General features: G+C 43.5%; 1 protein-coding gene and 1 long non-coding RNA gene across 2 annotated transcripts; both read right to left on the reverse strand.

Annotated features, from left to right (window-relative positions):
- Window positions 1-1,960: 1,960 nt before the first annotated feature.
- LOC115174452 (uncharacterized) lies at window positions 1,961-60,498 on the reverse strand. Its single transcript, XR_003871779.1, has 3 exons — window positions 60,461-60,498; window positions 43,755-43,822; window positions 1,961-4,057 (listed from the first exon to the last, which is right to left on the reverse strand). It is a non-coding gene; the product is annotated as an uncharacterized LOC115174452 (long non-coding RNA).
- Window positions 39,177-41,593, reverse strand: LOC115174442 (alpha-2Db adrenergic receptor). The gene has a single exon (XM_029732959.1). The coding sequence runs from the start codon at window positions 40,914-40,916 to the stop codon at window positions 39,621-39,623; it is 1,296 nt and encodes a 431-aa protein (XP_029588819.1). The 5' UTR covers window positions 40,917-41,593; the 3' UTR covers window positions 39,177-39,620.
- Window positions 60,499-60,948: the final 450 nt, after the last annotated feature.

The raw sequence follows: 60,948 nt of genomic DNA on the forward strand, positions 1-60,948 counted from the left end.
TTTTGTATAAGCCTGTCACTGACTGATTTATGTCTAGTGTGTGTGCGTGCGCACGCGCGCGTGTGTGTGTGTGTGTTTTGAGAGATGGAATCCACAATGTCATGATCATATTCAGAGATTCAGGGACAGTGTGCGTACTGTCAGTGTGTGCATTTGGTTGTTGGTTTGAGGGGTTGTGTATGATTCATCATGAAGGTGAAGCATGGGCTTGTTTGCTGCTGCTCTCTGCCGTCCCATAATGAGGATATCACTGCGTCACACAATGATGGTGTCATCAGGTCATAGCTGTTGATGGAACAGAGATGGAAGACCTTTTCTGAATTAGCCCACTCTTCTCCAACACCTGCCATCTCCCACCACTGTAACAACCATTACAGGTAAAAGGTTATAATGTGTTATCTTTGATGGACAAGCCTGAGACGCTTTCTCAACAAGACTCTAGGTCTGGGCTATAATCATTAAAGCAAGTATCTGGGTTTCTGTAAAAAATTAAATACTGATGTTCATTTTGTGAAGCACTGTACCTGAACTGTTCCATCCTGCCAGAGAGAATGACAGATAAAGAGCAAGGGATTGACAGTGAGCGCTTCATACAGTGACAGCAAAGCAAAGTAGCAGTTCAGAGGGGAAAGTGAATTTCCACTCAACAATTCTCTATAAAAAATTTGTTATTTATCAAGGTAAAACACTAATTGCACTGTCAATTATCTCTGTGTTTAGTACAAAAAAGACATTTGTTGAAAGTGTGCATTTATCATGTCAATGGAGTCTTTCATGTGACAATCCATTTCATCAGCTCATCTCTGGAGACACGTTTGGGTACACACTGAAAAGGAAATTCATTTGCCTTTTTTTCGTCAGTAGTTTGATGTGCCGTTATCACCACAATTCTCCAAAATTGAACTTGAGGCTTGGTTAGAGGAGACATTTTGTTTTTTTTTTCCATTTGGAAAGTCCATTTCTATCTATATCTAGACCATTTCAATACATTCTAATCAAGGAATGTGCATTTCTCAATTAGTTGTTGCATATCTAACGGAGACGGTGTGGAAATAATTTGGCCCCAACCAAGCAAAATTATAAGCATTCACAATATGAGGCCAATGGATTTATCAACAAAGTGACTCTTGTTAAGATCTTTAATGGGCCACGCACCTTGTCAAGGAGGTGAAAGTGACACCCCCGTTCATATTCTTATGTTGTGATGTTGAGCAGCAGTCACAGTTCTATTGGTCATTATAAAGCTATGTCTCCCAGAAGACCTCCTAAAATGTCAGAACATTGCCGTGTCATATTGATGTAAACATTCCATATGCCAGAGGCAGAGCAGGGCACAGGGAGACTATGACATTTAATGAAAAGTAATACGATTTAAGACTTCAATTTAGTTGCAGAAAACCAAAATAATAAATATCTGTGATGGGCTCATGGTATGATTAATACAACATCTCTTAACTAATCTGAAGCTCTATCTCCCAGGTCCTCAGGCTATACCTCAATACGGTAATGGTTCTATCTATCGCTGCCAATTTTGAAACTGTGGCTTAAAGTGATGAATGTGCCTTAATCTCCCTGATAGCACTGTTAGTCACATGAAAGAGAGAAAGTGAAAGATTTACTAAGCACTGGAAAAAGAATGCATTCCATTGCCATATGCTGCAGAGAAACCACTGTTATCATTCTCTTGGATGTGCGAGGCGGCAGTTATTGATTGATAGACCTGCCTGGTGTTGATGTGTGCGTGTGTGTATTTGTGTGCACGTGCGTATATGTGTATTTATGTGGGTGTGTATGAAAGACAGCGAGCGTTAATACACACACAGAGCCTCTGCTTCACTTTTCAGTACTTGATTTAGTATTCCGATGGAAATTGTGTTTCAACTAGGGGTTAAATTGAAGGGGTAGGGAGTGGAACAGAAAGAAGAGGAAATTAATTTCAGTCACATATTGGGGACAGCTCTACCACTGAAAAGCAATTTATATACCAATTTAACCTCACAAGAGCTGTTTATCTAGTTCAACAACATTGTTGATGTCATCATACTCATCGAATACCTAAAGAATTGCCTGCAATGACTTTAAAGGGGCAAAGAGAAGTATAGCAAAACAAACAACTAAATTGTAACAACTTTTACAAACAGGCAATCCAAATATAAATTGAACACTGTGTTTACAATTTATCTTAAAGTTAATGCCATAGCAGAGCTGTTTTTTATTATGGAAACAATTCCAGCTTACAACAGTGTATACTTTGTCTCTTCTTTCAACAAAACAAACCCGTTAGTTGGGAGGAGCTAAATGTAATAGCAGGTTTTTTGTTGTCATCTTTATCAACACACTGTCAATAGGGAATGGGGAGTTGTTGGACTGGACTGTGGCCTATGTCCCAATGCATCCCACAAACACACAGCGGGACATTTTAATTTGTGTCTTGCCTATCAAATGACCAGGGAGGGAGAGAGTAATGATCCATACACACAGAGATGTGGCCTGTATTGTACAGTACAGATGTAGGATCTTAATTTGAGCCAGTTTGCTACAGCAGGAAAATAATCCTGCAGCAACAGGAAATGTGAATTATTATGTGGATTATAATTAATGCATTTTTTTTATTGGTTGATACATTTCTGTTAGGGCAAATCAAGTCTGGTATTATAAAGTGTAAATTACAACCTTTAGAAGCCTTTTTAAACTATGCAGGAAAATTGTCAGTAATAGAAGCGATCAAATTAAGATCCTACATCTGTAGAACAAACGTTTCCATTTCACTCATCCAAATGAGCCTGCAGTGTGAGACGTTGTTTGTTATGTGACGAAACTCATTCTGGAAGATGAATGGGTAGCCTATAAGCAATATGGCAGCAGTGACGTGCTGTAGAGCGAGATTGCAGTTGCCATGGCTTCTCCATCTCACAGAATGAATGTTGATTGGCTTAGCTCAGACAATGAAATGTGACTGTAAGCCCAGAACCCAAACCTAGTTCTGAAGATCCACGGTGTTTGTGTTTATTGTTCTGGTCTAACAGAATGCGTGGTATATTTTATATGCTTGGAACCACAGAAGGAAATGATCAAAGTAAATCTGATGCAATGTGTTGGTGCTTCATGTTGTGCATGGTGCTTGTGCTGCGTGTTGTGCATGGTCTCTGAATAAAAAAAAACCCTGATGAAACGCGTTAGTTTTAAAAATAAAGAAGCATTTGAGTTCAATTCCACTGCCAAGAGTTGCTGAGTTTCCTCTTCACTTCAGTTTGCTCAGTTCATACACCGTGTTCAGAGAACAAGGTAGTGGCTGTGTTTCGGTAGTGGCTGTGTTCCTTTCCCTTTGGTCCCTATGCATCATGGATACATTAAATGTACCTGATCTCTTCAATAAGATTCAATTCACATGATAGGGAGAAGAAGGGCGTGAAAGATTTAAACATCAGTGAAACTCAGAATGCATTCCAAAGTCATTTGGTGCAGCGAGCGGATCGCACATTATTTTACCATTCTCTTACAAGTGTCAAACTGCTGACAACGGGGTCTAAAATAAAGGATTTCCCATTAAGAGAAAAATAAAAAGGATTAACTTTGACTCCTGATAAAAAATGTAAAATATTTTCCTTTTACACTATTCCCTGATGCACTGTCCCTGCCCTAGTCAAAACAATTGTTGACACGAAGGACAAAACTGTTTGAATTGACATCATTACAACCAGCTTTGCCTCCACTGTGTTTTTTGTAGATCCTGTGTCCCTGCATCCTTCCAAGACAGTCTTCTCCAATCTTGTCCCTTTGTTGTTCCAACCCAGTACTAACACACCTGTTTCATCTAATCAAGGGATTGATGATTCATTGATTTGTTTCATCATTTTGAGTAAGTGCAGGGTTGGAAAAAAAGCAGGTGGTAGATCTCAGGCACATCCTGTCCAGGCTTTCCCCTGCAGGAAGCAGTTGAAGAGGTGGCTTGTTGAGTCACCCGCCTTCCCCTTCAGCTTGATCCAATCACTTTGGATGACTCTGCTGCCTAGCAACAACTAACATCTGGCAGAGATTTGGAAGTCTGGCCCGGCCTCTGGGAATAGGGAATAAAGGAACGTGACTAGATTAGACCCTTACATGCACAGATAAAAAAAAAAAACACACACACACAGATAAAAACGCTCACACATGCATACACACACACTCACACACAAACACACAAAAACACACAGTAGGGTTGGGGTCAATTTGGGGTGAATTTGAGTTGGCCACACCCCACAGGAAGCAGAATTTGAATAGAATTTGAATTGTAGGAAGTATAATTGAATTCAAAGCAAATTAATAAGGATCGGACCCTTCATCTAAATTTCCGCCTAAAATGATATACCCAAATCTAACTTCCTAAAGCTCAGGACCTAAAGCAAGGATATGCATATTCTTGATACCATTTGAAAGGAAACACTTTGACGTTTCTGGAAATGTGAAATGAATGCAGGAGAATATTACACATTAGATCTGGTAAAAGATAAAACAAACAAAAAAAACATGCATTTTCATAAAATAAAATGTCATCATCTTTGAAACGCAAATGTTAGTCCATACATTTACCTAGGATGATGGGTGTCATTTAGATGTTGTCCAAAAGAGGACAGCAGTGTGTGTGCAAAGTTTCAGACTGATACATTCACAAATGAGAGCTCTACATAATGTTTTGTATCAAGTGTCCCTCATGAGTTTGCCCAAATGTACCCAACTGGCCAAATTGGTCAAATGATACATTTCCAAGTACTTCTAGACATCAGGACTGTGATTACTCACCACGGACTGGCAGAATCCTTTTTTTCTTTTAACGAGTCTGACTAGCCTGACGCGAACAATATACTGCTTTCTCGGGAACAGGCCCAGATCCCCGTGATTGCATGAAAGAAGGCGGAGAAAAAGTGTCCAAAGGGCAGGCTGCCTTCAGATAATTCCTGCTTACAAGGAAACCCTAGTCATAGACTGTTCTCTCTGCTACCGCACGGCAAGCGGTACCGGAGCTCCAAGTCTAGGACCAAAAGGCTCCTAAACAGCTTCTACCCCCAAGCTATAAGATTGCTGAACAATTCATAAAAATCACCACAGGACCCTTTACTTGTTGTATTCGACACATGTAAAGTTTGATAATAAAGTTTGATTTGATTTGATTTTGATTAAGTACCTTACTGTTTTCAATTAAAATGTTGAAAAAGAAACAAAAATAGCTTCTTACCAATTAACAATTTCTCAAGCAAGAATTTTGCTAAGACTGTCTGGGAGTGGTCTGCATGGGGAGGGGAAAACCTAATAGCTGTTATTGGCAGAGAGGTTTGGATGTCCACAAGGCAGGCCAAAATTCTATCCCACCAAATCAGGCTGGAATTTCAGGTGGTCTTTTCAAACAACTCTTACACTAAAAGGGCATTATCATAATTTTCCCAATTTCAGACTATTATTCCAACCACATAGCGGAGAAATAAACATAAAACACAGAAAAATACAGTTTTTGACTGCACTGAGACTTTAAGGGAAATATGATTCCTTATAGACAACCCACAAGTTCTTAGAATATTTCCAGACCACTGTTTTATTTAAAGTAGTTTTATGGGAAAGAGTTTAAAAATGAAATGTTTCAACCATAATGCTACATGGCATTAGTAACAATACATGATGTCAAAATAAACATTTGTAGTGATAGGTAGAACAAAAAAGCCATTTGAATTTCATTGAATTTCATTTAATTAAATTCTACTTCCTTTAATTCAAAATCTATTCAAATTCTGCTTCCAGTGGAGTGTGGCCAATTTCATTTCAAGAATTGAATTGGAATTAAAGAGCAATTCACTACCCAATTCTGAATTGATCCCCGACCATGACACACACTCACTCACAAACTGACACACACACATACACTAGTGGTGCGTGCGCCAGCTGTTTGTTCCTCTGTACCCGCCCGCAATTGCTAATAACCCATCTACAACCATTGGTAGGCTATTTGTTGGTGAACTTGTCCATAATTAGATACATGCAGCTTATCTTCTGTCATTACATTATGTTGCCCTAGATGACTAAATGAACACTTGCTCACCAGAAATTATAGAATGAATGCTTCAATCGAGTTGACATCGGTAAAGTTTTCTGTGTCATCTCTGCTTCTTTTGAGGAACAAAGATGCTTTTAAACCGAGTAGAAAATGCAATAGCGCTAAAAGATTTTCTGTGCAAAATTGCCAAATGACATCAGTTTGACCGGTTGTAAGGAAATATAAGCTGTGAATATGACCCAACATGTTTTTAATAAGATTTTAGATCAATTTGGATGCATACAGTGCATTCTGAAAGTATTCAGACCTCAAAAGCATTTGGCATTTAACCCTTACCCACTAATGCCAGATAGCCTAAAAATAACGAAAGAAAAACCTCAGTGTAGCCTATAGATATTTGCACAAGAATGATACATTTATGGATTTATTCATGTATTGTTTTGTTTTATTCAACCCGTCTGCCACCCACCCGCCCTTCATCCACACAATATTTCATGACCCTAAACTCATGAGTCACACACACACACATACACACACACACACACACACACACACACACACACACACACACACACACACACACAGCATATGTTTTACTATTCTTGTGGGGACCTAACATGTATTTCCATTAAATATCCTATTTTCCCTAACCCTAACCTTAACCACCTTAACCCTAAACATAACCCATAACCCTACCCTAACACTAAACTTAAACCTCACCCCTAACCTCTAACCCCTAACCCTAACATCTAAGCCTAATTGCAAGCCTAACCCTAAACCTAATCCCTAAGCCTTTGTCCTCTTGGGAATCTGGGAAATACCCACACAACGGAGAATTTTCCTTGTTTTACTGTCCTTGTGGGAACTTTGGGGGATTTCCATTACCCACAAGGATAGTAATACAAGACACCCCCCCCCCCCCCCCCCCCCCACACACACACACACACACACACACAGCAGCCCCCGAGGACAGTCTCTCTGCAAGTTCTCGCCCATGTACGGTCACTGCAATCAGAACATAGCATTTTCCACATCGCTCTCTCTCCCCTGCAGAAACTGGGGAACGTTGTGTGCTGAAATATTACTTCCAGATGCCCCCAATACATCCGCTAATGAATGATAAGGTCAGCATTTAGTCATTTTAACAACCATTTAATCCAATAGCAAAAAAACAAGATACACATTTCAAAACTGTTCTTTTTGAAGTGTTGAATAGAAAGAATAGTAGATGGTAAATATAACTTTCCAAACAATATTTAAATATAACTTAACATGCAATATTTTTGTTAAATAGTTTGCTTCCAATTGCAGGTTGTGAGTATGTTGAGAAATATCTGTTTTACAGTTTCAATATCCTTATACAATACAAACACAGGATAATGGAACCAGAGGAGATGGCTTCCATTTTACAATCTCCTAATCAATTGTGCTATTGTGTGTGTGATTGTTTGTGTTATTTGTAATTTATTTTGTACATAATCTTTCTGCTACCGTGTTTTATGACCGAAAAGAGCTTTTAGATATCAGGAGAGCGATTACTCACCCCGTACTGGAGGAATACTTTTTCTTTAGCGAGTCGGACGGGAAGGATTTATTCAGACACCCGACAAGGCCCTCATCCCCGTCATTCGCAGGAGAAAGAGACAGAGATAGTGGGGATGAAGATCGGGGTGCCTTGTAAGGATCCGACAATGAGTAGGTAATCTGCCTTTACCATCAGTCCTATATACTATTAGAAAAGTTTGATTACCTTTGGTGTTCTTCGTCAGAATGCACTCCCAGGACTTCTACTTCAATAACAAATGTTGGTTTGGTCCCAAATAATCCATAGTTATGTTCCAACAGCTGCGTTTTGTTCGTGCGTTCAAGACACTATCCAAATGGTAAGTAAGGGTCACGCGCACGGCACATTTCGTGACAAAAAAATTCTAAATATTCCATTACCGTACTTCAAAGCATGTCAATCGCTGTTTAAAATCAATTTTTATGCCATTTTTCTCGTAAAAAAGCGATAATATTCCGACCGGGAATCTGCAATTAGGTAAACAGACGAAAGAAAATAAAGCACAAGGTCGACACGGGCACGCGCCTAAGCCCATTGTCCTCTGATCGGCCACTTGTCAAAGGCGATAATGTGTTTCAGCCAGAGGCTGCCTCGATATCGTTCAGCTTTTTCCCGGGCTCTGAGAGCCTATGGGAGCCGTAGGAAGTGTCACATTACAACAAAGATCCTCAGTCTTCAATAAACAGAGGCAAGAAGAACAACACCTTGTCAGACAGGCCACTTCCTGCATGAAATCTTCTCAGGTTTTTGCCTGCCATATGAGTTCTGTTATACTCACAGACACCATTCAAACAGTTTTAGAAACTTTAGGGTGTTTTCTATCCAAAGCCAATAATTATATGCATATTCTAGTTACTGGGCAGGAGTAGTAACCAGATTAAATCGGGTACGTTTTTTTATCCGGCCGTGTAAATACTGCCCCCTAGCCCTAACAGGTAAATGCAGGGAAACTTAAATCCGTTTGACCTAATTTCTACAAGCATGTTAAATGTGTAACCAGAGGGAAAAAATCTCAACATCATCTTTACTCCAAACACAGAGACACGTACAAAGCTCTCCCTCACCCTCCATTTGGCAAATCTGACCATAATTAGATCCTCCTGATTCCTGCCTAAAGGCAAAAACTAAAGCAGGAAGCACCAGTGACTCGCTCAATAAGAACGGTCAGATGAAGAAGATGCTAAGCTACAGGACTGTTTTGCTAGCACAGACTGGAATATGTTCCGGGGGTTATTCCGATGGCATTGAGGAGTACACCACATCAGTTACTGGTTTCATCAATAAGTGCATTGATGACGTCGTCCCCACAGTGAGCGTACGTACATACCCCAACCAGAAGCTATGGATTACAGGCAACATCTGCACTGAGCTAAAGGCTAGAGCTTCCGCTTTCAAGAAGCGGGACTCTAAACCGGAAGCTTATAAGAAATCCTGCTATGCCCTACGACGAACCATCAAACAGGCAAAGTGTCAATACAGGACTAAGATTTAATCGTACTACATCGGCTCTGAGGCTCGTCGGATGTGGCAGGGCTTGCAAACTATTACAGACTACAAAAGGAATCACAGCCGCGAGCTACCCAGTGACACGAGCCTACCAGCCGAGCTAAACTTCTTCTATGCTCGCTTCGAGGCAAGTAACACTGAAACATGCATGAGAGCATCAGCTGTTCCGGACGACTGTATGATCACGCTCTCTGTAAGACCTTGTGAGTAAGACCTTTAAACAAGTCAACATTCACAAGGCTGTCAAGACGTGTACTCCGAGCATGCGCTGACCAACTGGCAAGTGTCTTCATTGACATTTACAACCTGTCCCTGACTGAGTCTGTAAAACCAACATGTTTCAAGCAGACCACCATAGTGCCTGTGCCCAAGAACACTAAGGTAACCTGCCCAAATGACTACCGACCCGTAGCAAGTGTTTGAAAGGCTGGTCATGGCTGGTCATGGCTCACATCAACACCATTATCCCAGAAACCCTAGGCCCACTCCAATTTGCATACCGCCCCAACAGATCCACAGATGATGCAACCTCTATTGCTCTCAACACTACACTTTCCTATCTGGACAAAAGGAACACCTATGTGAGAATGCTATTCATTGACTACAACTCAGCGTTCAACACCATAGTGCCCTCAAAGCTCATCACTAAGCTAAGGACCCTGGGACTAAACACCTCCCTCTGAAACTGGATCCTGGACTTCCAGATGGTCCGCCCCCAGGTGGTAAGCGTAGGTAACAACACATCCACCACGCTGATCCTCAACACGGGGGCACCTGCGTGCTCAATGCCCTCCTGTACTCCCTGTTTACTCATGACTGCATGGCCAGGCACGACTCCAACACCATCATTAAGTTTGGTGATGACACAACAGTGGTTGGCCTGAACACCGTAAACAACGAGACAGCCTATAGGGAGGAGGTCAGAGTCCTGGCCATGTGGTGCCAGGACAACAACCTCTCCCTCAACGTAATCAAGACAAAGGAAATGATTGTGGACTACAGGAAAAGTAGGACTGATCACGCCCCCATTCTCAATGCAGGTTGTGAGCTTCAAGTTCCTTGGAGTCCACATCACCATCAAACTATCATGGTCCAAACATAATAAGACAGTCAGGAAGAGGGCATGACAAAGCCTATTCCCCCTCAGGAGACTGAAAAGATTTGGCATGGGTCCTCAGATCCTCAAAAGGTTCTACAGCTGCACCATCGAGAGTATCCTGACTGGTTGCATCTCTGCCTGGTATGGCAACTGCTCGGCCTCCGACCGCAAGGCACTACAAAGGGTAGTGCGCACGGCCCAGTACATCACTGGGGCCAAGCTTCCTGCCATCCAGGACCTCTATACCAGGCGGTGTCAGAAGAAGGCCCTAAAAGTTGTCAAAGCCTCCAGCCACCCTAGTCATAGACTGCTCTCTCTGCTACCGCACGGCAAGCGGTACCGGAGCGCCAAGTCTAGGTCCAAAAGGCTTCTTAACAGTTTATACCCCCAAGCCATAAGACTCATGAACAGCTAATCAAAGGGCTACCCAGACCCCTCTTTTATGCTGCTGCTACTCTCTGTTATTATCTATGCATAGTCACTTTAACTCTACCTACATGTACATATTACCTCAATTACCTTGACTAACCGGTGCCCCTGCACATTGACTCTGTACCGTTACCCCCTGTATATAGCTTCACTATTGTTGTTTTACGGCTGCTGTTGTCATAAGCAAACCGCAAAGTTTTTTCTGTGTATGGAACATTTATGGGATGTTTTATTTAAACACTTGGAACATGGGACCAACACTTTACATGTTGCATTTATATTTTTGTTCAGTGTATATACACAATGTATATAAAAGTATGTGGACACACCTTCAAATTAGTGGATTCGGATATTTCAGCCACACCCGTTGCTTACAGGTGTATAAAATCGAGCACGCAGCAATGCAATCTCCATAAATAAACATTGTCAGTAGAATGGGTTTACTGAAGAGCTCAGTGACACCTTCATAGGATGCCATCTTTCCAACAAGCCAGTTTGTCAAATGTCTGGCATGCTATGGCTACCTTGGTCAAGTCTAAGTGCTGTTACTGTGTAGTGGAAACATCTAGGAGCAACAATGGCTCAGCCGTGAAGTTGTAGGCCGCACAAACTCACAGAACGGGCCCACCGAGTGCTGAAGTGCGTAGCACGTAAATATCGTCAGTCCTCGGTTGCAACATTGACTACAGAGTTCCAAACTGCCTCTGGAAGCAACGTCAGCACAAGAACTGTTCATCGGGAGCTTCATTAAATGGTTTTCCATGGCTGAGCAGCCTCACACAAGCCTAAGAGGTGAGAGACGCAGAATTGGTCTCAACCTTTAAGCCTTTATTGAAGACTCATCTCTTCAGTAGGTCCTATGATTGAGTGTAGTCTGGCCCAGGAGTGTAAAGGTGAACGGAGAGGCACTGGAGCAACGAACCGCCCTTGCTGTCTCTGCCTGGCCAGTTCCCCTCTCTCCACTGGGATTCTCTGCCTCTAATCCTATTACAGGGGCTGAGTCACTGATTTACTGGTGCTCTTCCATGCCATCCCAAGGAGGGGTGTGTCACTTGAGTGGGTTGAGTCACTGACGTGGTCTTCCTGTCTAGGCCCCCCCCCCCCCCCCCCTTGGGTTGTGCCATTGTGGAGATCTTTGTGGGCTATACTCGGCCTTGTCTCAGGATGGTAAGTTGGTGGTTGAAGGTATCCCTCTAGTGGTGTGGGGGCTGTGCTTTGGCAAAGTGGGTGAGGTTATATCCTGCCTGTTTGGCCCTGTCCGGGGGTATCATCGGATGGGGACACAGTGTCTCCTGACCCCTCCTGTCTCAGCCTCCAGTATTTATGCTGCAGTAGTTTGTGTTGGGGGGCTAGGGTCAGTCTGTTATATCTGGAGTATTTCTCCTGTCTTATCTGGTGTCCTATGTGAATGTAAGTATGCTCTCTCTAATTCTCTCTTTCTCTCTTTCTTTCTTTCTCTCTCTCGGAGGACCTGAGCCCTAGCACCATGCCTCAGGACTACCTGGCATGATGACTCCTTGTTGTCCCCAGTCCACCTGGCCGTGCTGCTGCTCCAGTTTCAACAGTTCTGCCTGCTGCTATGGAACCCTGACCTGTTCACTGTGATTACTATTATTTGACCATGCTGGTCATTTATGAACGTTTGAACATCTTGGCCATGTTCTGTTATAATCTCCACCCGGCACAGACAGAAGAGGACTGGCCACCCCTCATAGCCTGGTTCCTCTCTAGGTTTCTTCCTAGGTTTTGGCCTTTCTAGGGAGTTTTTCCTAGCCACCATACTTCTACACCTGCATTGCTTGCTGTTTGGGGTTTTAGGCTGGGTTTCTGTACAGCACTTTGATATATCAGCTGATGTAAGAAGGGCTATATAAATACATTTGATTTGATTTGATTTAAGATCACCATGCACAATGCCAAGCGTTGGCTGGAGTGGTGTAAAGCTCGCCGCCATTGGACTCTGGAGCAGTGGAAACTAATGCTCTTGTGGCTGAATGGAAGTCCCCGCAGCAATGCTCCAACATCTAGTGTTAAGCCTTCTCAGAAGAATGGAGGCTGATATAGCAGCAAAGGGGGGACCAACTCCATAATAATGCCCATGATTTTGGAATGAGTTGTTTGACGACCAGGTGTTTGTTGTACTCAGCCAATTGAAAATGTGCTTAGAGTTTTGATGATCTGTTTAGATTTTGTGCTTAGAGTTGTGAAAATGTACCACATACTTGTGAAAATTGCACCAACATGATTGAAAAAACCTGTAAGACCCTTAATGTTGGTGTTTCCTTTATTTTGGCAGTTACCTGTATATCATTCAGTTATGTATTTACTCCCAAACACACTGATGATGGGGAAATGTGAGTAAGCAAGGATCTGTAAATGGTTTGGGGTTTGAGTTTTCATGACGTGGGCTAAGGCATGTGGGTTCTCTCTCCAACAGGTCTCACTATCAAAGTCTTGGGATTGCAGTGGGGTTTCGTTTCACCACTTTGGGATGGGAAACAGCATACCGTGGACATCATTTTCCCTTAAATTATATGTATAAATTATATGTATGCACATACATAAGTCGCTTTGGATAAAAGCGTCTGCTAAATGGTATATATTATATATTACTATTGTATTATATAAAGAGAAGGATTTCACTACATAACGAGAAGATATTTTCAGGACAATTTCACCAGTTCCACAATCAGGGTCCTTTAAACTATAAAAGCAAGAATATCAGGAGAGGCTACTGCACGAACAACCAGAATGTTGAGAGTCCTAAGAATATCACGACATGAATGTTATATTAGTAAGGTTACAGTAAGAACAACATTATGCCTAATTTAGCTCAGTCCATCAGGAGCGCTTGGAGTGGAACGAGGTTTTAGGAAATACCAGATGAGGGTCAAGGAGCAGTTTGGAATTGTTTGTTGTGTTAAGGTTGGAAAAATGTAGAGATGAGAGAGAACAGAAACAGAGCTGCAAAAGGTAGTAATAATTTATTCCAAAAGGCTTAGGTTGTGAAAATTGGAACCATATATAGAGCTGGACTGGAGGATCCATGCACGTCTGGACATGCTTTATTTTAGGCCTGAGAGGACTGTTGTATGTTTGAGGCCAATACAAAATCATATGAATGAGCAGGTACGCCCAAACACATAAAAGGTAAACTTGGATATGGTGTGTGGTCCTCCCACTATGACTTGGGAAACCATGCAATTTATTAGGCAACAGAGGAAATACTGTAAGTTATGATTTACTTTGCAGGGTGGTGAAAAGTTCACTGTGATCTTGACGCTCCTTTCCAATAAATATCGAGGGTCTTATTCTGATGACGTGATGATCGACGCTTCACTGCCGTTTGACAAAAAAAACATTCTCACATTATCCATAATAATCTCATCGTGTAGACTGTACCCACACAGTCTACCCACAATGTATCTGCAAGCTGTTGGCTAGAGTGCACATGCCAATACCAGAGTAAGCACATTTGCTATTTAACGCAACAGTTTTTGTAAAAAAATAAAAATAAAAAAATTGGTAGAGTTCAAAATGCGATAGAAACACATTAAACGTATTTTCTTAATACAGATTTTTTTGAATATTCGCATGAAAATCTGTCACCAATTGGATGGAACATTGACTATTTAATCAGATATTTTTAACTATATGGTACAGTAATTGAGCAAACAGTGGAGTTAACGAGCTTGTGAACATCCAAGGCAGATTTTAAACACACATCACTCTAGAACCAGTCTTCATGTCTGTCTGTCCGGCTCCCTCTTCCAGAGTGACACACTGAGGTGTGCGTCACAACCCGAAAACGTCAGCTATGAATCTTTCAGAACAAGCATGAGACGATTTTGAAGGGTTTATGTTAAACAAAGAGACAGGCACCAGAAATCAGCTGGCTCTCTAATGCCTTTTCATAATGAACATCTGGAAGATATCCACATTCAATTTGGGAGGGCTTCACAAAGCTGTGAAAAGCAATCTGGACTGAGGATTTAAGTGCTGAGCCACCCATGTAAAAAATACTGCATATTTCTCCCAGGCTCAGGCTGTTATTGTAAGGCATTGTAAGCCACCTGAGTACTGCATAATTCATATTGGTGGGGCCTGTCATTGTATTCAGCTTCCATAATCGCTGTGGTTGCTCCGCTGTAGTTCAGGACAGTACGCAGAGTGCAAACCTCCCGTACGAATACACTGTGCCTTAGGTAGACTAATCCTTAAGTGTATATGTTGGACCTGCGTGTCAATCCACGGAAGATTTTTAAAAATCCCCATCGAAATCTGTCAGTTTAAGCTAGAGATATCTGTTTTTTTGCATGGGCTGTGTCTCAATCCACTATATCCGCCCATATTGACTTTCCGCATCTGCGGTGGAATGTGGCTAAGCTGCAGCTGTGTTTGTCAGACCGTAAGACAAATCCCGAAAATTGATCTTCTCACGAAAACGTCTGTAGCGTCCGAACGGTTTGTCCTACAAACTGACATGACCATTCTATCGAAAGATGAAATTCTCATGAACATGATGGCGTGCTCCATTTTTCCCACAAGTGTCACGTGACTCATCTGAAGGTAACCCAGTTCTGGTTTGCGACAGAAAACACAGGTATAAATACCCAGAGGATAAGTGGGGAAGATGGGCGACACCTGGAGGGGTGGAGACAAGCACAAGGACAGGTGAAACAGATCAGGGCATGACAGCTGTAGCTTATCGAGGTGGGTGTGGTATGGTACAATGACAACCCATTCAATTCCTGGATGGGGACATTTGCTCTTTGATCAAGAATCATAGTATTGCTGGATTAAAGAGACGTTCCGGAACTTTGGCGACTAAGTAAGTCTTTTTTTGAAACCTCATGCTTTGGGCTGGATGTGTCAATGTGTAGTTCATACATGCATAATCTATAAGCAGAATGACTGTTTTACTTCAATTAACCACAAAATCCCATTTGAAAGAGAAGTTGTGTGGTTCCATTTTGAGTACTGCAAGCTTGGCCCACATGGGCCAGCCCGCTAACATTTCGAGTTCCAACTAACGAGCTTCAGCCCCTTGCCATTTGTGTGACTTCTAGCATATTGATGAGTGACTAGCACATTGACGAGTTGCAGAGTGGAATAAGAAGGCTGGCCCTGCCCAGCATTATCCAATGAGGTTGCAGGGTAGGCGCAATGGCTCAGTTACACAGCAGAGAGAGCGAGAGAGCAATGACGTACTGCACATATCTGCATATACATGATGTAGTACGCATTTTTCGGCTACCCTTTTTGGCTCTTGAGCGCTACTTTCAGAACTAATGGATAAAAAGTGAACTGAATTAATCTGAATTAATCTCAGTTTTCCTATGTCATTTCATCATTCATTTGATCTTTGACTGTATAGTTGTTCTATCCACCAGTAGCTAGGGGGCACTCATGTGTTCAATGTGCTGCTGTTCCCCAGTGAGACATTTCTGTTTTCTCACTCTCTGTTCTGTTGAGGATATGAGGACGCAGAACTCTGCTTATTCTGCTATGTCTGCAAAAACCCAACTTGTGAATATGATTACCACATGGTTAACAAGCAAGTTGTTTCTCTCTTACTTTTGTTCTCTCTCTGCTCTCTCGCTCTTTCTTACTTGTACGCCCTCCTCCCATTCTGTTTTAGCAGCCTTTGTGTTCACCGACATGAAGGCTTTGGCCTCTCTCTCCACTGCGTTGTACATTATCTCTCACATGTATTCTTTGTCTCTCTCTCTCTCTCTCTCTCCAACCAGCTCTGTTTCCTTACCTCTTTCTCCGTATCCCTCCATGCCAATCTCTCATCTCTCGCTCACTCTCCATCTACCTCTCATTGGCTCTCTTTTTTTGTTCCCCCTCACACCTTTCTCTCCTACCCCCCCCCCCCCCCCCTTCTCTCCTCCAGGTTGTGTACAGTGTCCCACCATCTGTCCGGTAATCAGAGCAAGGCAGGTTTTCCCCTCCCTCCATCTGTAATCAGCACAGTGACTGTTCCTCCTGTTCCTCCTGTTCCTCCTTCACGCATCTTAATCCTAAACATCAGCCACCCTGCACAGGCCCTTCGTTCAGACACCACTTAGGGTAACTACAGTACCCTACCACTCACAGGGACTTAGTGAACAGAACAAGGTAAGTTGTGTGACTGAGCAGTGTGTTTTGTGTTTGGGCACTTTGTGAGCATCACTGAGAGAAACATTATCTTCTCCTACATTTTATAATTCTCTCACTGACTAAGGAGTATTCCATATCCCATACACACGGATGTTTGAAGGACCTTCAAGCCAAGTTCAAATCTGAAAGGCCCTTATCACAGAGACTGAGATACTGCTGCTATTAGAGAGAAGACTCCTATAAGACTGTACTTTATGCCTCCAGCTCGCCACAACGTCCCATTCATGAGGCTGGAGTACACTGCTCCTCTGGACCCTCTCACTGTAACAGAGAGCCCATAAGGAGATGGAGTGTGGTACAGTGACACTGCACAGGATGAGACGTAAGCTAGCCCATCCAGCATGACCTAACACAAATAGTATATCCCTTCCATGTGTTTATCAGTGGGATCCCATAGGAATGATGTATGGTCCCATAAAGGTCTCTGTTTACATTCGCTCTGTCTTGATTAGTGGGAGAGGAGAATGTAAGGGACTGCTCACATGTTTCTTATGTATCTACTGGGAGTCGTTCGACACACGAGCACACATTACAGAAACATACATTCATTATTTACATGTTTATTTTTTATGCTTAATTGTATGGTTATCTGGTTTGTTGTATACCCTTTTGTATCTCAGAAGACCAGAACCTAAATAATAATAATAATAAGAAGAAGAAATAATTTGACTAGTTGACTACACACACCATAGACGCATAGTACTGTGACTCTCACAGTGGACACTCAGCGACCCAGACCCCGCTGCTGTCGGAGATCACACATACTGACTCAAGGTAGTTGGGGAATAGGTAAGGGATGCGGACAATAATAATGATAAAGCTGATGATGTTTCCACTACCTCTATTATGAATTGTTGTGTTGTAAACTTAAGCTTAATATACACTGCTCAAAAAAATAAAGGGAACACTTAAACAACACAATGTAACTCCAAGTCAATCACACTTTTGTGAAATCAAACTGTCCACTTAGGAGCAACACTGATTGACAATACATTTCACATGCTGTTGTGCAAATGGAATAGACAACAGCTGGCAATTATAGGCAATTAGCAAGACACCCCCAATAAAGGAGTGGTTCTGCAGGTGGGGACCCCAGACCACTTCTCAGTTCCTATGCTTCCTGGCTGATGTTTTGGTCACTTTTGAATGCTGGCGGTGCTTTCACTCTAGTGGTAGCATGAGACGGAGTCTACAACCCACACAAGTGGCTCAGGTAGTGCAGCTCATCCAGGATGGCACATCAATGCGAGCTGTGGCAAGAAGGTTTGCTGTGTCCGTCAGCGTAGTGTCCAGAGCATGGAGGCGCTACCAGGAGACAGGCCAGGACATCAGGAGAAGTGGAGGAGGTCGTAGGAGGGCAACAACCCAGCAGCAGGACCGCTACCTCCGCCTTTGTGCAAGGAGGAGCAGGAGGAGCACTGCCAGAGCCCTGCAAAATGACCTCCAGCAGGCCACAAATGTGCATGTGTCTGCTCAAACGGTCAGAAACAGACTCCATGAGGGTGGTATGAGGGCCCGACGTCCACAGGTGGGGGTTGTGCTTACAGCCCAACACCGTGCAGGACGTTTGGCATTTGCCAGAGAACACCAAGATTGGCAAATTCGCCACTGGTGCCCTGTGCTCTTCACAGATGAAAGCAGGTTCACACTGAGCACGTGACAGACGTGACAGAGTCTGGAGACGCCGTGGAGAACGTTCTGCTGCCTGCAACATCCTCCAGCATGACCGATTTGGCGGTGGGTCAGTCATGGTGTGGGGTGGCATTTCTTTGGGGGGGCCGCACAGCCCTCCATGTGCTCGCCAGAGGTAGCCTGACTGCCATTAGGTACCGAGATGAGATCCTCAGACCCCTTGTGAGACCATATGCTGGTGCAGTTGGCTCTGGGTTCCTCCTAATGCAAGTCAACCTCATGTGGCTGGAGTGTGTCAGCAGTTCCTGCAAGTTCCTGCAAGAGGAAGGCATTGATGCTATGGACTGGCCCACCCGTTCCCCAGACCTGAATCCAATTGAGCACATCTGGGACATCATGTCTCGCTCCATCCACCAACGCCACGTTGCACCACAGACTGTCCAGGAGTTGGCGGATGCTTTAGTCCAGGTCTGGGAGGAGATCCCTCAGGAGACCATCCACCACCTCATCAGGAGCATGCCCAGGTATTGTAGGGAGGTCATACAGGCACATGGAGGCCACACACACACTACTAAGCCTCATTTTGACTTGTTTTAAGGACATTACATCAAAGTTGGATCAGCCTGTAGTGTGGTTTTCCACTTTAATTTTGAGTGTGACTCCAAATCCAGACCTTCATGGGTTGATAAATTGGATTTCTATTGATTATTTTTGTGTGATTTTGTTGTCAGCACATTCAACTATGTAAAGAAAAAGTATTTAAGAAGATTATTTCTTTCATTCAGATCTAGGATGTGTTGTTTAAGTGTTCCCTTTATTTTTTTGAGCAGTATATATATACTGCTCAAAAAAATAAAGGGAACACTTAAACAACACATCCTAGATCTGAATGAAAGAAATAATCTTATTAACTACTTTTTTCTTTACATAGTTGTAATGGTTGTCGTCGGGAATGGAGGACCAAAACGCAGCAGGAATGTGGATGCTCATCTGGTAATTTATTTTAAACCAAGAAAACACCAAAATGAAGAATGAACGATCAACAAAACAGTCTTGTCAGGCTCACACACGCAAAACAAGAAACAATCTCCCACAACACTATACCAAACAATTACCCATATATAGTACCCTCAATCAGAGGCAACGAGAAAGCACCTGCCTCCAATTGAGAGTCCAACCCCCAATTAACCTGCATAGCAATACCACAAACCAGAAAGAACATAGAAATACAAAACATAGAACATAGACCAAAACCCGGAAATAATAAATCAAACACCCTACTACATACACCACCACCCCAAAACACATAAACAAAATACCCTCTGCCACGTCCTGACCAAACTACAATAACAAATAACCCTTATACTGGTCAGGACGTGACAATAGTTGAATGTGCTGACCACAAAATCACACAAAAATAACCAATGGAAATCCAATTTATCAACCCATGGAGGTCTGGATTTGGAGTCACACTCAAATTTAAAGTGGAAAACTACACTACAGGCTGATCCAACTTTGATGTAATGTCCTTAAAACAAGTCAAAATGAGGCTCAGTAGTGTGTGTGGCCTCCACGTGCCTGTATGACCTCCCTACAACGCCTGGGCATGCTCCTGATGAGGTGGCGGATGGTCTCCTGAGGGATCTCCTCCCAGACCTGGACTAAAGCATCCGCCAACTCCTGGATAGTCTGTGGTGCAACGTGGCGTTGGTGGATGGAGCGAGACATGATGTCCCAGATGTGCTCAATTGGATTCAGGTCTGGAGAACGGGCGGGCCAGTCCATAGCATCAATGCCTTCCTCTTGCAGGAACTGCTGACACACTCCAGCCACATGAGGTCTAGCATTGTCTTGCATTAGGAGGAACCCAGGGCCAACCGCACCAGCATATGGTCTCACAAGGGGTCTGAGGATCTCATCTCTGTACCTAATGGCAGTCAGGCTACCTCTGGCGAGCACATGGAGGGCTGTGCGGCCCCCCAAAGAAATGCCACCCCACACCATGACTGACCCACCGCCAAACCGGTCATGCTGGAGGATGTTGCAGGCAGCAGAACGTTCTCCACGACGTGTGAACCTGCTTTCATCTGTGAAGAGCACAGGGCGCCAGTGGCAAATTTGCCAATCTTGGTGTTCTCTGGCAAATGCCAAACGTCCTGCACGGTGTTGGGTTGTAAGCACAACCCCCACCTGTGGACGTCGGGCCCTCATACCACCCTCATGGAGTCTGTTTCTGACCGTTTGAGCAGACACATGCACATTTGTGGCCTGCTGGAGGTCATTTTGCAGGGCTCTGGCAGTGCTTCTCCTGCTCCTCCTTGCACAAAGGCGGAAGTAGCGGTCCTGCTGCTGGGTTGTTGCCCTCCTACGGCCTCCTCCACGTCTCCTGATGTACTGGCCTGTCTCCTGGTAGCGCCTCCATGCTCTGGACACTACGCTGACAGACACAGCAAACCTTCTTGCCACAGCTCGCATTGATGTGCCATCCTGGATGAGCTGCACTACCTGAGCCACTTGTGTGGGTTGTAGACTCCGTCTCATGCTACCACTAGAGTGAAAGCACCGCCAGCATTCTAAAGTGACCAAAACATTAGCCAGGAAGCATAGGAACTGAGAAGTGGTCTGTGGTCCCCACCTGCAGAACCACTCCTTTATTGGGGATGTCTTGCTAATTGCCTATAATTTCCACCTGTTGTCTATTCCATTTGCACAACAGCATGTGAAATGTATTGTCAATCAGTGTTGCTCCTAAGTGGACAGTTTGATTTCACAGAAGTGTGATTGACTTGGAGTTACATTGTGTTGTTTAAGTGTTCCCTTTATTTTTTTGAGTAGTGTATATATATATATTTTTTTAAGAATAAGTTAATTAATTTAAAACTCATGTAAGCAAAGAGCTGACTGGGTCTGTAACACTGTAATAAAGATTAGAACCAATTACTATTTAGGAATATAGACGCCTCTACATGTTTTGCGTTCTGTGTAGGGTAACACACACAGGTCACAACCCAACACAGGTCACAACCCAACACAGGTCACAACCCCACACAGGTCACAACCCCACACAGGTCACAACCCCACACAGGTCACAACCCCACACAGGTCACAACCCCACACAGGTCACAACCCCACACATGTCACAACCCCACACAGGTCACAACCCTTGCACATAAAGTAGAGAGTACCCCTATCTGGAGGTTTTCTATAAAGAAGACCAGCAGACATTCCCCCTGCCTAATAATAGTGGTTTGGGGACTTCTACTTGGTCCTCCGTGGTTGCACACTAATAACCTCTAACATCAGCCCAATACATTATTGACATAATTAGCAATATAAGACTGTATCCTATAAGGCTTATTAACAAACATCCTTGACGGCTCATTAGCCAATCCCATATGTGCTACTGTATGCATCTGTATGCATTTAGGATCACATGTGAAACTGTTAACGCTATGACTGAACTTGGTGTTGCGCAGCTGAATAAGAAACCAGGGAGGTGAAGAAGAGAAAAGGTGAGCGAAAAGAAGACGAGGAGCCCTCTAAGTGGTTTAGAGAAAATCATGCAGAGGAGAGACGGAGGAGGCACAGTGCTCGATAACCTCCCCCACCCCCCACCCCAGCCCCCCACCGGCGTCCTCTCTGTGTCCTGACTAAATGGAGCGACGGTGCACTGTAATGCCATTTCCACTCTATTGTTGGATGGATTTTCTGTTCGGTCCTCTGGGAATTCCCTGTCATGATCCCAAAACCCTATGTGGTTATAAAATATAAGTTTACCCAGCCAATTAGAGGAAGAGAAAGTGGTGAAGTGGTGCTTGTTGGGACTGGAGATGAACTCCCACCTTCAGATAGTTGGCCTGAGTAATTCATTTTGTATAAGGGTTAGTGCTGAGCGATTAACTGAATGTTAATACTGGTAATTAACTACAGTTACCAAAATCCATTGCGCACCTACTTGTCCGGTCTCGGAGACTCACAGAAGAATGCTCTATCGAGAGGGATAGAGAGCAGTTGCTTGGCGAGGTAACTCAACCTGAAAATGCCTGATCTAAGTGACTAATAGTTGGTATTCAGCAGTATTCAGCAGTCATGAATGTACTAAAATAGTGAACCGACAGAAAAGGCAGCAACTCTATAGAGATGAGATGATGACTTGGAATGAAATAATAAAGTCATCAAAAAAACGAATTTAATATACACAAAAAATAAAATATTATATAAAAGTAATGTGAATAAATGATGGTTAATAAGTGATAAGCAGTAATGACAGTCACTACCATCATGGGACTTTTATTCATTGGTTTATTCTGTGATATTAGAGCATTCAACACACATAATGCATAGTGCATTTAATGTAAAAAAATAGATAATTCTAAACCGAAAACGGTGATTCTTTTTTTAATAATAGAAACCAAAAACGAACCGACCCCTTTTGGAACGCTAGTTTGCCTTTCCAGTGATAGTACAGTGAAATGACCTTCAAAGCTACTGAGTCTATACTTCCTTTTGTTGAAAAGGGTTTAATATATGGGAAGGGTGTGTGCGTGTGTGTGCCTGTGTGTACACAGGGGTCAAGGGTCAGGTAAATAAACCCATCCCCCTAGAGTTCTCCCTGCTTTGTTTAGTTGCCTCTGGGGGGGCCATCGTAACCTGCCCCTGTCCTTAGGGTGTCATCTGATCTGTTTAATTTATTTTGGGGTTTCTCTCCGTCTGTTTGTTTTGTTGCCACAGAGGAATAGCAGTGATCCCCGTTACATATGTAAAGCTGCTGTCCCACACAGCTGTTCAGTCCCAAGCTATTCAATCTCCCTCAATCACCACTGTTTGATTTATAACTTCCTGGTGTCCTTGAGAGCCTGGTCTGGGATGCTGTCTCTCTGTCCACCACAAACCTCTAAACTAAAGCATTAGTGGCTGGGAGCGGTGACCGCAAGGTCTTCTTCTGGGGATTAAAAATAGTTGGGAATCCAAAAAGAAACCTAGAGAAATTAGTCTGGAAATAGGTCTGGATGGAAAACAGAACAACTTTAGGTCTCAATGGCTGGTTGGTTTGTACTGTCGGTCAGATTGTGGGGACTGATGAGAACCGTGCCATCATGGGATGATGATTGTCATGTGAATTACCCCACTGACCGGCGCCATTTATCAACCATCATTCTAGAACCCTGAGAGAGAATGTGTTTTAACGACAGCACAATCAGATCTGCTCTGTTTCTCTGCGCTGTTCCATCATTTTGAGCCGCGACTGGCATTGTTTTGATGCAATGTAAACTGTAACAGAAGCCTGTCCACGCTGATGATGATAAATTCATCCTAGAGGGAAGGGAAAGTAGAAAACAATAGCCACAATAGCCCAATCTCCACTGGGCTATCAGCCTTGTAGGAACAAAGGAGCCCCTCCTTTCCCCAGCTTCCTCTCCTCTGTAGTTGGGTCTGGTCAAGGTCAGAGATGGAGAAACTCCCTCATGTCTCCCACGTCTCCCTCCTCTTTCTGGGCCAGCAGACTCCATGTCTACTCCCTCTGTATCCCACTATGGGTTTAAATGACAATGTGTAATTTTCTTTACTGTAGCTATGTATTCAACTCCATCTCTATCAGTGTTTCCTGAATGTTGGTAGGCTGCTTTTAGTTCTTCCTGAGTCATGGCTAAAGCCTGGGTTTTGGTGAGAAATGTTGTCATGGGTAACAAACAAATGTGCAAGTACTTTAAGCAGTTCACATGAGCTTTAAAGGTTTGGGAGCCACGGCTCTATATCCCGCTCATTCTGAAAACAATATTGTTTGCAGAATATTGAAGGATACACAGGCTGTTATTCCTACATGTTTAGTAAAGAGCAAAGAATCACAACAGATTGTGAGCTGCTTTCACTGCTGCTTGAAATAGATGCTCATTGCTCGCAACTTAAAAAGCCTCAATGCTGTTTCTCATGTCTTTCTCAGTATGTGGTCGTTCGAATGGCTGTATGACAAAATACAAGCTGTTGTATAACTGCTGGGTCTGGAGGTTGAGCAGATTCGAAACAGCTACCAATCATATGGTTAGGTTGTCTATGTGAGTTATTATGCCCATTGAAGCATCCCGATGAACTCCATAACTTTATATTGATGAACAAAGGACAGATAACACAGAGCAGGAATTTTCTAAGGAGTGTGGATGTCATGACCTCCTGTACTGATATCTTTTATAATGAGCAGAGAGGAGGGGGTGAAGGAGGAGGAGGTGCAGGGGGAAGGGCGGAAGGGGGGAGGGGATGAAGGAGGAGGAGGAAGAGGAGGAGGCGGGGGAGGGAGGGAGGAGTAGGTGGCGAGGAGGAGGAGTAGGGGGAGGGGAGGATGAGGAGTGGTGAGGGGTGAAGGAGGAATGGGGACAAGGAGACGAGGAGGAGGGGGGAGGAATGAAGGTGGAAGGGGACAAGGAGACAAGGGGGAGGAGTGGAGGGGGAGGAGGGGAGGAGGTGGAGGAGGAAGAGAATGAAGGGGAAGAGGAGGAGGGGGAGGGGGATGATGAGGGGGTTGACGGAGGAGGGGGAAGGAAGGAGGAGACGAAGGAGGAGGAGGGGGGAAGGGAGGAGTAGGGGGAGGATGAAGAAAATGAAAGTGAGGAAGAGGAGGGGGAAGGGTATGAATGGAGGAGGAGGAGGATGAGGGGGAACAGGAGGAGGGGGAGGGGGAACAGGAGGAGAATGAGAATGAATGGGGAGGAGAGGGGAGGAAGAAATTAAGAGGACCATAATTATGGAGAGTAAGAGGATGAATAAGAGGAGGAGGAGGAGATGAAAGGGGAGGATGAGGACAAGGAAAATCTAGGGGAGGGGGAAGGGGATGAAGGAGGAGGAAGAGGTGGAGGAAGAGGAAGAGGAGGAGCAGGAGCAGGAAAAGGATGAATGGAGAGGAGGGGGAGGAGGAAATTAGGAGGACCATAATTATGAAGAGTAAGAGGATGGAGAAGCGGAAGAGGAGGAAGAGGAGGGGGAAGAAGGAGGATAAGATGGAAGAGGAGGCGGTGGAGGAGGCAGTAAAGAAGCAACAGAAGCCTACATTAATGAGTCCAGCCATAATATCAGGCAATTCCATGAATTGTGAATTATGTTCAGTTGTAGTTTTTTTTTTTTACCTAAATTTAGGGTGAAAATCTTATGGGGTTTTCAATGGGGTGGTTTTTAAGCTACTGAACCTGGTGGGTAAATGCGGCCAGTGGGTAAATGCGGCCAGGAGATGGCAATGCTTCAAATAGGCCTAGCTTGTGCATCATTATCATTAGTTATCACTAGCAAACTGAAAAAATGTAATTGGTAGTTAACTTGATTATTCTTACATGTACAACTACAGTTCAAAAGCATTGGATTGGAATAAACATTAGCAAGAGAGAGTCTTGGCACTATTCCTTTTAAATCCAAGTTACATTGAAATTGACGTTATAATTTTTAACCTAAACTAACTCATGACCTGACCCTAACCTATGACTTGCCCTCCAGTTAAAAGAAGTGACATCCCAAAAAAACATGGAAAACTATTCAGCAATAATGGTTCCTAGCCTCCCACGCACGCTATCTGTCACTGACACTAAAACTGAAACTAAATCATATAAAAATGACAGAAATATTTTTATACAACTAAAAAGGATCAAATCAGGTCTGAAATCTAACTGAAACTAAACTGTATTTCAAATACAAATTGAAAAACGAATAGAAATAAAAACAAATATAAAAACAAAAAATTGAAAACCTTGTAAATTATTTGCCTCAATGTTAGACACACTGCTGAGAATGCATGTTCACTTTATGAGACAGGGAGTGGAAATAAGATGTCTTGCTAAGATGTCAACCCTCAGTCTCGCTGCCAACATTCCCTCCAGTATTCCCACCACATCCACAGACCCCTGTCCCCGAATACTGTTCTTTCGGGTCTTCCATATCGCTAATTTTGCTGCCCCTAACACAAAATTAAGCAACACAACTACACCCTTTCGACTGAACCTGTACTTTGGCCCAAATATATACAGTTGGGAAGAAAAAAACCTCCCAACATTGAGAACCAATTTGTGATCAGGTCAATCATCCCGACCAACCTGGGACACTGTAAAAACAGATGTGCCCGAGTTTCAGACTCAGCACAAAATGGACACCCCTCCCCAACAGTAGGGTCCAGGTGTACCAGATGCATGTTAGTGGCTATAGCTCCGTGTACTATCCTCCATTGGAGGTCAGCTGTCCTCTTATCAATAGGCAGTTTGTATATTGATCGCCAACAGCCTTTTTGAGAGACACCTGGACCAAGCACACCCGCCCACCTCGTCGATTTTACCCCTTCCAGGGAAGAGGCATGGGACACCTTTACACATACTCTGGCCTTTACACATACTCTTCGTACATGGCCTTCTTTCCCACCTCCTTGAACTCCTCCAGCTCCGGGGTATCGAAAGAAAGCAGCATCCCCACGTCCTCCACGAATGCCCCCGCTGCAGCACTAACAATCAGTGCAGGGAACACATAATCCAGACCCTCCTTCCACCGATCAGAATTGGAAATGTCAGTCACATACTGCAGATGAAGTACTGGCAGGGAGTCGCAGACCTCAGCGACGACCTTCCTCAGTAGGCGAGATGATCGGATCCCCGCTCTTTCTCCCAGCTCCTCCAACGATCTATTCCTGTTCCGCATCAGATGACCCAGTTTAGTACACCCCACGCCTAACAGGCATGAACGTAGGCTAGCTGAACCCAGAACACGGGACTGGATGGCAGTGTTGTGAAAAAGAGGCTCTTCAAAAAGCCACATCCCTGGTGGCGTGCCGGCCTTACGGGACTTGACAAAAACTCTCCAAGCCTGCATAACAGACTCATAAAATGGAGTCAGGCCAGGCAAATCACCCCCCTCCAGCTTTAAGAGGAAAAGGTGCTTATCTAAGCCCAAACAGCCCGCTCTCCTCATCAATGTATAGGCTGTGTCGACTCAGCTAGAACCGTCTCTGTACAACAGCCTCTGGGCTGCTTGAAGCCGGAAAGCCATGATCCTAGAGGAAATATCCACCAAGCCTTGCCCACCCTCGTGTAGTGGCAGGTACAGGGCTGCAGCTTTTATCCAGTGTTGTCCAGACCAGAAGAAATTGACAAGGGTCCTCTGAAGCTCTTGAATCAGACCCTTTGGTGGCTGTAAAATCATTAGTCTGTGCCACAGGGTAGAGGCAGCAAGATTATTAGCTACCAATACCCTTCCCCTGTAAGACAGCTGGGGCAGCACCCATTTCCATCTTGACAGTCTGGCACACACTTTCTCCACTACACCCTCCCAGTTCTTTTTCTGAAAGACATCAGAGCCTAGAAAAACCCCCAAAGTCTTCATCCCATCTCTGCCCCACTGAAGCCCCCCTGGTAACCGTGGAGCAGACCCCATCTGAAGCTGACCTGCCCACAGCGCTTCACTCTTTTCCCAATTGACTCTAGCTGAGGAGGCCCCCTCATACACCTTTAGAGCGTTTGAGAGAACCTTAACATCCTCAGCCCCTGTAATAAAAACTGTCACGTCATCTGCATACGCAGACAGTGCTATCGTGGGACCCTTCATTACCCCTGGCACAGAGAAACCAGTAAGCTTCGCTCTTAAAAAACAAAGCATTGGTTCAATCGCCAGACTTTATAACTGCCCTAAAATTGGGCATCCCTGCCTGATGCCCCTTTGGACAGGGATGGGGCAGCTCAAAACACCCCCCACCTTCACCATACACGAGGCCCCAGCATACAGTAAATTCATCCACGACAAAAAAACATCCCCAAACCCAAAGGCTTTCATTGTTTTAAACAAGTACTGGTGGTCCACACGATCAAAAGCCTTCTCCTGATCCAAAGAAAGTAAACCCACATTTACATCAGACAGTTTACAAATGTCTAAAACATCTCATATCAGAAACAAGTTGTCAACAATAGAGCGGTCAGGTACACAGCAAGACTGGTCCTTGTGGACCAACAATCCCAGATACTCTTTTAACCTGTTTGAGAGACATTTAAAAACAATTTTATATTCTGCGCACAGCAAAGCAACAGGTCTCCAATTTTTTATGAGAGCCAAATCCCCCTTTTTTGGCAATAATGAAAGCACCGCACGTTGACAGGATACAGGAAGAGAACCCTCATGAAAAGATTCACACATCACCTCATAAAAATCCTCTCCAATAGACCCCCAAAAGTGTTTATAAAACTCAGATGGTAAACCATCAATGCCAGGGGCTCGGCCTGTTGAGAGCTGCATAACTGATGTGGACAGCTCTTGCAGTGTAATGTCAGAGTCCAATGCGACTCTCTGCTCTGGTCCCAATTGAGGAAGACCGTGTATCAACTGTTCAGTACACAGAGTCACAATCCTCCGCCTTATAGAGGGCAGAGTAGAAATCGACGGCATGTTGACGCATTTCACTAACATCCATGGTCACCTTCCCATCAGGGAGACGAAGGCAAACCATCTGTTTACGTTGCAGTGTCGACTGTCCTAGGTTAAAAAAGAAAGTGCTAGGAGCATCCATATCCTTGAGGGAAGCAAAACGAGACCTAATCAAGGCACCCTTCACTCTTTAATGCAGAAACAATCTTAGTTCATGTCTCTCGTCCTGTAAATTCATGACTAATCCAGGATCGTTCTGAGTGAGCAGCTTCAATTCAATAGATTTGATGTCCTGTTCAAGTGCCTTGATAGTCTCTTTGAATTCAATTCGAGACAGAGCAGTATACTGTTGACAAAATAATCGTATTATTTCCCAACCTCCCACCATTGTCTGAAGGACTCAAAATGTCCTTTTGTAACCCTCCATTTTTCACAAAACAACAAAAACCTTTCACAAAACATGACATCATGTAACAATTTAACATTAAAATACCAGTAAGATGATGACCTTCGTGGACAGGACAAATGAATATCAACAGTAACAAAATGGTGATCAGAGAAACCCACAGGAGTAATGTCACACCTTCCAACCCTACTACAGTATTGATCAGACACATACAACCTGTCTAACCTTGCTGCACTGACACAACCTTCATTACTTTTAGCCATGTGTACTGCCTAACTTTTGCATTCCTGACTCTCCACACATCAGAAAGCTCAAACTCAGTTAGTAGACCAGACAGGCAAGTGGCTGAGCGCAGGTGAGGTTCTTCAGCGGTGCGATCAACAGTAAAATCCACTGTACAGTTCCAGTCCCCCCCCTAAAACCACACACCCCTCTTGGTCACACTGTCTTAAGGTTTCCTTTATTTTATCAAAACCAACAACACGCTCTGTACCCTCATTAAGAGCATAAACATTAAAAAAAACTAAAAAAACATAACATCCGCCTTGACCAATAAAGCCCGACCCTTGACAATCTCTGTTGTAGATACCACAGTCACCCCTAAGCCTGAAGAAAACAAGATTGCCACCCCAGCACTGAAATGTGTACCATGACTGAGTATATGCTGCCCCTCCCACCACATACCCCAGTCAACCTCATTTTCCTCATCACTATGTGTCTCCTGTAGAAAAACTACATTAAGCCTTTTCTGTTTTATTACTTCTAATACCCAAGCCCTCTTATTCCTGTCCCTTCCACCATTAATATTGAGAGAACCTGCCCTTAGTACCTCCATATTGAAAAGAGAACCTACCCTTAGTACCTCCATATAGAAAAGAGAAAGGAAAAGCAGAAGAAACCACAGAGAAACCAAAGAGAAAAAAGAAAACACCCTATGAAGCATGATCAACATCATTGTTTACATTTTCTCTAACCTTGACCATGTTTCCCACTACCTTTTGCTGCTGTGACAGCAGTAACACATTTCCTCAAGCGAAACCGCTTCTTCTCACTTAACTGGTCTAACCCCACCGTCTTCTGTAACATCACAGCTGACCTCACAAACTTATCAACATCAAAATATTCTGCCAATTTGACAGATTTCCCAAAAGTCTGATCCAAAAACCTATTTACCTCCTCTAGATCATAAATTGAGTCGTCACCAGCTGCTATCATACCAATAGAGATATCCATATCCTGCTCCTCCTCAACTGAGGCCACAGACCCCTGACTCGCTTCTAATACATCCCTTTCATCCCTCCCCACTTGCAGCCCATCACTCGTACCAGGCATCTCCTCCACTACCTGGGAGACTAGCCCCACCTGAACCCTATTAGTCGTAGTGGGCATCTCCTCCACTACCTGGGAAACTAGCCCCACCTGAAATCTATTACTCGTAGTGGGCATCTCCTCCACTACCTGGGAAACTAGCCCCACCTGAAACCTATTACTCGTAGTGGGCATCTCCTCCACTACCTGGGAAACTAGCCCCACCTGAACCCTATTACTCGTAGTGGGCATCTCCTCCACTACCTGGGAGTCTAGCTCCACATGAACCCCCTCCTGTACCCCGTTACTCATAGTGGGCATCTCCTCCACTACCTGGGAGACTAGCTCCATATGAACCCCCTCCTGTACCCCAGCACTCGTACTGGGCACCTCCTCACCAGTCTGAGGAACTGGCTCTTCAGATCTATCCTTACCTTCTACAACAAAATGTTTCTGCTGCATAACATTTCCCTCTAACACAAGTTGCAACTCCGTGTCCTCAACACGGATAACTTGTTCCTCAGCAGCAGGTGCTTGTGGCTGCTCAACCACTGTCGGCCACTACATCAGTGGGCCCAGGCGTTACGAGGACCACCTGCGCCCCTCCCTCTGCCTTCTCCCTTTTCGGGCAAGCATGTCGCTTATGACCAACATCCCCACACTCAAAACACCATTGACTACCCGTACTAGCATAAGCCATATACAATCTATTGTCATACTTGACTTTAAACGCTAACTCCAAAGTCTGCTCCGGTGAGTCCAAAAACATAAACACCTGTCGCCGAAAAGACATAACCTGTTTCAACGCCGGGTGTTTGGAACCCAACGGGACAACCTTAATTTAACTTGCAAACTTCCCAAAGCGCAATAACTCGCGCTCCAATAGCTCATTTGGAATAAACGGCGGTACATTTGAAATCGTTACCCTTGTTGACGGAGAAAAAAGCGGCGTAACTTGAATAAACATTCCTTTAAGACGTACGATTACGCGCAACCATACGATTAACAAGACACTCTTCTTTAAGAAAAACCACCACCGCTTTATTCATCCGTGACACATAAGCAACATTCTCATATCCTACCTTCTCTCCCACGGCGACCAGAAACTCCTCCACTGTGACAGTAGCTTCAGTAACACACCTAAAGCCGTGCCGAAGTGACAAGGACGGCATCCCCATTCGGGCTGCCATCCCCGCCAAAATCAGGGTAATTTCGATACGAAAACAAAATACTTAATTCTACCACAACAAACAAATAAAAATAATAACCTTAATCATGCACAGAAGAAAACAAAGAATGCCACCAAGAAAGAGAGAACCTAAAGAAAGTTCTGAATATCTAACTCTACACAACACACGCACTCCCTTGCTCAAACAATTCCCAGCATGCACCAAACACTCCCAGCATGCAGAGAGAGAGAGAGAGAGAGAGAGAGAGTCGATGTGGAGAGAGAACACACTCAGCAAAAGAGTCAATTAATCCCAATTCAAAGTACCCCGGCATAGTAGACTGCCCGCGTCACTAATGAACAGAATTTAGAAATCCATTTAGCTAGCTAACCCACACACGTGCCTGGAAACAAACACATGCTTAGAGATACTTGTATATATGAACCTGGACACACATACAGTACGCATCAACTCAGGAACACACACACACACACACACACACACACACACACACACACCGGTTGGCATTTATTGGGATGACTCATGTACTCGATGCAGCTCTGTAGAGTAGTCACTAGCTGGCACAGCCAAAAAGTCATACAATTTGATTTTAAACCTAACCATAACCCTAACTTTAACTCTAACTTAACCACACTGCTAACTCTAATACATTTTCATGAATTTTTACAATATAGCCAATGTTGACTTTGCAGCTGGCCAATCTAGTGTATATCTCTCAGTTCTGCCTCCAAGGCAACATTCATGACAACAAATGCCAACCTGCAACACGCAGGCATGTATGCACGTGAGCACACACACACACGCACGCGTGGGCGCCCACACACACACTGCATCTCCTGGGATGTAGATATTCAATTTGGAGATAAACCATTTACATTTTTAAGAAACAGCTGACGCCACCATTCTCAGCAACAGAAGGCCCAGAGCAGAAAGGACAGACATGGGATTTGGCGATCGGCACAGAAAAGGCCCTTTTTTAAAATCTCTGGCCTGCACAGACGTCTGAAGGGGCTTGAAAAGGCCATTTGATTTGAATGGTATCTAAACTGACGTACAGTAAATCTCTCTCTCCTACTCCTGTAAAGACTTTAGTTCACTTCCCCACCATGGACTCCTATTAGAAGTGGGAGGATGCGCAACAGGCCTGTCAGTAGCATCTACAGTATTATCACTGACTGATGTTACAACATTACGCTCCACACTCTGTAGCAGAGAGAAGCCACATGGATGCTAATTACAGTCCCTCCTCTGCTGTATTCACATTGATAAAGCCACGTAAATGAGGAAACAACTGTCTGTCTGGTATTAGTCACATTCTAGGAGACTGTACTGTCGTCACCCCCGCCGTTAGTCAGCTTTGTACAGTGTCAGCTAGAGCCTTTTTTAACAAGTCAATGTAACTCAGGTGTTACAGTGTCAGAGGTTATACCTGGTTGGGTCCTGTGTTCTCTCCAAGTAATGTTGAAAGACCTGTTCTTTTTTTATGATCATTTTTATTTTGTAAAGTGTATTGAGACGTGTTAAATGCACTTAAAATAAATGGTCATTTGATTTGATATTCTTGCAAATCCTGGTGTGGTTAGTATTGTTAATTCTGTCTTACTTAAAGGGGAGTGCTGATCCCTCCAGGACCCTGTGCATTCCCAGGTAACTGTATAGTGTTAGCTCTCTAGGACCAGTTCTTTACCCTGTGTTCCCCTATAGCTACCTCTCCTGTAATTTCCCAGGATCCAATAGAAGGTGGGTAGCTATAGTGTTAGCAGGTCCTGTATTGTATTACCTGTAGTTCCCCTATAGCAGTCTCTCCTGTGATCCCCTGCAGATAACAGTATTAAGTGTTAGCTGCTCCTGGGCCCAGTGTTGTATTAGCTGTAGGTGACCGACCACTAGCAGGTTGATTTACACTGGGACAGACACTGCCTTATGTGATCTGCTCCCTCTCTCTTACCCTGACATCAGCTGATTTAGTGACAATCTGCCATGTGTCACTTTCTGCAGACACACAGGTCCTGGGATTGACGAATCGACTGGCCTTGTACGCTTCCAGCCATATCTTGTTAAAAACAATTGAAGAAAAGCAATTACCTGTGTGTTCCGATTGTGTCAGAAACAATAACAACATAACAGGTGTAAGAACCAGGCTACTCTCGTTCTCTCTCTGGTCTTCAAAGGAGACCCTTACTTTCCTCCTCCACCCCATCTTGAAACATTTATAACCTTTCCCCGTGCCGGGCCTGTTGTGACTGCAAAGCAAATAGCCTTGCTCGTCCTGTCGACCTAAACAACCCCTCGCCTCACAGCTCCTTCTCGGAGACTTCAAACCGTCAGATTTATCCCTTCCTCTCCTTTAAAAAACGTGCAGTGTGCTTCCTTGATTTCCTTGTTTTGGTCCCATCCGTCCTGGTCACGTAAGTCTGGAGCTCTCATTATGTACTATGGGAGGGGAGAGGTCAGGCGTCAATGTAGCTCTTCTCTTCCTGGACTATTCTCCCTGTGGCTTTATTTAAAAGTGAGAATATGAGGACATAAGAGGCTGTTCCATGCAGCTGAAGTGGCCCTCGGATAAAGTTGATGGCCACACATCCACTCATGTGGGGCTTATATACCCTTGATCTTCTGACTGTAACATTAGCCTAGGCCTAGTATATCTACCGCCTAGGGATGCAAATTGTTCTCTGTTTGGGGAATTACATAAAACATTTTTACCATGCCATTGGATTTACAGTAGGTTAAAAGTTGGGGGAAAAAAATACTTATGTTGATGACTTTTTGCAAATCTAATTAGTTTTCCATGTTGTGTCAATGTCATCACATTGATTTTTTGAGGGGGGTTGAAATGACATGGAAACAATGTTGATTGAACCGGTTTTTGCCCAGTGGGTGGTTTGGGCATTGAGACAGGGTTCTGGGGAGTGTTAGTGTAGCATGAGAAGAGAAGAGGCCCATAGAGATTACACATGGATCAAGGCACAGAGAAACAGCACTGCTAATTAAACAGCGTTGTGTTCCATGTTTGCCTCAATGGAGCAGTTGATTAGATAGATAATTGAATTGGGTAGCAAAATTTGACAGGGGAGTTTTATGTCTCGTCTAATCGAAAACAGCACAATGTTATCACAAAACAAATAGCATATCCTGTAAGTGCTTGATTATTGTTTCACATTCTTGACACCTGGAAAGGTGACGAAGGCATGTATAATGTAGAGTGCCTTCAAAAAGTATTCATACACTTTGACTTATTAAACATTTTGTTGTTACTGCCTGAATTCAAAATGGATAAATTGTTGTTGTTTTTCTCACGCATCTACACACAATACCCCATAATGACAAAGTGAAAACATGTTTGTTGAAAGTTGAACAAATTCTTTTGAAAATGAAATACGGAAATATCTCATTTACATAAGTATTCACATCCCTAAGTCAATACTTTGTGGAAGCATCTTTGGCAGTGAGTACAGCTGTGAGTATTTCTGGGTAAGTCTGTAAGAGCTTTCCTCACCTGGATTGTGCAACATTTGCCCATTATTCTTTTCAGAATTCTTCAAGCTCTGTCAAATTGGTTATTTTCAGGTCTTGACAAAGATTTTCAAGTAGATGTAGTATGTCAAAACTATAACTCGGCTATTCAGGAACATTCACTGTCTCCTTGGTAAGCTCCAGTATGGATTTGGCCTTACGTTTTAGGTTATTGTCCTGCTGAAGGTAAATTCATCTCCCAGTGTCTGTTGGAACGCAGACTGAACAAGGTTTTCCTCTAGGATTTTGCCTGTGCTTAGCTCCATTCCGTTTATTTTGTATCCTGAAAAACTCCCCAGTCCTTAATTAACGATTACAAGCATACCCATAACATGATGCAGCCACCACTATGCTTGAAAGTATCAGAGTGGTACTCAGTAATTTGTTGTATTGGATTTGCCCCATTAAGACTTTGTATTCAGGACAAAAAGTGAATTGCTTTGCCACATTTCTTTGCAGTATTACTTAAATGCTTTGTTGCAAATAGAATGCATGTTTTAGAATATTTTTTATTCTGTACAGGCTTCCTTCTTTTTGCTCTGGCAATTAGGTTAGTATTGTGGAGTAACTACAATGTTGTTGATCCATCCTCAGTTTTCTCTTATCACAGACATTAAACTCTGTAACTGTTTAACAGTCACCATTGACCACATGGTGAAATCCCTGAGCAGTGTCCTTCCTCTCCGGTAACTGAGTTAAGAAGGACACCTGTATATTTGTAGTGACTGGGTGTATTGATACACCATCCAAAGTGTAATTAATAACTTCACCAGGCTCAAAGGGATATTCAACGTCTGCTTTATTATTTTTTTATACCCATCTACCAATAGGTACCCTTCTTTGTGAGGCATTGGAAAACCTCCCTGGTCTTTATGGTTGAATATGTGTTTGAAATTCACTGCTCAACTGAGGGACCTTACAGATAATTGTATGTGTGGGGTACGAAGATGAGGTAGTCATTCAGAATCATGTTAAACACTATTATTGTATACGGAGTGAGTCCATGCAACTTATTAAGCAAATTTTTCCTCTGTAACTTATTTAGGCTTGCCGTATTTAGGCTTGCCCTATAAAGGGGTAGAATACCTGTTGAATACTTATTAACTCAAGACATTTCAGCTTCACATTTTTTATACATTTGTAAACATTTCTAAGAACATAATTGCACTTTGACATTATGGGGTATTGTGTACAGGCCAGGCTGTAACACCACAAAATGTGGGAAAAGTTAAGGAGTGTGAATACTTTCTGAAGTCACTATATATGCTACATAGAGTATATACCCATTGATAAATTACATTACACACCAATAACACATTTACAGAACTGTGATCTTGCTGGTTTGAAAATAATTGTTTTGGAATTAAGCTGATTATGATTCAATCTTAGGTCAAAAGTGAAGAGTTATACCTGGGGGAAAAAAGGCTATTTATATGAAACATTTGAATGAATTCCACCAACAGCAGATGTGTTTGAGCTAAATGTATAGTCTCCGTCGTCAAATCAGTCCTACATATCTCATGCAATCTCTATTTCAGTTTATAAATAATATGCAGCACTCTTCAAACAATCTCCATTAGAGATAAAATAGACATAAAAAATAGTGCCTGATCACTCCCTCCCCTTACAACCACCTCCTGAATAAACCCAAAAAACTTGTAAAAGCATCTCTACTTCAGTAAAACCCAGGAGAACCAAATTATGCCTTGTTTGATTTCTTATTTTTCTCCGCCACTGGACTGTTAAATACTCTTAGTCCAATTTAGTGTGTTTGGCACCATGCCAATACGTCTGATGGCATTGGAACTTTGAAGACATTCTTCAGTGGATATAAATAGTGTATTTATTTCTCACCCCCTGCCAGGGCTCAGACAATAGAACCAAGATGGCTTCCCTCTCCCTGACCACATTCTGTTTTTCTCATGCACTAGTATCCCTATATCACCATATTCTCTATAATACTGTTTTTGAATTTACATCCCCTGTATGTCTTGAACGACCCAACATGAGACATGACCCAGTTCAAGCGTAACATGTTCTGATTGGCTATCTATAAAACAAAGGTCCAAAGCAACATTTACATCTATCCTACATGATAAGTATGTGGCTTCTCTGGGTATTAAAACCACAGCCTCAGAGTCGCTAGCCCATATTTCCTCATAATGTAATTTGTCAGTCTCCACATCACCTTCTGCTTAACCCTTCACCCAGCAGCTCTACAGTATATGATGTACCCATGACAACATTCGTTGTCAGTCTCCACATCCAACACATCTAGAGATCTAACGCACATGTCTTCTTTGACATCACTGAATCACTCTCATGTTGCTCCTGTCTGCAATATGGCCAATTGTGGATGAATTTGTCATGGTAGAAACGTCTGAGGCTTTGTTGGTTTAAAGATGTAGATACGGTAAATAAAGAGTTGGAATTCAAAGCATTCAGCCTACTGTTTAAATTAAACCAAGCATAATACTGCAATATCAAACAGAACAAAGAGGATTAGAGAGCAAAGCTTGGGTGGCGACGTGACTCCATTATTGAACCAATACTGTCTCCATCTCACCGGAGGCCTGGCAGACCACAAAGCTGAAGACGATCACGGAGGTAGCAGTAGACAACATACACACGGAGGTAGTAGTTGTTTTCAATCTTTTCCTCTCCCTCTCTCTCTCTCTCTCTCTCTCTCTTTGTCTCTCTCTCTCACACACACACACACACATGGTGAGGCTGGTGAAAGGGAGGACAGCTAATATTAATGGCTGGAAGAGAGTGAATGGATTGGTATCAAACTATGTGTTTGATGTGTTTTATACCGCTAAGTACACACCGTTCTAGCCTGTCCTCCCCAATGAAGGTGCCACCAGCCACCTGTGACACACACACACACACACACACACACACACACACACTATTATGGAGCATGTAGTGACACATTTGTAGTGACACGAGTTTTCTATTTCCAAAGGTTAAAACACGGAGCACACTCAATAATGTCTGTCTGAGTATTGATTTCAAGGTCTGTTTTTAAACTTCTGGCCAATAGCTTCTTCTTTGGCTGAAGATTAAATAATTGCAGCATAAATCATATTAGATTGGGTTTATGCTATGAAGGTGGCTCATACTATAGGCAATTTCTCCCAATCTTCATTTCTCATCACTTATGAGGATACATTCATTTTAGCAGAAGTGCAATCTCATTTTAGCAAAAGATCGATCTATCTGCTTACATACAGTGTCTAAATGAGGCACAATATCATGAGATATATTCCCTTATCACTATATTTTTCTGATTAATAACAGTTCATATATGGTTTTGCAAACCATTGAATATGCCATGTCATGCATTCGCGTCACAGCATAGTGCCATCAGCGTAGTGCGCGGCGTTTCAGCACCACGGACAACAGCGCAAGTATTTAGGGGTTCAGCGATGAGGGAGACCCGAAGCTCACTCAAAGAGATCTGCGTCATCAACCCACCTGACATCAGTCATAATCGAATACCGTTTTAGATAAGAATGGATTAAAAACGACTCAAAGTTAATTACATTTTGACACATCTCTATTAAACTCTACCAAGCAATTGCAGTCATTCCTAACTAGTTTGGCTACTCATGAAATAAATGCCTAAGTAGATACTACAACCGTGTACAGTGTGAACTTACTGTACACTGAACCTACACTGCCTTTCCAGCCCAAACTGCCTCAACTTCATCCCGAAGCCGACGGACACTTTCAATCTCTATCATTTCAACTTTTTGTTTTGTTATTTTACTTTTTATTCGTTTTGAGATTCTTTGAAAAAGTCAAAGTAAAAAAAAATGTATGTCAACTCAGTCTCATGTCTTATTGATGACAGTTTGATGAATATTTTCTTTGAAAAACCTAAACCCCCCAGTGCCACACACACAGCTCCATCAGCCTTGAAATCTGGGTTATGACTTCACTTTTACTCTGAACTCGATTATTTTTCATATCTTTATGGGACATAAAAGATTAATGAAAGTACAGCAAAGAACGGGTCGTAAAAAGGCGCTGGAATTATTATGCGGTGGCCTAAATATATGAATTACCTCACTGAATATTAAATTAATTCCTAACTTTGAAAGCAGGGGCCAATATGGTTCAGTAGAGCCATATTAAATCATCAATGACAATACTCTATTTAGCTTTTGTTTAATATATCCTATTTCCTCTGTACATTGTTTCTAATATTCACACATTAGTGCACAACACGAGATATTTTGATATCATATTATTATTATTATTAAATAAAAACGTTCCTTTTGGAACGAATATAGTCATTCAGAGGTGCAGGGATGCGTGCTTGGGTGAAGAACTGACGTCTGTTTCGATGAGCAGTGACGCACAGTCAGTCAGTCACAGCCTCAAAGTGACCCTTCTTTTCAAGTGGTATTAGTGCGCTTTGAAGTCCGGCATACGATTTTCTTAAAGGCTTTACGGAAATCCCTGTTGAAAATTGTATATATGATAGGGTTCACTGAGCTGTTACAGTAGCCAATCCAGAAGAAGGCGTTGAAGAGCGCGCTGGGTATGTAGCAGCTCTCCCTGCAGATCGCGTGCAGGCTGTATGTGAAAAAGAAAGGGAACCAGCAGAGCACGAACACCCCCATCACCACGGCCAGCACGAACGTGAAGCGCTTCTCGCGCATCTGGGCCACTTTGGTCTTGGACGCAGCCGCCGCGAGGTGATGTCGCTGGGTCACCAGGGTCGCGTTGGTAGCGTTTTTGGGGTCTTGGAAGAGCTGTGAGGCGCGCGCTGAGGCCCAGGAGAGGCGGCAGCTCTGTCGCGGGCAGCAGTCCGAGACCTCCACCTTCCTACGCTTGGAGAAGCGGTGGTTCCGTGGTTTGTTGTCCGACGCACAGCAGCTCTCCTCCAAGTCTATATAATCCAGCTCCTCCTGCCTATGGTGGTCCTCGGAGCTCTGGCTACTGGGGCTCTCCATCTCCACCCGCTCCTTCCTCACGAAGCACGTCTCCGACTGAGAGGGCTGCCTCTCCAGGCCGTTCTTAGCCACGAACACAGTGGAGGAGCGCTGCTTGGCCACTTTATAGATCTTACAGTACACCAGGATCATGATGAGGCCCGGGGCGAAGAAGGACACGAGGCAAGAAGATAGGATGTACCAGGTCTCGTTGTTTAACAGACACTCATGCTCGTCGTGCTTGGTCATGATGAGAGGTGGGAAGGAGATGACGGCGGAGATGACCCACACCACGGCTATCATGGACTTGATTCGCTTGGGGGTCCGCTTCAGGTTGTAGCTCACGGCCTTGGTGACTGACCAGTAGCGGTCCAGACTGATGGCGCACAGGTGGACTATGGAGGCGGTGCAGAAGAGGACGTCCAGTGCCAGATAAAAGGCGCACCAGGTGCTCCCAAAGTACCAGTAACCCATGACCTCATTGGCAAGGGAGAACGGGATGACCAGTGTCGCCACGAGGATGTCTGCACACGCCAGGGACACCAGGAAAAGGTTCTGGGGGGCGCGGAGAGCCCGGCTGGTGAGCACGGCCACGATGACCAGCGCGTTACCGACGATGGTGACCAGAATGATCACGGTGACCACAAGGATTATGAGCGCGGAGCCCACCTCCGTTTGCGGGAGAGGTCTTGGGGCGCTCGAGGTGTTGGTATCCTGCGAGGTATTGGTAACGGTGGTAAACTTGGCTACATCCATCCTGAACGCATCTTCTCTTGGTTAATTTTTAGTGTGTGCCTTTCCGCCCCAAAACACTTAATGGAAGCATTCAAATGTTGATCAAGTCATTAGTCCGAGAGAATGTAATCAGTGGAGACGCGCTGTGCGTTAGGTTGTGTGATCAGTGAACAGATATAGAGCACACTGGTAAAATACACGAGGGCCCACTGCGTCCTGGCGAGCTGCTCTCATCTTCAGTTTCATAGAGGGTCCGCAAAATGTTGGCGACACAAGCCCAGCTCGCTCCGTGGTCACAACGTATCCAGTAAGTTGCTGCCACTATAAAGTCCGGAAACCAAATAAGTAAGTCGCCATGTTAGGGTGGCGTTCCAGGAGCATTAGCAACATTTAGTTTCTGTTATCTCTCGGTCTTTCCCGTGCGCAGTGCTGTATGTATTTTTACATGCGTCGCCAGTTACGCACAAGAGGCAGCGCGCACTGCGAGACACACAATGCTAGTGGAATTTGTGTGCATGCGGGAGTGAAGTGGGTGACATCACTCCTAAGACCAACCTATCGTCAAACTAAGCGAAAGAGAGAGGGAAAAGGGAGAAAGAGAGAGAGGTCTGAGTTTACTTTGGATAAGGAACAGCTGAGGGGAGACTGCAGGTGGCTAGAATTACCGGTTTGGTTATTTTCTATTTCCAAACCTGATTCACCTCATATCCACATAAAAAATATTACAGCCCAGCTACATGTTATAATGGAAGTTGATTAATAAAAATAAGACTAATGTATCCATCACCGTCATCAACTGTTATTGTCATTTGATATCACATGTAGAACAGCATGAATGGTATGTTAGCCTATATGTTGACTTTAGGGTTAAGTTCATGACTGCCATTACAAAGTGATAGTGTGGTGAATGTATTTTAAGCAGGAAACAAGGTGTCTGCTGACATGATTGTGTGTGTGTGTGTGTGTGTGTGTGTGTGTGTGTGTGTGTGTGTGTGTGTGTGTGTGTGTGTGTGTGTGTGTCTATAAACATAATCTACAATGTAAGCATTGCTGGGAGGTTTACGGACAAACAAAAAATGTCTATTCATGTTTTACAATGTCAAGTGCTTTCATAGCTTGATGTGTTGTTTACTTGATTTGCTTTGACCACTCTATCTTATATGTCTTCTTTATCACTACTTGAACTTCACTCATCATGCAATGCTGAGCAGATAATAAAGAGATGGAAACCGCACAGATTGCTCTTCTATTCGAACCAGTAAATTAGCCATGTTTAAATAATGTCTCAATGTGCAGACGATAGCAATGATAACGTGTTTTACATTGTACATTCACCACACTCTCTCCCTTTTCCATATTACACAAGGAGATTGAAATGAGAGAAATACCTGGCTGACCGTTTAGCCCCTCGGAACACATTTGATGTAGGGAGCTAGCCTAGTGATATAACATAATGCTCTGTTCGGCTGTGCTGTGGCAGGGCTGGGTGTAAAGCTATTTAACCATTAGAAGCGTGGAGATATGAGGATGGAGGAGACAAAGCTATCACAGCCACTTAGGGTCACAGGGCAAAGCGTGGCTGATTGCTATTCGACAAAGCGCAGCTCTGCTCTGAATGCACTGGTGCAGATGTATGAAAATGGTGTAATTTTAGGTTCGGAGCAAAAAAATCCAGGGCAAATCAAATGTTATTTTTCACATGCTTTGTAAACAACAAGTGTACACAAACAGTGAAATGCTTACTTACGGGCCCTTCTCAACAATGCAGATCTAAAATAAAAAATGGAAAACTAATAACACAAGAAATAAATACACAGTGAGTAACGATTATTTGGCTACATACACAGGGTACCAGTACAGAGTCAATGTGAATGCATATGAGGTAATTGAGGTAAATATGTAAGTACTGTATTCTGTAGGAAGGGATAATGACGAGGCACCAGGATTGATAATAGGCAGTAGCAGCAGCTAATGTGTTGATTCAAAGTTTTAAAGTAAGAGGGTCAATGCAGATCATCTGGGTAGCTATTTGGTAACTATTTAGCAGTCTATGGCTTGAGAATCGATGCCATTCATGGTCCTGTTGGTTCCAGACTTGGTAAATCGGTATCACTTGCTGTGTGGTAGAAGAGAGAACAGTCTATGACCTGGGTGGCTGGAGTCTTTGACAATTTTTAGGGCCTTCCTTTGACTGCTTGGTATAGAGGTCCTGGATGGCAGGGAGTTCGACCCCAGTGATGTACTGGGTTGTACAAACTACCCTTTGTAGTGCCTTCTGGTCGGATGCCAAGCAGTTGCCATATCAAGAGGAGATGCAGCCAGTCAAGATTCTCTCAATGGTGCAGCTGTATAACTTTTTGAGGATCTAAGGGCCCATGTCAAAGCACTCCATTTGCAAAGTAAACAGGGGGTGCAGACAGGAGGGTTGAGTGTGTATGTTCTCTTCTGAGTGTGTGACATTGTATATGTGTATTGTTTAGAGTGGTTGTGTGTTATTTTGAGTGTGCACATGCAATACGGTGTGTGTTATTTTGAGTGTGTCCGTGCAATACGGTGTGTGTTATTTTGAGTGTGTGCATGCAATACGGTGTGTGTTATTTTGAGTGTGTACGTACAATACGGTGTGTGTTATTTTGAGTGTGCGTGCAATACAGTGTGTGTTATTTTGAGTGTGTGCGTGCAATACAGTGTGTGTTATTTTGAATGTGTGCGTGTGTTGTCAGGATGCTCAGTTCTAGCATCCTTCTGCAGGGGTACATGCAGCAGTGGTCCCCTCTCACCCTCCCCACCACCAATCCCCCCCATCCATCCCTGAATCTAAGCTATAAAACCCAATGAGTGCTGAGTGGTTCTGCTCACCTAAAGGGAGACTGTCACAGTGGATCAGAGCTAGGCCCGGTGCTGCAGATATGGCCCCAGTGCTCCACCTGTAAAACAGACACAGAACATTAGCCTCACAGGCCCAGACCCACCTCAGCTCACCTCTGCTCCAGTCCAGTCATTATCAGGACGACATGCTCTTTCAGATAGTAGCAAGCAGAAAAATACACAAAAACATTTGTAGGTCATACAGTTGCAAGGCTATTTTGGGTTTTAAAAAGGAGCGAGGTAATGTTTAGAACATGCAGATGTACAACTGTAGTGTATTCTGTTACTTTTCATCAGCTGCGTAAAACCATTCTTTCACCTTGTACACATGAAATAGAGTTAAAAACCAATTGTATACCTGCTCAATTGAAATCAGGTACATTATCGGCCTTCAATAAAGACGTTGTAGGTGTGGTTTGAATAGTTGTAGACATAACACTTCAAGATTCAGCTTTTCACCCCATAATGAGATGCATTCCAATTGTACTCTGTGTTGTATTCAGGTGTTGACACAGTCCAGATAATAAAAAAATAAAAATAAAAAATGCACTCCCATTTATCAAGGTCTGATGAAAAAAACAAATCCTGCACTGTCTGGCAGTACTTCAGCAATCTCCTCAAGACCATAGAAAATGTTCAAGGCAGCGCCAGGACAACTATCACCAGTGCTCAAAGAAATGTGGTTTACAGTAAACATCAGTTTTGTGATTTCGTAACAAAATGTCATTGTTAGAGCTGATAAGCATTCAAAGCTAAAAGTCAATGCCAGCGTTTCAATGTCTGATTGAGACTTGTTTGGAGACTACAAGTTGTGGGTTTCAGGAAAGTTGTGAGTAAACACTTCCCCCAATACAAACGTGCACTCACACTCACACACACAAAAGCGCGCACACACACATACACATACACTTCCATCCCAACCCCCTTCCATCTGTACCTATTCCTAGTTGCGAAACAATACCCCACATCCTGCTGGTTGGTCTCCAGCTTCCTGCTGTGATGTAATCAACACACCTAATGAGAGGTGGATGTGCATCACAGCCCCGTCCTGACTCCCAATCCACATCCCTTCACTGTGGCCAAAGGGTTTCGCTTGACCTAACATCCCATAAAACAACACAATTCAACCTCCCACCTACAATCTCTCTCCCAAGCATCAACTCTCACCTCCTACCACACTACACAGGGCTGGATAAAGGCAGGGGCTTACTGGGGCTGGAGCCCCAGGGCCCAGACCCAAGGGGAACCCAAGAGGCAGCAAATAAAGTCAATCATGTAAATGTGACAACAACCTCTCCCTCAACATCAGCAAGACCAAGGAGCTGATCGTGGACTACAGGAGAAAAAAGGGAGAGCACGCCCCCATCCACATCGACGGGCTGTTGTGGAGTGGATTGAGAGCTTCAAGTTCCTTGTTGTCCACATCACTAAGGACTTAACATGGTCCAAACACACCCGCACAGTCGTGAACAGGGCACGTCAGAGCCTTTTCCCCCTCTGGAGGCTGAAAAGATTTGGCCTGGTTCCTCAGATCCTCCAAAAGTTCTACAGATGAACAATTGAGAGCATTTTGACTGGCTCCATCACCACTTGGTATGGCAATTGCACCGCCCTTGACCGCAAAGTACTACAGAGGGTGATGCGGACAGCCCAGTACATCACTACTTTGTTCTTAATTGTACTCTTATTATTAACTATCCAGATGCCAAGTCACTTTACCCTGTCTTCCTGTACATACAGTATCAACCTCAAATACCTCGTACCGCTGCACATTGATCTGGTACTGGTACTCCGTGTATACAGTGCCTTCGGAAAGTATTCGGACCCCTTGACATTTTCCACATTTTGTTAGGTTACAGCCTTATTCTAAATTTAATTAAGTTCGTTTTTTTCCTCATCAATCTATACACGATAACCCATAACGACAAAGCAAAATCTTTTTTTTATTTTTTTTTATACTTATGTAAAATATTTCATTTACATAAGTATTCAGACCCTTTGTTGAAGCACCTTTGGCAGTGATTACAGCCTCGAGTCTTCTTGGGTATGATGCTACAAGCTTTGCACACTTGTATTTGGGGAGTTTCTCCCATTCTTCTCTGCAGATCCTCTCAAGATCTGTCAGGTTGGATGGGGAGAGTTGCTGCACAGCTATTTTCAGGTCTCTCCAGAGATGTTCGATCAGGTTTAAGTCTGGGCTCTGGCTGGGCCACTCAAGGACATTCAGAGACTTGTCCCGAAGCCACTCCTACATTGTCTTGGCTGTGTGCTTAGGATTGTTGTTCTGTTCGAAGATGAACCTTCACCCCAGCCTGAGGTCCTGAGCGCTCTGGAGCAGGTTTTCATCAAGCATCTCTCTGTACTTTGCTCCATTCATCTTTGGCTCAATCCTGACTAGTCTCCCAGTCCCTGCCGGTGATAAACATCCCCAAAGCATGATGCTGCCACCACCATGCTTCACCGTAGGGATGGTGCTAGGTTTCCTCCAGACGTGACACTTGGCATTCAGGCTAAGGAGTTCAATCCCCAGTCTCAACGTCAACAGTGTATAGGCGACTCCGGGATGCTTGCCTTCTAGGCAGAGTTGCAAAGAAAAAGCCATATCTCAGACTGGCCAATAAGAAGAAAAGATTAAGATGGGCAAAAGAACACAGACACTGGATAGAGGAACTCTGCCTAGAAGGCCAGCATCCCAGAGTTGCCTCTTCACTGTTGACGTTGAAACTGGTGTTTTGCTGGTACTTTTTAATGAAGCTGCCAGTTGAGGACTTGAGAGGCATCTGTTTCTCAAACTAGACACTCTAATGTACTTGTCCTCTTGCTCAGTTGTGCACTGGGGCCTCCCACTCCTCTTTCTATTCTGGTTAGAGACAGTTTGCACTGTTCTGTGAAGGGAGTAGCACACAGCGTTGTATGTGATCTTCAGTTTCTTGGCAATTTCTCGCATTGAATAGCTATTTCTAGAGGCTGTGCACATAACTAGATTATGTAGCTAGCATTTATTTTATAGCTAGTTAATGCTATTGTAACACTACTGCACCGGTAGGCTTGCTACTTGCTATCTAGCGAACGTTAGTAAGGGTTTGTGTGTCTCTGTGAAAAGATAGCTAACCATTTATACATAACCTATTTATTTATAGGCTGCTAGTCATGTGATGATCTGTTTGCTTGATTGCTGCTTTAAATGAGTGTGTGTGTGTGTGTGTGTGTGTGTGTGTGTGTGTGTGTGTGTGTGTGTGTGTGTGTGTGTGTGTGTGTGTGTGTGTGTGTGTGTGTGTGTGTGTGTGTGTGTGTGTGTGTGTGTGTGTTGGTAACCGAGATTTACTGGGATTTACTGCCCAAAACCACTCTCTTTTCCCAGGATAAATAATACATTATTTATATGACCAGCATGGCATGAAATGGAACTGTTAAATTATATGCAAAGTCTATATCTGGCTTCTCTATGGCCTCTGCATGAGGAATCATCAACGCTCAGGGTAGGACAGACCGCCCATCTCAGTATGGAGCGCAGTTCACAATGCATGTAGACCTATATCATCTCATCATGGTAACTTTTCTTCTCGTGACAGTTAGGGCTGCATTTGCTGCAGCATAGTCTATGCTATAGTAATATAAAAACCGAATGCACGTCTAATTTACCCTTCTCCATCTGGCTTTCAGGGGTCACCTTATTTTTTAATTGTAACGATATTTTTCAAAACAGCCTACCACTAGAATATTGAATATCATCGCTTTAAATCAGTGCAGGCGTGAGCACTCTCGCATAGTCATTCTTTCTCTCCATCAACTCCATTCAAATTGCATCCAAATTAGATAATCCAGTTCTAGATTGATATATAGGCCTATATATAAAGTAGATGTCCTAGCCTACCTCCTTCAGGTAATACATTCAATGCAGGATTAGACTTATATTTACCTAATTAATCATGGGATATGCATAGTAGGCTTCTGACTTCTAGCCTCTGTCTCTTGCGCAATACGCACGCAACAGTGCTCCGCTGGCCTCGCTCCTTAAAAAACACTCCTTAGCTCTTGGAGTCAACATGCAGCAAAAGCTAGACTAGAAAGGCTTGCTGGACATTCTTGTTTAGCATTTGTTATACCAACAGACTATTCAAAGAGGAACGCAAGCTCTTGTTTGCTGAATGTTAAATAGAGCAGGGAATGGAACTCACGGGTAGTTTGAAAGAAGAGCGAACACGCGATGGCGGTAGGCTATAGCAGTTATTTATTCAGACACATAATCATTAAATCTTTGTGAGAAGTGAAAGACTTTTGCATCTAATTCTGGTTCTATATTATTCAAGGATGCCATTAGAATGATGAAGATGAGGACAACGAAATGTATTTAATTTAACTGTTGAAAGCGAGGAAGGACTGAAGCAACAATAGACAGAAAAATAGGAGGTAGGCTAATAACATTAGAGGAAATATTATAAAAGGTAGGTCTATGTATGCATCATCCTACTACTTATACAAATAAGCCCTATTACATTTCAAAATGTAAATCAAATTCGCTAGCCAAACTTGTAACTTTGTAGGCTGCATGTGGAGGCTACTAAAGGTGTAGAACAACATTGAAACACTCAGCCGGGTCACCTTTGATACAAATCAATATTTGACATCCATCCATGTCTGAGGACGTCGGGAGATTGTGGAAACCGGCCACCAGGGGCAACATTGAGCGTTGTAACATTCAAGTAAGTTTACTAGGGTGTTGTGGTCGGGTATGGTGGATGACCGTAAGCATCTACCTCTTATTGCAAAGGAAAATGATGTGGATATAATGAAGCAACATCTCAAGACATCAGTCAGGAAGCTAAAACTTGGTCGCAAATGGGTCTTCCAAATGGACAATGATCCAAAGCATACTTCCAAAGTTGTGGCAAAATGGCTTAAGGACAACAAAGTCAAAGTATTGGAGTGGCCATCACAAAGCCCTGACCTCAATCCTATAGAAAATTTGTCAGCAGAACTGAAAAAGCTTGTGCGAGCAAGGAGGCCTACAAACCTGACTCAGTTAAACCAGCTCTGCCAGGAGAAGAAAAAAACATTCACCCAACTTATTGTGGGAAGCTTGTGGAAGGCTACCCAAAACATTTACCCAAGTAAAACAATTTAAAGGAAATGCTACCAAATACTAATTGAGTGTATGTAAACTTCTGACCCACTGGAATGTGATGAAAGAAATAAAAGCTGAAATAAATCATTCTCTCTACTATTATTCTGACATTTCACATTCTTAAAATAAAGTGTTGATCCGAACTGACCTAAGACCGTGAATTGTTACTAGGATTAAATGTCAGGAATTGTGAAAAACGGAGTTAAAATGCATTTGGCTAAGGTGTATGTAAACTTCCGACTTCAACTGTATATTTTTCTTCATTATAAATATCACTATTTTCTGAAAAGAAGAACTTCCAACTAGTGTAATAATGATAATTTCACCCATAAATCAATTAATTGTAATATATTTTCATAATACAGAGCCCATTTTATTATATGAAATAACACTAAAATACATGTTTGATACATATATACAAACGTTATAATTATATTTATATTTCGAACAACCTTGTCGGGGGAGAACTTGCACCCTCCACAATTGTAAAGCTATTCTCTTCTTACAAACTATTAATTGCAAACAATTGTCAAATTTGTGTCTCTAAAAAACCTATGATTGCAGCATCCAGCATTCAGACAGAGAGAGATGCATCTAAAAACTGTCTTCAAACATCTTGTTTTTGTCCCACCATAATTATTAATTAACAGAAAACCACAGAAACACAGATAGACAATCAGTGCAAAACACTGTGATATTCTGATTTTAATTTCAAAAAGCTTTTTTTCATGTAGTTAAAGGAAGTAAACTGCTCCGGTCTCCTTTTACTGTGATCAGACTTTAACAGGTTAGAGTCAGGGATGAGAGATTTAGCTAGAAGACAAATAGCACCTGTCCCAAAACAACAACCCTAATCCCTAGGCTAAATCTGAGAGGACTGGATAGTGGAAGAAATGTCGCTACTACCATAATGATTAAACCACTCCTTGTCTTTCACATCTGCATGAAATGCCTAGGTGGTAGTAGTGGCTAGTGGTTGTTTCTGAACAGGGCCAAGCAGTCAAAAAACAAGCTTTAGGTCTTATAGGATTTGTTTTTGGACCGGGCTAGAGAGGGTTGAGAAATGGAGGGAGGAAGAGAGGTGGAAACAAACGAAACACAGCCCAGCCAGCCTCCCCTCTCTGAACAGCAATAGTTTAAATCCTCCTGGATGATTTCAAGCTTTTACAAGATCCTTGACACTATTTTCAGACTGGGGGCCTCTCCATCTACCATCACTGGCACACGTGAGCTATCGACTGTGCCTTTCTTTCAAAAGATGAACAGAACAATAATAGAGCGCAGGTGGTGTTGATGATGATGAAGGCATGAGAGTGAGTGAAGAACAGTTCTGCGGGGCTGTGGCGAGGTGTGGCAAGGCCATCCCGTCCTTGCTGTCTGTGTGTGTTCTGGTGGAGTTTGGTTTAATTTAGCAGCACTAGGGCTATAGTACTGTACTACTAGGAGAGTTGGCTGGGTTCTAAGATGACAGTAAAATGTTAATGTGATGTTGTTATGTTGTTTATACACTACCGGTCAAAAGTTTTAGAACACCTACTCATTCAAGGGTTTTTCTTTATTTTTCTATTTTCTATTTTCTACTACTTTCTAATAGTGAAGACATGAAAACTATGAAATAACACATTTGGAGTCCTGTAGTAACCAAAAAAGTGTTAGAAATATATTTTATATTTGAGTTTCTTCCACCCTTTGCCTTGATGACAGCTTTGCACACTCTTGGCATTCTCTCAACCAGCTTCATCTGGAATGCTTTTCCAACAGTCTTGAAGGAGTTCCCATATATGCTGAGCACTTGTTGGCTGCTTTTCCTTCACTCTGCGGGCTGACTCATCCCAAATCATCTCAATTTGGTTGAGGTCGGGGGATTGTGGAGGCCAGGTCATCTGATGCAGCGCTCCATCACTCTCCTTGGTAAAATAGGTGTGTTGGGTCATTGTCCTGTTGAAAAACAAATGATAGTCCCGCTAAACCCGAACCAGATGGGATGGTGTATCGCTGCAGAATAATGCTGTGGTAGCCATGCTGATTAAGTGTAACCAGCAAAGTACCCCCACACCATAACACCTCCTCCATGATTTACGGTGGGAAATACACATACAGAGATCACCCGTTCACCTACACCGCGTATCACAAAGACACGGCAATTGGAACCAAAAATCTCAGATTTGGACTCAATACAAAGGACAAATTTCCACCGGTCTAATGTCCATTGCTTGTGTTTCTTGGCCCAAGCAAGACTCTTCTTCATATTGATGCCCTTTAGTAATGGTTTCTTTGCAGCAATTCGACCATGAAGGCCTGATTCACACAGTCTCCTCTGATAAGATGATGTTGAGATGTGTCGGTTACTTGAACTCTGTGAAGCATTTATTTGGGCTGATATTTCTAAGGCTGGTAATTCTATTGAACTTATCCTCTGCAGCAGAGGTAACTCTGGGTCTTCCATTCCTGTGGCGGTCCTCATAAGAGCCAATTTTATCATAGCGCTTGATGGTTTTTGCGACTGCACTTGAAGAAACTTTCAGTTCTTGAAATGTTTCGTATTGACTGACCTTCATGTCTTAAATTAATGGTGGACTGTCATTTCTCTTTGCTTATTTGAGCTGTTCTTGCCATAATATGGACTTGGTCTTTAACCAAATAGGGCTATCTTCTGTATGCCTCTCCTTGTCCAAGTCTATAATCCCCATGTCTTAAGATGACTACCATTCTTTCTGTTCCCGAAGAACTCTATGGCTTCATGCCACAATGACTACCACTTTGTAGCAAACACATCTGTAATCATGTAGTGCTTAGAAAGGCTGGTTATGGCACACATAAAATCCATTATCCCAGACACGCTAGACCCACTCCAATTTGCATACCGCCCCAACAGATCCATAGACGAAGCAATCTCAATTGCACTCTACACTGCCCTCACCCACCTCGATAAGTGGAATACCTATGAGAGACTGCTGTTCATTGACTACAGCTCAGTGTTCAATACCGTTGTCCCCTCCAAGCTAATGGAACACTGGCTTCCTGAGCAGGCAAATTGATGTTTACAGTAGCTGGCTAGGCTTTAAATTGGCTAAGTGGTCAAAGGAGTTACCTCTTCATACAATTAAGACAATTCGCATTGCATGCTGCGTATTTCAAGCGCACTCGACAACAGATTTGTATCTTATTTCAGTCTTTGGGAGCTAGTTAAATGTTCCTCTTCATAACACACAAAGAGCAGCTCAAGTAATCACTTGAGGCTGTGTTAACATCTTAGATAGAAGAAGGCCATTGGCTTCCTTTATCATGAGGGGTATGTACAGGAGTTCTGATTGGTTCCAAGTTTAGCAGTTCAGCAAATTTCCCTGAGCAGACAGTGTTGAATTTGACTTTTTATGAGAAAATTTGCAAGAATTGAAGGTGCCAACAAATTGTATAGTCATTGTAAGAATGTTTTACTGTCATATACAAAAAATAATCTCCTCCTCAGCGGGGATTAATCAACTTCACATTTTTAGGCTTCGGGCCACCACCTATATAGCTAGCAGATAATGAAGTTTACTGGTTTGTCTGTATTGCCATGTTTTGACATTTTACATATGTACACTAAATATACAAACATTAAGAACACCTGCTCTTTCCATGACATAGACAGACCAGGTGAATCTAGGTGAAAGCTATGATCCCTTATTAATGTCACTTTTTAAATCCACTTCATTCAGTGTAGATGAAGGGGAGGTGACAGGTTAAAGAAGGATTTTTAAGCCTTGAGACAATTGAGACATGGATTGTGCATGTGTACCATTCAGAGGGTGAATGGGTAAGACAACGGGGTATGATAGTAGTTGCCAGGCACACCAGTTTGTTTCAAGAACTGCAACGCTGCTGGGTTTTTCACACTGAACAGTTTTCTGTGTGTATCAAAATGGTCCACAATTTCCCGTGTGTATCCAGTGAACTTGACACAACTGTGGGAAGCATTGGAGTCAACATGGGCCAGCAACCCTATGGAATGCTTTCAACACTTTGTAGAGTCCAACCCCGAACGAATTGAGGCTGTTCTGAGGGCAAAAGGTGTGTGTGGGGGGGGGGGGGGGGTATACCTAATGTTTGGTATTCTCAGTGTATATCTAACAAGATCAACATGATTCTGTCTGGTTGAACATGAATTAGATTCAGTGCCATACCCTGAAATGTTTCACCTGTCTTTGTGCTTGTCTCCATCCCCCTCCAGGTGTCGATCATCTTCCCCATTATCCCCTGTGCATTTATACCTGCATTCTCTGTGTGTTTGTTGTCAGTTCGTCTTGTCTTGTCTAACCTACCAGCGTGTTTTTCTTACTCCTGTTTTCTTGATCCCGTTATCCAGTTTTCCCATTTTTTTATCATTCTGCCTGCCCTAACCATGAGCCTGCCTGCAGTTCTGTACCTTTTGCCACTGCCCTGTATTACTGACCTCTGCCTGCCCCCGACCCTGAGCCTGCCTGCCACTCTGTACCTTACGGACTCTGCCCTGAACTACCGACCCCTGCCTGCCCTTGACCTGTCCTTTGCCTGCCCCCTGTTTATATAACAAACGTCCGTTAATCGAACTGTCTGCATCTGGGTCTTTTCCTGAGCCGTGATATTCAGTCAGTTTGAAACTAAGCGAATTGATTTATTTAGACAGAGAGGAAAAGGCAAATACCATGCACTATACATGTGCAAGGGACAGGAAGTCAACACTGGATACTGGAACGAAGGAATCCATTGTGATGGCAACCTTTGGTAAAAATTGTATAATTGATTATCATCCATTGATTAATAGGTAGTTAGCAACTGTGGTTATTTATGAAGTAAATGTCCCTACTCTGAATATTAACTAGACATCGTTCTTTATTTTATGCATGATGATATCATCTCCGACAACAGCTCACTAGCTAGCTACAGTAGCTAAGTTAGCATGCTAGCTAACCAGTCGGCGTACCCATTTTAATACTAGCCAGCTAACATTATTTTCATACTCAGTCTTTGTGTCAGAAAAATATAGCTAGTCAAAGAACAGGTGACTTTGCTTCAAGAAAGATCTTGCCCACCACTATGTAGCTAGCTAGCTAGATTAAACGTGACACTCAATGGTTAGCTCCGCTGCTAGACTGCCTGAATTTGCAGAAGTTATCCAAATGTGCATTGTTCAGGATAATTTGTCTTTCATTGTGAGGGTATTGTGTGCATGGTATAGAGAACATTTCAGAGCCTTTGAGTTAACTGCATCAACCACGATAGGTTGCCCAGATTGAGTTTGGGCAGTTGGCTGATACATATCCATTAGCTGACTACAAAGTTTGAGTGATGCGGATGGTCACCTTAAGGATGGTCACCTTTAGACTAAAGCGGTTGCAAATGGCTGATCCAGTTACCCTGGTAATTGTCTTTAGAGGAGACCATGACTACAGAAAACTAACTCTTGAGCCAGGAATTCTCAAGTGTGTGGATTAACTATGTTTGGAGATAAGGACAATGTTTGTACTTCGAGAGGAGTAAAGTAGATAGATGTTGATTTGCCCAGTCATCAAGCTAGGTAAGAGATCATTATTGCATATGTTTACGTAAGTGATTGATAAGACTGAACTAGATCAATGATAATTCAATAATCAATATTGTGTTGCACCTTTAACCAATAGCGTAACAAATGAACAACTCTTACAAATAAAGTACAAAGACTTTTGATTGTCTTTATTAAGACATCCTCCATGTCAAATTTCAGTCAGACTGCCCAGCCAGCCCAAGCCGCCTGCACGCCCAACTCCCACCAGTCTAGTCAATAACTCAACTCTCTCCCCAACACAACTTCCTTTTTTTATGTCTTAAGGAAAGGTTTGGAAAACTAAAGTTTTATAAAAACATAAATACACCTACACATTAACACACAGAAACAGTACACCCTCCATATAATTCATATCATAGGCCTAATAGTACTGTAGAGCTCTTTTTACTTGCACACAAAATACTGTTGCTAAGTCAACCCGTCCTGTATCTCCCCTGGCATGGGCATGTTTTCAAAACAGACTCCTTTTGTCGTACCATATAAGGCATCCATACCTTATGAAAGTTGCACAGTATAACCTTAATCTTGTAATAAATTAAATCTAGTGATACATAACTTGACATTTCTTCCGTCCATTGTGGGAGGATAACCAACCTTCCAATTAATGGCAATGCATTTCTAAGCTGCTATAACTGCTAGGTTACACAGTTTCTTCTGATAACAGTCTCCAGTATCAACGTTTCCAAGCAAACAAAAACAGGGATAAGGGAGAATCTGTAGACATGCTGAGATAAAACAACATACTCTTTGCCAGAATTCAGCCACCCTTCACAAGACCATAACATATGCAAATATGTCCCCGTTTGTGTTTTACACCTCCAGCAGAATAATTACATTTCTGTGTGCATGATATTCAGTTTCACTGGCATATAGTACTTTCTATGGATGTTCTTAAACTGCAGTAATTTATGTCTGATTATATGAACATGACTGGGCATATCTGTATCATTCATCATCAATAGCGTCTCCCAGGTCTTCCTCACATTTTTGTTTTATGTGTGGTAAACCGTGGGGTGTTGGGTTGAGCGTGCAGAGATTAACACAGAGACAGGGAGGTTCTAATCAGCAAACACGACTTTACTAGGCAATGAAATAAACATAACAACGAAATCACTTAGGTTTGGCTCGGTCCTTCTTCTCAGCTTCTGCTCTGTGTCGGTCTCTCTGTTCTTCCCCGCGGTGTGCCACAGTACTCCTAGATTTGGATCCATCCTGGACAGAGCGTCCGCATTGCCGTGCTAGGCCCCCGACAGAGAAAGAGAATAACTGTAAGGACAGGAACCAGCGGGTGACACGGTCAATTGTGTCCTTACCTCTTGCCAGCCACACAAGGTGGGCATGGTCAGTGATCAGGGTGAACTTCCTCTCGAGGAAGTAATACTTGAGAGTGTCTAGTGCCCACTTCACGGCGAGGCACTCCTTCACGACAATCAAGTACTTATTTTCCCTCGGGAGGAGCTTCCTGCTTACATACATGATTGGGTGCTCCTCACCTTCCTGCTGTTGGGACAAGACGGCCCCTACCCCTGTGTCAGACGCGTCTGTCTGGACCAGGAGGGGTTTTGAGATGTCCGGAGTGACGAGTACCGGGTGTGAACATAGCGCGTCCTTCAGGGCCCGGAACGCCGCCTCTGTGTCCTCCATCTATCGTACCGTCTGGGGTAGTCGTGCCTTCATTGAGTCTGTGAGGGGAGAAGCTATTAAGGCAAAGTTAGGTACAAATCGACTGTAGTAGCCTGCTATCCCCAGGAACGACTTCACCTGCCTCTTGGTTCGGGGGACCGGTCATTCCCTAATGGCAGCATTTTTTTTCTTTTTTTTCTTGGGGCTTCACATTTCCCCATCCAATTTGATAGCCCAGGTACTCCACCTCGGCGTAGCCCAGTTTGCACTTGTGGGGGTTCGAGGTCAGCCCCACATCCCTTAGCACATCCACCACTGCCTGTAACCTTCAGAGATGGGACTCCCAACTGTCACTGTGCATAATTATGTCATCGAAATAAGCAGCAGCGTACTCACTGTGCGGGCACAGGACGCGGTCCATGAGTCGCTGAAAGGTCGCTGGGGCCCGGTGGAGCCAAAAAGGAAGAACCCGGTAGTGGTATAGCCCCCCTGGGTGGAGAAGGACGTCTTCTCCCGGTAGGCCTCTGCCAGCGGTACCTGCCAGTACCCCTTCATCAGGTCCAAGGTGCGGATGTACAGTGGGCTCCAAAACTATTGGCACCCCTGACTGGCAATGCACAGACAATACTTAAAATAATATAAACAATATAATTATAGAGAGAAACTCAAAATACCAACATGTGAGAAATTCTGTACTTTATTAATGTTTCAATGGAACCCACCAAAATCATACAATTATTTAATACAAAATACATTTCACCAAAATCAAGGTTTCATAATTATTGGCACTCCTCATTTAGCACTTAGTGCCACCACCACTGGCAAGGATAACAGCATGGTCTTTTCCTGTAATGTTTGACAAGGTTAAGGAACACATTTGGAGGGATTTTGGACCGTTCCTCTATGCAGATCCTTTCAAGATCCTTCACATTCTTGGGTTTGCGCTTATCAACTGCCCTCTTCAACTCAGCCCACAGGTTTTCGATTGGATGGAGGTCCGGCGACTGAGATGGCCATGGCAGAACATTGATTTTGTTGTCACAGAACCATTTCTGTGTGGATCTTGAGGTCATTGTCTTGTTGGAAAGTCCACATACGGCCAAGTCCCAGCCTTCTGGCAGAGGCAACCAGATTGTCAGACAAAATTGCCTGGTACTTGGTGGAATTCATTATGCCATCAATCTTAACCAATGGCTCTGGACCTCTGGAATTAAAACAGCCCCAAAACATCACTGACCCACCACCATATTTCACCGTGAGTATGAAGTGCCTCTCCTTGTATGCATCTCTGTTTCGACGCCAAACATGCCGATGCTGTATCTGACCAAAACGTTCAATTTTGGTCTCATCTGACCAGAGCACCTTCTTCCAATCATAATTTAAATTACGTTTGGCAAACTCCAAGCGCTTGCGTCTGTGTCTTGGGGTCATTAAGGGCTTTCTTCTGGCAACCATTCCAAAGAGCCTGTGGTTGTGGAGGTGGCGTTTGATGGTACTTTTTTAAACCTGGTGACCCCTAGACGCCACCAAGGCCTGCAATTCTTTCACAGTGATTCTTGGGGATTTTGTTGCTTCTCTCGATCCTCCTCCCTATCCTGGGGGGCAAAATGCATTTGCGTCCTCTACCCATGAGGTTTTCAACTGTTCCATATCTTTTGAATTTTTTTATAATTGCCCTGACAGTGTTCAGTGGTATATTCAATCGTTTGTGGATCTTCTTGTAGCCATTACCAGATTTATGAAGGTCTACGACCATCTGTCCCTTTTGAACTGCCAGTTCTTTTCTTTTCTTTGTGGTGTTGGATGACAAAGGGATATTGCATGCCTGTTACCTCATTTTTATACCCTAGTGAAAAAGGAAGTGATGTAATGGCTCAATTTAGTTCCTTAACACGTAGATAAACTTAAATAAGTGGAATTGAATTCCTGGTTTAATGTTGGTAGATGTTATTTACAATAATATTTAAGGGCGCCATTAATTGTGAAACTTTGATTTGGAGGACATTGATTTTTAATTAAATCAATCAATTATTTTGTTGGGTTCCATTGAAACATTAATAAAGTACAGTATTTTTCACGTTGTTATTTTGAGTTTCTCTATAATTATATTGTTTATATTTTTTTAAGTATTGTTTGTGCATTGCCAGTCAGGGGTGCCAGTAATTTTGGAGCCCACTGTATCTTGCCTTCCCCAAGTGGTCGATCAGTTCGTCCACCCGGGGCATGATGTAGGCGTCGAATTTACTGACCTCGTTCAGGCCCCAGAAGTCATTGCAGAAGCAGATGGTTCCGTCCTGTTTCAGTACCAGCACTATAGGGCTAGGCCACTGTGGGACACCTCCAGTACCTCCATATCTAGCATTGTCGTCACTTCCCGCTGGACCGCCTCCCTCCGGGCTTCTGATATCTGGTAAGGCAGTTAATGCACTTTTTCTCCCGGACATGTGTGGATATGATGTTCCACGAGATCCGTGCGCCCCGACAGAGCACTGCTGTATTCCACTGGACCAACTCTCTGAGCTCTTGTCGTTGGGTTGGACTGAGGTCTTCCCCCATGGCAACTTCGACAGAGGGCGGGTTCTGCTGTGGATGGGTACACGTTACGCACAGCGCCTCTCGTGCATGCCACTTCTTCAGTAAGTTCACATGGTAAAGCTGGAGGAGTTTTCTCCACCCCGGTTGGCGGACCTTATAATTGACGTTGCCTACCCGCTTGACAATGTCATAGGGCCCGTGCCACATAGCCAGGAATTTGTTCTCCATTGTGGGGATCAGCACCAAGACCTTCTCACCCGGGTGGAATTCTCATGGTTTGGCTCCCCGGTTATATACGCAATTCTGGGCATGTTGCGCCTGGGCCATGTGCTCCCTCACCACTAGCCAAATCGCCGTCATCCTCTCCATCATCTCCTCCATCTGTTCCACCATGTTGTGAAGGGGGGTTGGTTGCTCCTCCCAGATCTCCTTGGCTAGGTCCAGCAGTCCGTGGGGCCAACGGCCATACAGGAGCTCAAAGGGGGAGAACCCAGTGGATCCTTGGGGTATCTCGCACACCAAGAACATCAAGTGGGGCAGCAGCTGGTCCCAGTTCCTCCCGTCTCTCTCGATGACATTCTTCAACATCTGCTTTAGGGTCTTTATTTACCTGGTTGCTCATCTGAGCGCGGGGGGAGAGGGTGGAGTCAAAGGCCCAGTAGCAGACCAGTTGTGAGGCTGGATCCATAACGGCTCAGAATCTCACGTATGGCAAGTAATATACTCGGAAGCGGTGGGTGGTGTGCACACCTTCGAAGTCTGACCAGGAGGCCGCTCCGTCTACCTCTTCTGTGGCGATGTTGTTAGATCCAATGTCCTGGGTGGTGGTCCGAACGAAGGATCCGCTTCGGGAAAGCCATGTTACTGGGCGTAATGTTGGTAAGTTGACGTCGCTCTTATATCCAATAGTTCTTCCCGGCTGTATGTAATAACTCTTAAGATCTTCTGGGCTAACAATGTAAGAAATAATACATAAAAAAAACGAAATACTGCATAGTTTCCTAAGGACTCGAAGCGAGTCGACCATCTCTGTCGGCACCATCCGGTCAAGCCGGAGTCACACCAAGTTGATATCTTCTACTTCAGACAAGTGGAAGATGCATCAGTCAATTCAACACAAGCGTGGAGAAACACTAGAAACAACCCGGTGTTATCTGAAGTGATGGACATCATCATCAAAGGTAAAGCCACAGGAACTCAAAAAGTCTGGTTGTCTGCTGTGGGGGAGGAGAGTAATTATTCCGCCTTCACTGCGGAAAGCAGTGTTGCAACAGCACAGGTTATTGTGGAATGGTTTGCATGGTCATGGTAATTCTTACACAGGGACAGTCAATGTCAATCTTAAATTAATCATTGTTTATTGTCAGGGCGCTGGAGAGGTTCCAACCAACTCAATGCACCCTAGTACACATGTGAATCAGGAGCTCTGCCTGGGCAGACCCAGCAGTTGTCTTATATATGGCTATACACAGACAAGTTATAATTGCATGATTTAGCATAATTAATTCATCATTACCATTTTGTTTCATTCATGTGACTGACCAATACTGTTTCATAACATTTGACATAAAGAACAATTGTAAAGCACAATTTCTTCCCTTTCCAACAAAATCAAAGACTAGGTCTTCATGATGCCCATCTCTGCATGATTCAAGAAGGCAATGAGCTCCGTTGGGTCTTTTTTTTAAATGGCGGGTGGGGAAGCGGAACCTATTGCGTGATAGTGAGAAGGAGAGTTGTCGTGTGGGGAAACGGCTTTTTTCACTCGATCTGTCCAACTTATCACCTTATCGCCTCTAAAATGTAAATAAAACACTATAAAGAGTTTATATAATGTGTCATACATACCTATTTGAAGGTTTGTGTCGAATTTGAATCGGGTTTTTAGGGCGGTGCTAAAGTGATCTTCAGAAGTAAACAGTGGCTTTTGAGAGTCATGATAGCTTGCAGTGATGACGCAAAAAATGACTTGGTATCCCCCCTTACACTGTCCCTGTCCCTTTCTTGTTTTTAAACGGTGAGAGAAGTGCTACACCTGGTGGAGAGAGAGGCTGTAAGACAGAATGAGTTGCTTTATGCGTGCTGTACGTTACGCCATGACACATCAGGCTATAACGTACAGCGTCGGAGGGGTCCGTTTTTTTAAACTTTTCTCCAATACTATCGGACCATTACCATGTCAATCAACGCTTGAATAGAAACGTAGTTCACACCCCAGATTTTGATGTCAACACAGTCGCTACAGACCCATTAGTTTTCATTGCAGACTCGTTTGAATGTCGCGGTTGCGCACATTTGTACGGAATGGAGTTAGTCACCGTTAAATGGCTGAACAG

Source organism: Salmo trutta, chromosome 3 (assembly GCF_901001165.1).
Source record: "Salmo trutta chromosome 3, fSalTru1.1, whole genome shotgun sequence".
NCBI classification, from domain to species: Eukaryota; Metazoa; Chordata; class Actinopteri; order Salmoniformes; family Salmonidae; genus Salmo; species Salmo trutta.

What these genes read in the sequence shown, in the direction of transcription:
- LOC115174442 (XM_029732959.1), bottom strand. Translation starts at nt 40,916, where the DNA reads ATGGATGTAGCCAAGTTTACCACCGTTACCAATACCTCGCAGGATACC.